This window comes from Chiloscyllium punctatum, chromosome 28 (genome assembly GCF_047496795.1).
Source record: "Chiloscyllium punctatum isolate Juve2018m chromosome 28, sChiPun1.3, whole genome shotgun sequence".
Classification (NCBI taxonomy): Eukaryota; Metazoa; Chordata; class Chondrichthyes; order Orectolobiformes; family Hemiscylliidae; genus Chiloscyllium; species Chiloscyllium punctatum.
Genome location: NC_092766.1, coordinates 36,916,156 through 36,988,244, shown reverse-complemented (window position 1 = coordinate 36,988,244; position 72,089 = coordinate 36,916,156). Strand labels below are relative to the sequence as shown.

Genomic DNA, 72,089 nt, shown 5'->3' with positions numbered 1-72,089 from the left:
ACAGGATATATGGGTCCCTCCGGAATTTGAACGGTATATCTAAACCACTGAAAACTCAAAAGAAAATACATCCCACGAACAAGGAGCCACAGCCTGTTTGCACTGCCCACTTTGCTAGCAGATGACTTTTTCTCAGTTTAAATTCCATCATTGCTCCAGAATTCCAAGCAGCAAAGTTTTTCCACAGTATCTGCTTCCCATTCTGTCTCTCTGCTCCCTGACGCTGCTGTTTCTCCTGTAAAAAGGAACCGGGCTGTCTCCATTGGTGGACAACTTTGTTTCGACGTGTAAGCTGTGCTGGGTGAGAGCAGAGTCAATTTGCTGTTCTGCTCAGTGTCAATCACTTGCGATGGAAGGAGTTAATTACACGGCAGGAAGTTCGCAACTTCATTTGTGGATTTTCTCCGAAGGTCTCTCACCTGCGAAATAGAAAGATGCTGAGCTGGCCGCAAAGGAATAAATTGACACTGGAGATTCTTCCTTCTGGTAAATAATATGAGTTCTCTTGAGTGCAGCCTGTATGGTGTTCAGAATTCTTATTGCAGCAATCCTGCAGAATGTCCAATGCAAAACTGGCGTCTGTTTCTTTGCTGCAATATCTGAGCCACCACTGTCGCAGATGAGGAGGATCCAAGAGAAATGCTCACTCACTGACAGTCATCAAAATGGCCCGGAGCTGCCTTGCTGCTGACAGCCCAAAGCAGAATGTAGAGTTAAAAATGAGCCAGTTACAAGTGGAGTTCCGCAGGGATCAGTTCTGGGTCCTCTGCTGTTTGTAATTTTTATTAATGACTTAGATGAGGGAGTCGAAGGGTGGGTCAGTAAATTTGCAGATGATACGAAGATAGGTGGAGTTGTGGACAGTGAGGAGGGCTGTTGTCGGCTGCAGAGGGACTTAGATATGATGCAGAGCTGGACTGAGGAGTGGCAGATGGAGTTCAACCCTGCCAAGTGTGAGGTTGTCCATTTTGGAAGAACAAATAAGAATGCGGAATACAGGGTTAATGGTAGGGTTCTTAGTCAGGTGGAGGAACAGAGGGATCTTGGGGTCTATGTAAATAGATATTTGAAGGTTTCCACTCAGGTGGATAGAGTTTGTAAGAAGGCCTATGGAGTATTATCGTTCATTAGCAGAGGGATTTAATTCAAGAGTCGTGAAGTGATGTTGCAGCTGTACAGGACTTTGGTTAGGCCACAGTTGCAGTACTGTGTGCAGTTCTGGTCGCCTCACTTTAGGAAAGATGTGGAAGCTTTGGAGAGCGTGCAGAGAAGATTTACCAGGATGTTGCTTGGAATGGAGAGTAGTTCGTACGAGGATAGGTTGAGAGTTCTCGGCCTTTTCTCGTTGGAACGGCGAAGGATGAGGGGTGACTTGATAGAAGTTTATAAGATGATCAGAGGAATAGATAGAGTAGACAGTCAGAAACTTTTCCCCCGGGTACAACAGAGTGTTACAAGGGGACATAAATTTAAGGTGAAGGGTGGAAGGTATAGGGGAGATGTCAGGGGTGGGTTCTTTACCCAGAGAGCGGTGGGGGCATGGAATGCGCTGCCCGTGGGAGTGGTAGAGTCAGAATCATTGGCGACCTTTAAGCGGCATTTGGATAGGAACATGGATGGGTGCTTAATCTAGGTTAGAAGTTCGGCACAACATCGTGGGCCGAAGGGCCTGTTCTGTGCTGTATTGTTCTATGTTCTATGTTCTATGTTCTATTTCACCCTTTGTCCCAGTGATAGGGCGAGGGACGGCTTAAACACGTTGCGTCATTCCCAGGCAGACTGAAGCCGGACAATCTATCCCGTCCATGGCGAATCTGTGCCACTTGAATCTGTCTGAGACTATTCATAATCGGTTACATATGTCCTAACATTGAGAAAATGTTTCTGGTTGGTGATGCTGTCTCCCACATGCTGATCGTCATGCCATTCATGTCTCAATCAGCAATGGGTAATGCGCCTGAGTACGTGTCAGGAGAGTATAGGTTTGACTCGTACCTGGCTCGAGAGCAATGCAGGTTTTTATTTAACTGACAAACCAATCGTGCCCTTTGAACTGAAGCCGAGTCGACGTTTGAATTCCTGATCTGCAGGAATCTTCAGTCAATGCCCCAACATCACCAGAGGAGTGGAAGCTGAAATACTTAAACCCACTGTTCATGGGCAATTTTCCATTTCCATAACGCACTGACCCAATCACTGCGCCTCATTGAAATGGCAAGGAAATAAAATGTGTCGCCAAGTTGCAGCTTCGAGAATCTTTAGAAACTCCTTGTGAAACGGTTTCAAAGGAAAATGAAGAATGAACTGTTGGATTGATCAGGGATTTCCGAGGCACCTTCTCCTTCTTAAATAGGATGGAAGATTGTCTCTGATGTTCTCGAGGACATTAATTGATCCGAGGCATTGAACGGACTAACATGGCGATGCTCCGCTTGTGTTGTTGGCGCTGTTAGGTGTAAAATGAATTCCGGTCTCCCTGGCAAGGAATCGAAGCCCGACCAAAGTGGTGAAAGCACTGAATCCTGCCCATTACAACAGCAAGTATGATTTCAAGAATCAAGCGCATGGCTGGCGTGACAACTGTCAAGACCCTTGTAAGTGCTCTTGTCAGAAACAACAACTTGATTATCCTCATCTCACTTTCCCTTACTACGCCTTGTATGGCTCAGCATCACAAAATAACATCGAAATACCAATGAAAGTTATGCGGGTTTCTGCTTCTCTGACCATTCCACACAGTGAGATCCAGATTGAAACACTCGTTGGCTGCTTAGGGTTTACTGCATATCTCCACAACTCTTTCCGCCTTTTACCTTAAATCTATCTCCCGCGGTGATCGATCAAAATGAAACATTTCTTTGAGTCGACCCCATCCATGTCCCTCATTATTTTGTATCTCAATCCTGCAATTACAAAATCTACTCTTCTGTAAGAAAACTAACCCCAGACTGTGCATTCTCTCTTCATAGCTCAAAATCTTCAATCAGCCAATATCCTATTGAATCTCTTCTGCACCGTTCCCAGTGCTACCTTGTCCCTGATCTAACGTGAATTGCAGAACCGCACACAATACTCAGACGACAGGGGAATGAACAAATGGAATAAATGACGCAGAAAGCTACACAAAATGTTCTTTTGTAATAAATTATCTTTTGCTCAATTCTGCGCTGCATCATCTTCCTGAGCCTGATGCTCCAATAATTTCTGGTCTATGTCAGTAAATGCTGCTATATGACGATTAATCTCACAACCGCGGAAGCTGTATGTATAGACTGGTTTGAAGGACCCGAAGCTGGTTTGGGGCACGTTCACCCAGCTACAGCACCCCAGCAGCACAGACAGCGCGGTGTAATGTGAGTGTTAGATTGTGGAATGCATCAGTGAAATCGCAGGACCAGCGTAAAGGTTGGTTAGTGATTGTAGAGAGAGAGAAATCTCCGAGGAAGGGTGGGTTTGAATCCTGATATCTGAAACTCTGAGGTGGGAGAAAGCGGGTATTTGAAGGAGCGAAATCATCGCCTGTAAGAGTATTTTCATGGCGTATGTTACTGATTCCTCCCCGCGTTTGCTAAGCACGGAGCAGCAGGAATTATTGCAATATCAGACTGGGAGCTCCAATCTCACTTTCAGCAGTTTTATTGACATTGAGAAGGGAACATTGGAACATCAAGTATTACGTGGCATACAAAGTGAAAGATGCATTTTGCCATAACTCAGACTGGAGCTGAACTTGCGGTGGCCACAAGGCAAAGCACGTCCCCGTTGCCACATTTAAAAATGCTACTCAAAAGCAGTAAGGATAGTGACAGAGGATATATCAGGAACAGCACAACAGTCACAACAGAAATAGTTGCCAAACAGTGTCTGAGATGTGGTTACTCAGAGAGTGGGGTGAAGTTTTAATTTGGAGATGTTGAATGCTGAGATTGATGGATTTCTACAAAACATCAAAGGCTGAGGGGATACTGCAGCGTATTGTTGAAATGTATTTCCCAATAGGAATGTAGTTTAACATCGGGTTTTTTTCACCAATTTGCTCACAAAATCAAGTAAACACTGCTGCGAAATATCATGCAATCCCAGTTCACAGGCCCACAATCACAGACACTGAGTGATACAATCCCGAAGATCCTAGTGGAAATTGTGATGGGGAAGAGCACGCGCCTGTGGCACTAGTGATGTAATCGCTGAGAGGGAGGTCCATCTCTGACAGTACAGAGGTGCGTGAAATTCCGAGGCTGGAAGCTCTAACGTCACCTGGAGCACCTTCTATTTTTGTGGAGCAGGGAGCATTGTGACATCTGGCTGGGAGGTTGAGCCTCGTGTGGAGAAATTTATTTTGACATAGAGCAGCAGGGATTATTGTAATATCAGGCTGGGAGCTCCAACCTCACCTGCAGCAATTTCTACTGACGTTAAGAAGGGAACATTGGGACATCAGCATGTGAGGTCCAACTGCACCGTGACCAGCTCTTGTTGACATGGCGCAGGGGGCATTTTGACATTCTGGCTCAGGGAAAGGATACTCAGCTATTTTAATCTGAAGTGAAATAAATTAATTGATTCGAGGCTTTGCAAGGAATCCTGTCACAGATGCAGGGTGTTTGCTGTTGCCATCGTCAGGAACAATAAAGTTCTCATTCACTGGCAGGGCATCGAAGCCGGGACGCGGTGGAAAAGTGCAAAATTCGAAACAATAGACCACCAAAGATGCCTGTAGAACGGGGATGTACTGATTGGTCCTCAGCCATCAATCTCCTCTACGTGCCCTTGTCAGAAACAACGGATTGCCGACCCTCATCACAATTTCTAGCACTTTTTTTGCCTTTACATCAAAAGTTCACATCTAACTGCTGTTGTAGGATATGTGGGTTCCTGCCCTTGCGAACCCTGACAGTGTGTTCCCTATTCAACCACCAGATTGTTCATAAATGTTTACGTTATACCTACTGCATGTCACCAGGGATGACAACAGACAGCGTTGCATCTTTTCTCAATGACAGAGTTTTTGGCATTATTTCACTGGAGATAAGTTTCTCCACCAAAATGGAGTCATCGAGGGTAATCAGCAAGTAAACAAGCACATCAGCCCATTTTTTTCAACCATGGACTATAGCCTTATGTGCACTGAGGTTCCAAATTTTCATATTAATGATGTTTTCTCCCTACCACTTTCAACTAATCGACACAAATAATGGGGTGCATTTTGAGATGGGTCAATTTTGTTAATGTTACCTTGAGGAATTGAACCTCATTTTGACCCACAGAGAGAAAGATGAAAAACCATTCACCCGAGAGTGACAGATGGAAGATGAGAGACGAACCCCAAGAAAATAGGATTTCACCTACTTGGCTTGTATTGTCCCATGTCAGACTTAAACACCAGACTCTGTTTACCATAGTGAAAGGAAGCAAGTGGTCACTCCCTGTCCATGCACATCCCACATTAATTCCATGTAACTGCACTTTATGCTGCCTCGACTGGCTTTTCCTGCCACACTGGAATATAGTTTACGTCAGCAGCTTACTATCCTTCCGAATGTTTTCCTCAAATTCTTGAAAAGACAAAGAAGAATGGGGTATTTCATGTGCAATTTCACTTTACAAGGCCAACTGTCTAACCACTGAGCTACAGAACCAATGCATTGCCGTGTGAGAGAAGGTCCCATGTATTAGAAACTGCAAACTAATAGATGCACTGATAGTCTGTGTAACATATAGCAAGTCAGTGTAACACAATCCAGACAGACCCGAAGGGAGCACGTATGAAAAGATAGCAGGATGTAATGCTAAAACGCACAGTGTTGAGGGTGATATAAACAGAGGTCTTCCATGGCAGTCAGTCATTAGGATTCAGGAATTCCAATGTCATGGTCTGTTAATTGTTACCAATTATAGTAATTACTAGGAAATGCTGACTGAACTTTAGATGCTCAATTATGCGTGAAACAGTCAGAATCACTTCCCTCCATGCCACAAATCCACATCCGTAATGTCAGCTACTATTGCCAGACGTGCATTCGGCTCAAAACAAGAACGAGGAGGCCACCAGAAAAAAAGGAAGGCCGATGGTTGTTTCTTAGAGCCGACTATAGCCAAACTGTAGCCAGGATCAACGTGTGCCCTGAAGGTTAGTTTGCCTGATTACCCTGGTGTAGTGACCACTCCGGATCAATCACCCAATTGACTCATCTTTGTGTGTTGACCTTTGCAGGTCTCACATCGGTTTAGTGCCCCAAGTGGATTCACACATTTTTAATTTGTCGATCTTTACTCAGATCATCGTTGCAGATTCGTATTGACAGAGCTATTTTTAGAAGCAGAAAGAGACCAAAAACCCAAGACTGTTTCACCATGAAATTAGCTCATGTTTGATTTGATAATTCCGAACTGCATAACTAGCCTTTCTTCATAACTCTTCATAACTTTATTGAATGCAACTTTGTCTCTCTTAGACTTGAATATACATAATGAGCCAGACCCAACAGCCTGTGCTGTACAGAATTCCTCGAAATACAGAACAATAGTGAGTAAACTTGCCAAATAGGAAATAACAGTAAGTCCAACTGGAGTGGGAGAATGGCGAAATCAAGGTGAGAGAGAATGTAACAGTTAAAACTAAAGGAAAGGGAAGGATTGGGTGTGGTTTCACCATTACGACATTTTTCTGCCATTCTCAGATTCCAATCACTGAACCCGAACGATTAACATCGTTTCTCACACAGCAGGCCACCCCCTTTCCCCACTATTGCATAACCACTGTCACCTACACACTTCACATCGGCTCTGATGACGATGATTCCAAACTGGAAACACTGACGTCCATTCTCTGCATCGATGCTTCCTGATCTGCTGTAATTTCCAGGATTTTCTTTATTATCAGTACAGAGGCCAGCATGTGCAGTCATTTGCTCTGAAATTCTTTCCCATGTCTCTCTTAAACCTGCAAACCCTATTCTGATATGAGGCACTCTGATCCTAGGCTGTCCAAGAAGGAAACCAAACATTATTCAGGCAAGAAGTCAAATCTTTCACGAACGTGTATGCTGAAGTAAGGAGTACCTTTTTGTTGCAGAATTGAGTCTGAGCAAGCCCAGTCAATGGATATCACCGCTTCCACCCATTTAATTTTAACTCTGCACTAAAACGCTCATTGAGTCTTTTAGAGCTTTACCATTTTCTGTTTTTAATGTCAGGAATTCATGTTCATTTTTCAGACTTTTTACAAGAATGCGAAATCCGCATTCCTCTCTGAGAATTAAACAGTGGAAATAGCAGTGCAAGTGCTGATTCTCAACAACTCGAACACCAGAGAAGGCGCACTCTATGCTTGCAAGTTTACTTCTTAACACTGCTTGTGATTTTTCGTTCAGTTTCAAAATGAGAGACAATCCCTGAATGTTAAAAGCAATGGCACAGTCCCTTCGCCCCATTATATCAATGACAGTCGTCACACATGGTACTTCTGACCCAAGATTCCAAAACTTGACCTTGTGTGTTCAAACGCGTTTTAAATATTCATCCAAATAGTAATTCTATGTCTTGAAAGCTGCAGAGGAACAAAAAACAGCTCCTTTAGCCAAAACCAGTGAGAGTTGTTGTTTGGTGGAACATGCACTCTCAGTTTTCCTTCTTGAAGAAGTTTCTGAAAACCAAACACTTTCTCCGAGCCAATTGCCTGTTTTCCTTATACCGCATAAAGTGTGGGTTTAAATCCGTCAGTTTACGAGGAAAGAATTTCCTTTACAAAACCTCTTTTCATCAGTTGTGTGATTTCCCTCAGTGTCGAACTCCATCAGTTCTGCCTCTGTCTAATAACAATCCAGAACGACAATTTCACATCAGTTCCAATTTAACCAATTTGTTGAAATTATGTCCCAATTAATAAAACCCAATCGAAGGACACTTTTTCAATATTTATTGTTTAATGTTCAGTTTTAGAGTTACAGAATCAAATTGATATACTTTTGTTAAATAGTGGAATTTGAGTCGCTCTTTGTCACTTTTACATGAACAGATTATGAGACGAGGTGAGATTTTCTGTGTGTTTGGTTTCGTTAGCAGAAAGATTTACCACGGTGTCGTTACACAGAGAAGATTGTATTCTGTTTGGTCTGTCCATGTTTCTAAAGAGAGACACAAGTGACACCGTAATTGATAGGAAGACAATGGCAATCAAACTACAGAATTACTGTGCATGTATCCGCACACAGGGATGTTTCCTCGTGACATAGATGGTTATGCATTGGCTGCGACAGGTTGGCCCCCATCTTTCGGCAATGAAAGTCCCAGCCTATATTTTGGAAGTGGAACACTGGTAGAGGACAACTACTATTTCAGGAAATACAGTCTAAAGCTGGAACTCGATGACACATATTTTTCGGAACCCACTTTTTTTTAAACCTCAGATTCTATTTTGCATTTACTCAGCATGTTCGGCTGTTCACAATAATACTTCTGCGTTGATAGTGGTCATAATCGAAAATTAGGGCCACACCATTAAAGATGCATGCTCAGAAGCACTTTCAACCACAAAAGGCAAAAGGTAGGAAAATGGATTTTGGCCTCTGATCAGCCAAGCTTTCGTTAAATGTTGGAATGGCATCGAAGGGCTCAATGGTCGACTCCTGTTTTAAATTTCCTCCAATCTTTACAGTTTTCTTATCATATATCTCAAAGATTCCACTGACGTTTTAATGAGGAATCATTAATGTCGTTGGTCTCTGATGGTTAATTTAATTCAGTGAATTGTTTTTAAAAGCTTACCTGGCCTTGATAAGAGATGTGATTGTAGCTTTTTAATGTTGTCCACTTGCCAATGTTAAGGAGAATAAGTGACTTTAAACATCGGGTCATAAGTTTGACACTCTCATTGCATAATGTTCCATTGAATATCTGTTTTTTTGAGCTGAACATTGCTTTTCATTCCACTGGCACATTCGAAGCGAGTTTTTCTGCTGTTCTGAATATCAATGCCTTAGTTACTGGTACAAAATGACAATAAGGAGTGAATGAGAGACACGTTTGGAGATGTGGCTTAAAGATGACTGAGCAGGGGCACTTTAAATTTGACCGCTTCTGCTCAAGTCCTGACACCAAGAAGTGACTCAATCACAGAATTAGAATGGCCAGATGTTACATGAATCAAAAGAAACTGATCCATATCAACGAACACTCAAATGAGACGAATTGGATTCGTATCTAATCTGCCTCCCGAATGTGGGAATGGAGTGCACATGTGTGCGATCACAGGGGATCAGGGCAGAGAACAGACAAAATTAGGAATTGCAAGGAATGGTGGAGATCTATCCACCATTGTCAGAGAGGAGCTTACTACCTCTCCCATGTCCCTGTCCGACTAACCTTGAATCTTTGGAGGAAGAGAACATAAATGAGAATTAGGACTATGTGAAAAATCAAAGTGTTCCCATGAAAAACGGAAATGTATTAACAGACAACAGTCATAGATTTTACAGTGAAACCTAAGAAGAGGAAAGTGAGAATGATAGTGATGGAGCGCACGCGAAAATAATATGAGTTTACTCCGACCTCTCCATCAGGAACATCCACGAACCTTAGCCTAACTAAAAGAAGAAGGCCCTGGATAACGGTAAGAAATTTCCTTATATTTGAATCAATTCGCTGCTCAGGCTGGCTGGTCTTTGCAAACAGCAAATAATCACAAAATTGGTTTCCGGGAAAACATACAAATTTTGGAAACAAGTGAATTTATGGCTGTGTAACTGACTCTTATTCTTTCCACAGTCTGTTCACTGGAACACCAAATCAGTTTCTGTGTCCCATTGCATTTTTATACCAATAGGCTGTCACGGTGGTTTGCACTGCTGCCTCACAACGCTAAGGATCTGGGTTCAACCGCGGCCTTGGGTGACAGTCTGTGTGGACTTTTCACAACCCCACTTGCGTGTGGGTATTTCCTCCTACAGTTCAATGTGTGCTGGTGAAGTGTATTGCCCACAGTGTTCATATTTATATTGGTTGGTCATGGGAAGTGCATTGCTGGTGGAGAGGGGTGACTCTCGTATGAATGCTGTGCAGTAAGTTGGTGTGGACATGTTAAGACGAATGGCCTATTTCCCCACATCGGGAATGAATAATGCTAATGTTTGTAAACTTCTCAGATGTACACATTGAGAGGTAGCGTTCAGTTGCTGATGAATCGTGAGGCTCTTTCGGATCTCAGTATAGTGTCTTTTTTAATTTTCCCATCAGCAAATGCTCTGTTTCTCATCAATTAGAAAAAATGCACAAAATTCAGCTCTGCCAAATATCGAACATGAATTTTGCCAGGGCAACCAGTTCATGTCTTTTTTTTTCCTTTATGTTAACCTCAAAGTTATGTATCTGTTTCCCAGATTCTTCCTCGTGCTTCGACAAAATCGAAATTATTGTATGGATAATTTATTTATGAAACATTTTTTAAAAAAGATTGAACCTGGAAACAGTGATGTGCTTGATATTTCAATTTAGTCAATGATTCTCTCAAATAATTAATCACAGCATAGTTTAGCAACCAGATTGAATATGAGATATTAGTGCCATGTGCTTGACTGACTGGGTGGAGATTCAATGAGTAATTTTGAATCACAGATTTGTTAAGGTACAGAGGAGGTCATTCAACCCGTTGGGTCAACACGATTCCCCGAATATGTTTTCTGATTTTGTGTCATTTCCCTGACTTCTTCTGCTGTAATCCTGTAATTTTCCCTATTAAATAATATTGTACTGATAAACCCAAACCACAAATCCATAAAATAAAATCCACATCTAACTACATCATTGTGTCAAGTTTATTTCTTGCATCACATTTTCTTCTTTTGTATTTTTTTTTAAATTCTCCACTCTTACTATCAAAGCTTTTCTGAGTTGGAACACTTTCTCACCATCAATTCTACACTGTACTCACATGATTTTGAAAAATTGCTTTGAATTTCTTGTCCGCCTTCTCCAATTTAAAGTCATGGCTGAAATGTTCCACTGCCAGAGACTTTCGTTTCAATGTAGTTTCTCAAAACCTGCCAGTTTTCCCTTCGTTCCTGATCTCCCGCTTATACTCAATTGCATATTGAATCCATCTCGTGAGCCATCTTGCTTTTTGCTTCATTTCATGCTGATTAATTAAGTTGAATAAATACTGGTTTTGATCTAAGGTAGTGTTTCTCATCTTCAATATTTTCCACAGTCCCTTTCCCTTGTAACTCTACGAGATTCAGCTCAGAATGTTCATGTTGTGCCTATTAACGTACGAAACTGTTCAGCTGACGCTAACTCAAAGCAATAAACTGTCTCTATCTGGACTTTTAGGCGAACATTGGGTATTTCTGACACTATCAATGTTAGCAAGCCTCAGATTCCGCCAGTATGGCTCCAGCCCGTGGTTTGCATCTGCACCAACACTTCACACAATACGGCACATCTACGCTAAACATGTGATTGACAGCGGCGCCTGTCCAATATGAGTAGGGGGCGGAAAGATTAATCCACCAAACACCGAGCGAATGAAATGAGGCTCATGCCGGCGCAGACAGGTTCAGGAGAAATTCAATCGGTCCTCACTATTAACAAGCCTGACTGGAAATGAGCGACTTATCTCAAAGGTTGTCTCTTTAATGGGGCAGACGGGGGCGTCCAGCACAATCCGTTCACAAGGTAAGACTGAAACATTGTAAATAATCTCGAGGTAGAAGTCTGAAATCATGGAGTCCCTGGACGATTCTGTATCAGTTCCCCCACCCCAAATGTCCCCAGCATTGATATATCTGAATAGCAGGCGGACATTTGGTCTTTCAAGTTTGTCTTTCCCTGAGATATAATGATTGATGGTCATCATACTCAATGCCCACATCCAGTTTTGAGAACAGCGTATTGTAACCACGACATTCATATTAATACAGGTTTATAAAAAATGCCCAGTTGTGACGAGTGCACAAAAGCAGGACAAGTCCAACCCTTACTCCGGTCAATCAATGCTCAACCATCAGCAAAGTGATGGGAGTGAGTAATAACTGCTTTCAGATTGTACTCAGTCAACAAGAAGCAACTCGCTGAAACTGCGTGTTCCATCAGAGGCACTTAGCTTTTGCCCTTATTACATAATTAGTGCAAAATGGAGAAAATAATGCACTCACAAGACAAGGTGAGACTGAATGCCTTTGAGATTAGGGGTGCGTCCGAATGACTAAGACATTGAAGAGCTTTTGCGAAACTGGAGTCAATTGGAATAAAAGGAAACCATTGTTACAATGAGGACGTGGCATCCCTCGTTAATTAATAGCAAACAGTCGGAAAATCTCTCCTTACCTCGTAATCTATTCAAATGTGAGTGAGTGATACAGAAATTCTAATTTCCAATACTTAAAGATAAACAACTTTTTATTTCAATCTATTGCGAATACTAAACAAAACAATCAACAATCTAAACATTATTCTCTTTAACTGAACAAAATCTATTAACATGCTGTTTCAATAACACAGTTGTTAAACATTACATCAAGTTCATCTCAAGTCGACACAGTTAGAATGTGCTCCGCTGTTTCCAACTTCTATCTGCTCATCCCAATTTTTTCAATTTCTTTCATTTTTACAGAGTATGTTTTGCAGAAAAAAGTACCTTTTGATAGAGAGTGCTTTCTAATTTCTTAGAGAGGGAAGTGTTGGATGAGCAGGTAACTCCAGCAATAACTCTCATTCTAGTTATCAAAATATTGGTTTTATGTGCACTCCAATGACACATTAATTTGTATAAATTGATGAGATTCCAGATGCCAAAGCAAAACAAAAATTGAAAATTTATTAGTTTCTGGGACGCTCGGCAAAATTTAATGTAATTGGTTAAATGTGAGTTGTTGTTGAAACAGCAAGACACAATCAGGTTTTCACCGAGAAGTGTTACCTGTATCTATTTTGGAACAGCCCTTCCCCCAGCCTATTCGTTCAGGGAGCAAAGCATGCGATCTTAATTTCCTTCAACATTCAGAAAATACACTGTTTTAAAGTGAACATGTGTGCTTTCAACAATGTAACACTCTCCACTTGGTTTAACCATCCAGCCCAAATGCTTGCAATTTCTGAATGTCAATCATCCCAAGTCCAGCACAACACTGCAGGGGTCTTGCAGGTTATTGTCTCAGTCCCAATCGTTCTCAGCTGTTTCAATCACTATTGTTCCATCATAAAATACGAGTTGGTTGTTTTACTCACAAAAATATGGAATCCCTGAAACGGGCCAATTTACCCAACAAGTTCACATCTGCCTTCCAAACACCATCCCACCCAGAATAATCCCCCACCCTCCTTCAGTAACCCTGCATTTCCCATCGCTAAGTATCTAACCCAGACTTCCTTGGATAATTTAGCAATTGTAAATCTACCGAACCTGCACGTCTTTGGGCCGTGGAATGGAAAAATGCAAACATGGGGAGATTGTGCAAACTCCACACAGAATATCATCCAAGGCTGCAATTGAAGCAAGGCCCCTGGCCCTGTGATAAAACAATGGTGACAATTGCGCCAACATGCCACACCTGACGGCTTTATTATTTAGCACCATTTGTGGCTCGTCAGTCACACAAGCAATTCCTGTCCAGACAATGTGGAGAAAATTAGGCACTTTTCTGTCGTTTGAAGAATTTATTTTGAATGAATTAGCTGCTGTAGAACAGGAGGAACATGGAACACATTTCATTTCTTCCGGAATATTAACTTCATAGGAAGGAAGACACAATGGGCATCAGACAATCATCAATTAAGAAACAATGAAACCCCTTGGTACAACTCCACAGGAGGCTGGAATTAAAACCAAAACTTCTAGTTGTGACTTTGGCACACGATGTAGTACTGTAAAAAACAGGCACTTCCTTCACTTATGAACTTGCTGTTGTTTCAGTAGTTTGGATTTCACATCAAATCTCTTCCCACACCAGTGCAGATGAACAGCCTCTCCCCACATTGATATGGCGGATGCACAGTGAGTCTAATTAACCACCTGAATCCAGACCCATTTTGAGAAGAAATGACGGTTTCTCATTCGTGTCAACACATTGATGGGTCAACAGATCCTCAGAGATTTTAAAGCTCCTCCCACGTACAGAGCATTTAAGAAATCTTTTCCTATGTGTGGCCTTCCTGTTGTTCAAACAGTGTGGTGGATCAAGTGAATTCTATCCCACACTCGAAAAATAAGAATGGCCTCTACCTGGTCTGACTGTCTTTATATTCTGAGAAGGCAGATTATCTGTTGAATCCCTGTCCACACGTACAAGACACGTTTCTCCACACTGTGAATGATGCTTTTCCCTTCCAGGTTCAAAAGCGAATCATGTTCAAGCAACAATCAATTTGACAACATCATCAGATACTGAGATAATTTATGGTTTTAAGCCTTTGCACTGTAAATCTTCTTCTTCTAATGCCCGGAAAAGTTACTGATAAAGGAAAATCAGAAGCATTTTGAAGTCCAGAAAAAAGGCAATAAGATGCAAGAGCAGAAGTCAGCAATTCAACCTATACAGTCTGCTCTCACTATTCAGTGAGATGACGGCTGATCTGAGAATCCACAGATACAGTTTCCTGTAAATTCAGCTATCCTTCGAAGCCTTGCTGATTAAAATCTCTTTGTAACAGGGTTCAAATCAATTTCTTGTAGGGACTTTAATAAGATGCAGACCAGGAAAGCAAAGTGGGGATTTGAAATTATCGAATCGGTCATGGCTGAAGATAATCCGAAGAGGGTCTACAAGTACAAAACTGGCAGGAGAACAACTCGAGAAATAGTACCATAAAGATTAAAGAGGTGGACATTGCGTCTGAGCTCAGCAGATGAAAGAACCATTCAACGAGGTTTTACGTCAGTTTTTACTGTGGAGAAAGCAAAACCGAATGTTCACTCTCCATGTATGAGGGGGACGATTCCTTTTCTTAAACTATTTGACCAAGCATCAAAGAAATTGACATTAGGTGATATTTCTAGCGGCTGGCTTGCATTCGTCTCTGTATTACTTCATGCAACAAAGCGTTTACATGTTCCCAGGACTCGATTGTACTATAACGAGGAGAGAGTGTGTAGGCTTTGATTTGTCGGACTGCAGCATCGGAGGTCGAAGGATGACTTTATAGAGATCCATAAAATCAGGAGTGCTCTCAATAAAGTAAACAGCAAAGGTCTCTTTCTCTTGGATACGGGAATCCAGAATTCATAAGATTTACACGGAATGACAAGATAATCTTTTCACACAGAGGATGGTTTCTTTCTAGAATCAACTGCTGGAGCAATTGCTACGTCGAGATACTGTTACATTACAAGAAAAACATTTGGACATTTAGGTGAAGAAGAAATGAATAGAGGGATACAGATCAAATGCAAGCAAGATGGACTAGTTCAGTTTGAGATATGTTGCACTGAAGGAGACTGGAAAAATCATGGAAAAACATACTGATAAATTCTTCATATTACAGGAAAATAATTGCTGAAGTTCTCAGAAAATGTAAAAGGCGGATAAATCCAGACCTCGGACTAGTGTATTGTTAAGAAGATGTTGTGAAGAAAAGAGTTGAAAACTTGCAAAGATACAGCACAACCTCTTCTGAGCAAGGGAACAATGTGACATTTGTTCGAAATAGCCAGCAGAGCTGGATTGCTATCAGGTTAAATTATTAATCAAGATCCCAAACCAAAATCAGGTTGAAACTGAGCATTAAGATAACATTAAAGCCAATGAAATAATCTGAAGTTTTGGTGTATGTAACAGGACATTTTGAATAGCTAGTGAGAGGACTGTATCAGAAATTTCAAGCTGAAGAGATCTCACAAATGTACCGACCTGGGGAACGTGTTTGCATGGCAGAACATCGATGACAACCTGAAGAGAATCTACACAGAAAAATCCACAAATGGCGACACGGCAATGCTGAGTGGATTTGAACCGTGAATTTTTAAAGTCATTGTTGGGAAACATTAAAATTGGAATACTATTGCGGACTGGAAGGTAAAAGATGGGTTTCAGAGAAAGTATTTTTGAATAGTTTTTAGTTTTCATCTTCTCTGTTTGACGTAGAGAATAAAGTTGTTAATTTTCCCTTTAAATCGTCACCTTTGAGATATGCCTTGCCTCTCGGATTCACACAGATTACAGCACGGGGTAAATATTTTTTCTGTGCTGCTGGTTTCAATTAGCATCGAGCTTTACCCTGTGTCGGAATTAAATCCAAAAGCATTGTGTGAGGTAACCGCGGGAATAGCAGGACTCCTTGCTCAAATAATTGTCATATCTAAAAATAGGTGAGATTCCAAATGATTGGACTTTGATGAACGTTGTTGAAGAACGGATCTAGGGAAAATACTTGGATCCACAGACTTGTGAATTTGAAATTGTTGTTTCGCAGGTTTTTAGAGGTGGTTTTGGAAGACAGCATTTGAAGAGGCCAGTAAATATCGGGGATCATCAGCATTGATTCGTGAGGCGGAAAGTATGTCTCACAAATTTGTTTGAGCTTTTGATCAAGTACACAAGAAGATTGATGAAGCAAGAACAATAGATATTGGTCATCTTAGTCTTTCAGAAAGTGTTTGACAAGATTCCGCATGGAAGACTAAAGTTAGATCACATGGGGTTCACAGTTCGCATGCCAATTGGATAGAAAATTCAGTTAGTGACAAGGGAAAGGATGAGATTTTGGAGGGTTGATTGTCAGACTTTAGGCTTGTGACCAGCAGTGTTCCACAGCGATCCGTGCTGGCTCCTTTGTTTGTGACTTAAGTAAATGTTTTAGATGACAATATGAAAGGCAGGGATCGTCAGTTGTGGTTGACACCAAAATTAGTGGTATGCATATAAGAAGATCAGAGCAGAAGTTTTGTGTGTACATTGAGAACATTAAAAAGGCTCTTGGGAAAACACATGGGCAGCAACTGATTAGAATAATATGGGCCAAGTGCAGAGACATGCGGTTAATGTGGACCGGCATTATGATCAGTATGAACCAGTTTGTGCCAAACGTCTATACCTCTTTATGGTGGTACAGTAGACAGAGAAGAAAGTTATCTCAGGTTATCTAAGATTAAAAGAGACACTGATCATTCAGGTATACGATCAAAGGAATGACAGACAGAATGTAACTTGGATAAATATAAGGTGCTGATATAACACTTGTACAATTACAAGTACTGCCTTGAATAGTGCTGAGTAATAGACACGAGAATAGGTCACTAAATGGATTTGAAAGTCGTGTCACATATCGACAGTTCCGTTAAAAATGCTGTGAGAATGCTTTCATTCGGTGCTCAATTTTTATTTTGTGTTGGAGTTGGGACGTCAAGCTGAGGTTGTACAGGACGTAGGTGAGGCCTCTTCTGGGATAATGCATCAAGTTCTGGTTGCTCTGTTCGACAAAGAAGAATAGTCAGCTGGAGAGAGTTCAGAAGAGATTCACCAGGAATTTGCTCGGAATGAAGGGATTGAGGTGTAAGGGAAGGCCGGATAGGCTGTGACTTCCTTGAAAGGAGGTTGACGTTTATCCTATAAAAGCTTTAAAAATCCTGAGGGATACAGATTAGCTCCACTTCAACTGTGCTTTCCTTCTTTGGTGGATTTCAGGACGAGTGGACATATTTTTAAGGTGAGAGGAGAAAGCGTATAATAAGACATGAGGTGCACTTTGTTTTCCTTTCCATGGTATGTTACCTGTGCAAAGTTCCAGAGGAAGTAGTGAATGTGGATAAAATTGCAACGTTAAAGACATTTGGATAAGTGCATGAATAGGAAATGTTCAGAGAGATATGGGCCAAGTACACGCAGTTGGTATTACGTTAGGTTCCGTAAATGGTAGCATGAACTGGTTGGAACAGCGGTCTGTTTCAGTGATGTTTGAATCAATGACTCGATGCGATTGAAATATTCAGAATGCTGGTGGCCTGCATAGAGCCAATGTGGAGAAGATGTTTCAACTAATATGACACACCAGATCCCGAGTGCACAGTGTCAAATTGAAGCGATAACAAATTGGAAATGAGACGAGGAGGAAAATCTTCTGCTGGAGAGTGATGATTCTGTGGAAATAGTTGCCATAGAGGGCTGCGGGCGCCAAGTCAGTTCGTAAACGTGTGGCATGGTGGCTCGTTGGTTCGCACGGCTGCCTAATAGCTTCAGCGTCCCAGTTTCGACACTGTTTGTGTGGAGTTTGCAAGTTCTCCCCGTGTCTGCGTGGGTTTTCTACGGGTGCTGCGGTTTTCTCGCACAGTCGAGAATGGGAAAATTGCTAAATAGATGGCTGGTTTGTGATGCAGTTTGATAGCAACAGCACGTGCTCAATCCCTGAACCGGTAGAGGTTGCCATGAAAGTTCCAATTTCTGAACATTCCCCCGGCCGAAGGCATGTTGACACTCAGTTTAAAGAACCATCAGTCATCTCTCTCTCTCTCTCTCTCTCTCTCTCTCCCTCTCTCTCTCTTACTCGTGAGTTTGCGGTCCTATGATCTTCTGGGACAACGACAAGTTTTATTTTAAAATTTCTGTTTTGTTATGAGAAGGGAATTGCTGGGAATCGAACTATGTGAAACACCTTGAGTGAGAGTGATGCACTCTGAATGGTCTACAGTGACAAAGATGATTCTGAGACTGTGGGTTAAAATCTAAATGGACCAAAATTATGATGGCATGAGACACAATAAGTTGGGAAGATCGCATAAAACGATGAAAAAAATTGGAAAAGCCCTAGGAGGAACTGTGAGTGTTGTTCCTTCCTGTCAGGCACAACATAAAACGGGAAATGTGGCCCTGCCATGGCTCACAAAGAATATGAGGGATAGGAGTGAATCCTAGTAAGAGGTGTACCAATCGGCTAAAACGAGCAGCATACAAGTTAACTGGAAGCAGTTCAGACTGCAACAAAAGAAGACTAAAGGATTACTGAAGATGGAAATATAAACCTTGAAGGTAAGCTGGAGCTTAACACGCAAAACAATTTTCAAAGCTTCCAAACGTATATGAAGAGACAAATTGTCATGAAAACAAATTCCCTAGAGTTGGACAGGCGAAGTTATAATGTGGAATGAGGAGATGGCAAAAGAATTAATTATATATCTGGTTATGTCAGCACAAACAAGGACAAAATGATATCGCTGACATGTTCGGGAATAGATACGATGGAGGAACTGAGGGAAACTGGTAATGGCAGGAAAGTGATCTCTGGGATATCGGTGGCATTTACAGTGAAAAAATCACGTTACCTGTTCATTGGTAACCGAATACACCAACTATTTAAGGAGGAGAAAGTGAGAACAGCTGATGCTGGATATCAAAGTCAAGAGTGCGGCATCACATGGCAAAATCGAGGTTCGCACAAGCTTCCCCACTCAAAAACTCAATCACTGCCCACCTCCAACCTACCCACCCATAACAGCACCTTCCCCTGCCACCGCAATAATTGGTAATTCTGCGCCCATACCTCCCGATCACCGATGTACAAGGCCCAAAAAATTCCTTCTACATTCGTCAGAGATTTACCTGCATTTCCACATTTGATTTACTGTATTCATTGCTCCCAATACGGTCACCTCTACATTGAGAAGACAGGCCACCTGCGTACAGAATGCTTCAGAGAACATCTGTGCGACTCCCGTACAAGTCAACCGCACCACCCTGTGGCCGAACACTCAAACAACCCGCTCCCACTCGGCCAAGGACATGAAGGTTCTGGGCCATCTAACCTCACGGGATTAATGTGAATTGCAATAATTTCCTAATTACCTCTCCACCCCCCACCTTAACCCAAATCCAATCTGTGAACTTGACTACTTTCTCACCACCTGTCCTACAATGTCAAACTTCCTTCTCACCTATCCACTCCACTATCCTCTCTGACCTGTCCCATCATCCCCACCTTCATCTCCCTATTGCACTTTCAGCTCCTATGCCACCGAACCAGCACCTTTTAAATATCTTACCATTGTCTTGGCTCACCAGACTCATCCCTGGTGAAATGTCAATTTTCCTGCTCCTCGGATTCTGCCTGAAAAGATGTACTGTTGCAGCACCGCACTTGACAGCAATGATTTAACTCAATAACCTTTGATTTCAGCCCCATGCACAACAAAGACAGATTAACGAATAGTGAAGCCATAATTTAAACAAAAACAAGACAAAATGACCCAAGGATAGCGGCCGTTGAACGGGGCATGTTCGTGCAAAGAAGACTGGGGCTCTCTGCGGCTTCAATCACGGCCCGTAGAACCTTTTATTTGGGGCTAGTCTCTTGCTCAGACGAGTCATGAAACCTATAAAACTCCATACGCTGCCCTCCCTTCAACCTTCACACGCCACCTGTGACGGGAGAGACCAACATTTCTGTCCGAAGAGAACTTGTGGTGCATATGTCCATAATTGACATTGTTTTCCTACTCCTGCAAGCTTCCCACCGGTATGGTGATGCGGCACTGTCAACAGTAAGCAAACGGAGGGGCTAGTGGTACCGGGGCAGAGAAGATTCGCTGACTAAGCAAGAAAACAGGGTAGGATCGAGCCTCACTCTCCATGAGTGTGAGTGAGGATGCGAGGGAGATGTTAGGCTCGCTGGGTCATTGATCATTACTGCTTTGTCACAGCGCTGAGGACCCAGATTCAATTTCAGCTTCTGGCAACTGTCTGTGTGGGGTTTCCACATTCGCACTGTGCTGCATGGATTTTTTCCAGGGTGCTCCAGGGTCCTCGGACAGTCCAAAGATGTGCAGAGTATGTCAATTGGCTTAGCTAAATTGTCCTTAGTGTTCAGGTTTATTTAGGGTTAGCTGCATTTGTCTGAGGTAAATAGAGAATATTGGGATATGAGGATTGCTCTGGCTGGTTTACGTTTGGGAGAAAAGGGCCTGTTTGCATACTGCTGGGATTCTTTCAGATGGAATTGTCACATATTCTTTGGTAAAGGCTATGAGAGAGAAGTGGACAATGTCCCTAACACAGCGGCATATTTGGAACAATGTGTCCATTACCAAATATTTGCTGCAGAAGAAACAAATGATTTCTCCAAAGAGAAAGTTGAAGAAAGAAATAGATTTGAAGAAAAAAGCAGACATTACAGTCTATTTTAAATCATCGGCATACAAATTCTACAAGTTGAGCTTTCCGCAAAATTGCTCCAACTTCCCCGCCGTGATCATGCTTTCCAACATTGGGCAAAGACGCACCTGTTTTCTACCAGCTAACCTCACTGCTGACTGCTGCTGCCGAACCTCAATGGTTACACTATACCTCAGCACTTCAATCATCCTTTGCTGTCAATAGTACCATCCGGGCACATGCTCGGCCGATTCTGGTGCCATGCTCCTTTACCACGTCAGCTGTCTCGCTGCAGAATCCAGCTGGAGACATTAATGAAGCTGTGATTTTGTCGACCGTGAGCACCCGCCTCATGGCCGACTGCGAAAGTTCCACCGTCACGGGCATTGCCACCTCCACGACCAAATTCCAAAGGCAAACTAGTATTCTCACCACATCTGACGCACCCAGAAACCCGAGATGAATTTTAAAACTGATGTTAATATATACAAATCTCTTGGTAGCCTCGTTTCTGCCTCGGTCTTTAAAGTCCTCCAGCCTTCTCTGGGGGACTTAGGGGTGGAAAATAGCCAACGATGCCGATATACCAAGAAAGATTATTTTTAAACCCCCTTCATGACATGTGCATTACCCCTAAACCATGCACCTAAGCATTCTCGCTTTTAACTTTTCCACATGTGCACAAAGGCGGCCCACAACCTGTTGCTGCCAAGAGCGCAAACTGTGTCACCTCTTCACTAAACTCCCTGTCTTGATCTCAGATTTTCACTTTAAAATACTTCTTAAAGACGACGTATTTTAACATTATACGTTTTGTTACCTACATTATATGTCGTTCTATGACTGAGGTCAAAAAGTTAGTTTGAAACACTATATTTATATAATTAAATTGTCATTGATTTGGCATTTTAACATTATTTATTTTCACGTGAAAATTTTCTCTGAAGTGATGATTCTGTTCCGACTAACTGCCACTGTCTGATATCTCTCCGAGTCCTGTTGCGAATGTGTTCCCTCATCCCATTTCTAAAATGCACTGCTCTCTCTTACACTTACTTCTGCATGGACACAGTTCAGTCTGTGTTGCTGTCACTGTTGCTGCGTGGACTTGCCCCAGTCTCACCGAATTATTTGAACCTTCAAACCATTTGGATCATTCAGAGACCGTTGTTATGAGATCCATCCTCATGTAGCACTTTTAAATGACATTGACCAGACAGTGTTTCAGTATCAGTCTCAGGACAGGAATTCAGAGCAGTAGCGAGGAAAAGGGACCTTTTGATTTTTCAAAAGAGAAATTTCCTTGGCTTTTTGTGACATTTATGTAATTCGTTCCTTTAGCTGCAGATTTTTATTTGGAGGTCCGCAATTCACGGTATAGTAGCAAAATGACAGCACAGAAGTGATTTATGGGGATAGTTCCTGTGCTGAAGAGCTTCAGTTATGAGGAGAGATGAGAGAACTTGTTTTTTTTTCTCAGAGAAAGGGGGATAATGAGGAGACATGATTAAGAAGTACAAAATAATGAGGGACATGGATATGGTAGACGGAAAGAAATGCTTTCCATTGTTGAAGGGTTTCAATCAACAGGGAGCCATAGACTTAAGATAAGTGGCAAAACGTTTTGAGGTAATGTGCGGATAAATTAAAACAGCCAGCGAGTGGTTGAATCTGGAACACAATGTCTGCATGGGCATTGTGGTTTTGGGAAATTGGTTTGCAGCCTTTTCCTTAACTTTCTCGTTAATATCCTCAAGGCAGATGAAACACGTGTGAAGTGCCGCTATCCTGCAGCGTTTCGAATTGGTTTGATTTCCTTCCCACTGCTTTGAGTTGCTGGTTCTTGTCGTTCTTTGCATGTCCCAGTATGTTGGATCCAGATTAACACGTTTTTGGATGGAATCATTGGATGAGCCTCGTCATTCTAGAAATTCTCTGGCTGCCCTCTGGTTAGCTCGTGCAATTATTTTAACGTTGTCCCAGTCGAATTCGCTTTCCTCGTCACCACTGTGCCTTGCTAATCGGAACAGCTGGTTGTGTTGTTTACTGGATGCTCCAGAAATACTTTGCAACAATAGATATTCCCGCAGATACATTGCCAAGAACAACGCGCGGAGGACATACCATGACCCAACACACCAATCACACTACATTATAGGTAAAAAAAAATGTCTCAGCACGTGCAGCCAGACTCCTCTGACCACTCGGATTTATGAGACAAAATAAACCGAAAGCCACGTTTGACTACAACTCACCAAAACATGGACCCAACACCCATCATCTGCAGGACAAATTTGGACAAACAATGTTGCACGGAGTGACTGTAGGAAACATCATAAAGGACAGACAACTCACGATACGCATTCATGAAGATCAACTTGACACAAAACACCACTGCCAGGTGTCCTCAGTAGGTTGACTCTTGACACTGAGTGTCGCTGATTCCGTGGCTGGGAGCTGGGAAAGTGTGACAGTCTGCAGCAATGGAGAGTGTGTTGCTGGAAAAGTTCAGTAGGTTAAGGAGGAGAATAGACGTTTCTGACATGAGTACTTCATCAGGCATTCAGCCAAATCGTCGATTATCCTGCTCCTCGGATGCTGCCTGACCTGCTGTGTTTTCCAGCAACCACACTCTCGACTCTGATCTCCATGATCTCCAGTCCTCCATTTTCTCCTCCATCTGCAGCATTAGTTAGTTCCTTGTGTGCGGGAACTGTTGATAAAACCAATGTCAAATCCGATTGCTGATTAAGAAATACAACCAGGTACGTTGCCCAAAAGAATGTTTCTATTGTTTTGAGTTTGCTGGCAGTTCAATGTATGCTTCTGTGATCGCACAGTTGGCAGTACTCTGGGGAGAGTCTGCAGTTATTTGAGTTTACATCCTAGATGCTATTGATCCTGTTTGATTTGTTCTTGATTTGTGAAACAGTAACACAGTGACAGATCAATTGATATTGCAAGAAATCAGACAGGCGTGGAAAATATCGAGGTTCTGGTGACATTTGATTCGAGATTACCGAAATCAAGGAGAAAAGAATTTTGAATTCTTTCGGGTCGTGATGAAGATCAACCAGGGAAATAAGTCACCAGCGGGTACATTTTACAAGGGCACTCACATGAACCAAAATGCGAAATAAAACGTACAAAATGACGTAGACAGATGAAGGATGACAGTAATCATGGGTAACCTGACTTCCACTCCCCAGCTCCCCTAACTCCCACTCCCAGCCCCATTGTAAACAAATATTAGAGAGCCATAAACATCAACGTCGTCAATTGGAACGATCCAAGTCTTTTCTAAATTTTAGATTCGGCTATTAGTTTCAGTTGTTTTTCTTTCCTATGAAACAATCTCTTTCATTGATCGCAATCGGAAAGAAAGCCATCCTTTTTCTCAGGGAAAGAATATGATACTAAACTTTGTTTGTGCCATGTACAAGATTACTCTGTGTCACACGTTTCTTCTTCTTTCTCACGATTTTAATAGTAATCTGTCTTTTGACTCTTCCGACCAAAGTGCATGACCTCATAATCCGGACATGAAACTACATCTGAAAAGTTTGTCCCACTCACCCAACCAATCGATATGCCTATGCATATTGCCTTGATGTTATCATAACAGGCGCTCCCACGAGTGTGTATTGTCAGCAAATGTCGACACATTTCACACTGCCACTTGCTCCATGCTATTAACAGAGAGATAATTGAAGCCCTGAAATTACCCAGTCTTGACAGGCCTCGGCTGTAAAAACTTTGACATGCTTGCTACCCACTGAATGTGAGAAGATCCTCCTAATTTGTTTCTTACATGAGTAACGCCTTCCCCTGAGATTGGGATCATCAGTCCTGCAGTATTCTGGATATAAACAAGAGCAGGACAAACTTTTAAAGTAAACACAATCTCACTGGCGTTTCCAGTGCCAGTTCTGAGTTTTCTTTTTTGACCTCTGTTTGAAGAAACTGTCCAGATTCGCACATTATTATTTACAATGACATACCTGCTTCACAGGTGCTTCAGTGCCTGTGATTAAAGTGGAGCTGAAAGGCGCGATAAAAGTGTATCTTTAGTACTCGACAATTGCCGTGTTTTTAATCTCTCTGCTCATGAAAAGGGATCCTTCATATCCATTCTATCTCTCATCAATACTGAGCATGTTTCCCTCACAGTTGAATTTAAATGTTTTCTTGCAGGATGAGTTATCTCTGTATCTCCAGAAAACCCTTGTAAATTAACCTGGTCAGAAGCAGCAGTTCCTCCTGACCATTAATCCGCCCATCCACAGTTCTTTCTCCCAATCATTATAACTGTCCCCAAAAATTTCCCATTAATCTTCTTTGCTCCAAACAAAACATTCCCAGGGTCGTGAATCTCTCCACAAAAGGAGGTTTATTTATCTCTGTACATGGTGCAAAGCAGAGGATTGTGAAAAGATTCTGGCGAAATCGTGCCAATTGTCAAGTGGGAAAACTGTCAACAATCAAAACAGAAAATCCAGACTCGAGCGTAGTGAATCTTTAGATTTCCTTGGGCCGCGGATTCAGAGGAAAATGAAGGGTGAACTGGCCGACTGGGCAGAGACAGTTTTGAAATCTTTCCGTTCTTTTAGAGGCCGGTACTTTGATTCTGATGTTCTCCGGACATGAACTGATGAGTGATATTGAAGGATTCTCATTCCTGCACGTCAGGATGTCAAATCTCATCTCAACTCCAGGGCAATTAGAAAACGCGGGGACAGATAGGGCACTGAAAGGCTGGAAGTGAGACGACCCCGGTTGGAGGATAACTAGTTCTGTTGTCATGGGTGCATCTATAGAGGGTGGGATCAGACTATTCCCATGTCTTCACCGCGAATTTCCCTGGATTTATTTCGGAAAAAATGCTAATGAAGGATGATTGTCAATATGGGAGGAGCAGACTGCAACTTGCATTCGGGGGTCATTGAAGCCGTTGGCGCATCAGTCTCTGTGGCGATGTTAGTCAGTGCGTTCGGCTCACCACTGAGAGATTGCTGTTCTCCCACGACCCAGGAACTGAGCGACAGCTGTTCTCACACCATCGGTTTTTTTTTGTCCACACAGTTCTGGGTTTTTACCAAGGTCAGGAAAATGTTCCTCAGAAGGCTCAAAAGGAGAAATTCCCCGTTTTAGGAAAGCTGTTTCCCGGTGTCATGTATGTGTTTGCAAAGCATGAGGTCAGACTGTTCCTGTTGTCCACAATAAATGCCACAGGATTCATTTTCGAAACTTCAAACCAATTGAGGACAATTTTCATTCTGCGAAGGGCAGGAAAAATCTTGAATTCACTGACAGTCTGCTTTAGGAGATACTGCAAGGGGCCTGCTACAAGGGACTAGGAAGTCTCTGTGGAGCAATTAGTCCTCTCGTTTGGCTGTTCACCGAGAAATTGTACCCACGCATGGAACAGACGCTGTTCTTATCCATCCGACTCCTTTGCTGTGCACTTTCGGGTTTTTAATGGAGTCAGGGATATGCACCCAAACGGAAACCAAATCCAGTGAGGAGCCACAAATGCGTTACTGTATTGTTGAATGGCAAGTGAAGTCTTGTGGACACTTGGAATCTCAAAATAAAAACACAGAAACTGCTCAAGGAATTCGGCAGGTTTGCCAGTACCTGTCGGAGAAAATAGAGTTCCGAGAAACTCCTCAAGAAGCTCTGAATCATTGTCTCTATTTGTCTCTCCCTAGATGCTGCCAGTTCTGTTTAGTTTCTCCTGCAATCTCTCCCTTTCTTTTTAACTGAATGACCATTTCAACCATCGAGACTGATGACACAGACCAAACATGTCCTGACATTTAACCCGATTGAAACTGCAGTGATCGAAATCAAACAAACGGAACAATGATTGCCTGTCCCACAGCTCCACAGGGAGGGAGTACTTGAAACCAGTTTAGTAGCACGCTTCTGCAGATGTGGCCATGTGGTTTAGGCGATGGGCGTTAATTGCAATGTGGATACCTCCTTCAGTTAAGCATTTTGCTGACCGTGATTGAGAGCCGGGAGTGAACTTGAAGAGTGCTTGTTCTCTGCTTTCTTGTTTGAAATTCAAATCGCAGGATTAGGTGAAATGCGTAAAAGTCAGATAAGGAACGTTAGGAATCTGCAACCAACTGCCTGTCAGGATGGAAAAGGCAGAAAATTATAGAGCAGGTTAGAACGATTTAGTTGTACACTTCCATGACTGAATACATTTGCCCCTCTGAACCAATTGACGCCAAATGAGATACGATCAGTTCAGGGGATTGTATTGGACTGGTGCAGACTTAGTGGGCCAAAGGATATTATTGTGCTAGACACTTCCATGGCCAGCTGCGAGGAGGTCAGTTTGTCAAGTAACAGGACGTTCTTTGCAAAATGTCCCTCGGCGAGGAAGGGGTCGAAGCTACTCTCCCCTGATCTTTCTGTCAGTCAGGGTATTGATTGGGACATTTCAATTGGTAATAACTGTTGAGTTGCATATTTGTGGAATCAGTCGGTATGTTAATCAGGACAACGAGACCGTGATGTCTCATTACCCAGCCAAGAGCAAGCCCTTGCAGCTTACATTCCCTGGCTCTGCTTTTGAAATAAAGATTACTTTCTCGATGTGCATGTGTTTATATCAAACACCTCATTGACATCGGGACTAGACGTTCAGAGGAAGCTGTCGGTGTGATAGGGACAGAAACAGAACAAGACGAGACATGAAAGTGTTTAGATTTTGCCGTGTGTTCGTTGTTCTTAGGAAGGAATGTCTGCTGGGCGCTAACCTGTCAGGTCCCAGGAGCCAGAGGGCTTGTTTTGCTGGGATTTGTGTTGTTGAAAGTTTCACGTGAGAAGCGTTTGGGAATATTTCAGCTCAGTATCCATTCCATATCGTGGCTCACTACAACGGTGCACATTTTCTGTGAAGTGCCTTGCATTCCACTTAAAGCCGCCTTTCTCCGGAACAATTGTAGACATAAGGCACATGGAGTGGGTGTAATCCTGAGGACTCTGTCACTATCGGGGAATGTGCCTGCGTGACTGCCTCTCTATTTGAACATGAGAATACGTTCCTCAAAGGGGTTACAACAGTGTGACCAGGTCAACCTTCAGTACCATTAACATGTCATTTAAGATCACATAGACAATCTCATTGCTGCAAACTGGGACGAGAATAGATGGATGTCTGATAACGTACGCATCACGATGGATGAATGGCACTTCACATATCCTCCCCCACAAGCTTTTTAAACTCGAGGCCAGAGAGAAACTTACCGGGCGAGAAAATCACTTCACAACCTTCCAGAACTTTATTATTGTCGATTTTATTACCAATTTTGCAAACTTACTTACTATATTTTCTATCTTCCCACCTACATCATTTATTTAAATGGAAAAAAAATGAATGTGCGCTCAGCCAATGGGATACAATTGGTAACAGTCCTCCAGTCTGAAAACTCGTCTACAACACCATTCTCAGCATTCTGCTATTGAATTAATTTATATCTAATTGGAATCCTTACATTTAACTCTATGTGATATAACTTTATGAATGAGTCAACCATGTGGAACCGTGTAAAAGCTTTTATAAAAGTTTGCTCGAGTGAGCAAACTCTAACACTTTGTCCTCATTGAACGTCTTGGTTACGCCCTCAAAAAACTCAATCAATTTTGTGCAAACCCATGCTGATTATCCCGATTCATTCCTTATATCTAAACATTCATATAAATGCTATCGTTAGAATTGCATCCAACAACTTACCGACGACCATAACCAGACACACAGGTCGATCGATCCCAGTCTTCTCCATAAATTCCTTTCTTAACAAAGGCACAGCTTTAGCCATCCCACAGTCATTCAGCGCCTCACTCATAATAATAAATGATAACAATATTTCTACGAAGGGCCCAACAGTTTCACTCCCTAAATTCCCACAACTTTCCGGGATACAGGAGATGAGATTCCAGAGAAATATCCAACTTGATATTTTCCAGGTAGTCCAGCACTTTCCCTTTTTAATGTAAACTACTTTGAAAACATCACTATTTAGTTGTACCCGCCATTTCGTTCTCCACAGTGTAAACTGACGTGAACTGAATATTATATCTCTCTCCATCTGCTGAGGTGCAAGACAAAAGTGAGCTTTTTCATCTTAAAATGGTCCTATTTGGTCTCAAGGTCTTAATGTACTTTTAGAATCTCTTTAGATTATACTTAACTTTATGGTCTGAGGCTATTTCATATTCTCCATTGACCTTTATGATATCCTCCTTAAGAATGTCCCTCCACTCCTTATATCGTTCAAGACGTTCACTTGAAACCATGTGTTTATAAGGAATCTGTCACCTCCGTTAAAATAATTATTATGACAAGGCCTCAATCCCTGCGATCAACGTTGTTCTACCGGAATACCGACAATGTGGAAACCAGCCATTGGGACCAAGAAACCCCCACTAATCATGCGACGGGAATCGCAATCAACTCACACCTCTACCCAATTCCTGTAACTCAGCATTTCCCATGACCAAAGAAAGTCAGCCATACATCTTTAGTCTGGGGAGGAAACGCCGGCTGAAACAGAGAGGATGTGCCAACTCCAAATTCACATTGGTCCAAAGTAGATATTGAACAAATATTGCTGAGACTGCAAGACATTAGTACTCACCACTGAGTCAGCCAATAGAAACCTCATATCCACCATTCAAAACATACTATCACTTAGATATGGGGCCAAAACCTACTCCCAATATTCCAAATGCAATGGTCTAGAGCCTCCTATTGATTGAGATCTAAACCTCTGCCCCTGCTTTTGAATTTGATTGAACTGAACGTCTGCATTGCATTTGCCTTCCTAAACAACAACTGAAACTGCATGCGAAATATAAGAGAAAGTTGAACTTGGAATTCTTTCTGATTTCAGAAAATTGTCTATGCCTCTTCTCTTTCCACCAAACATATGACCTCATAATTTCAACAAAGTATGGCAACTGCAACTTTTTTTCGAAGCACTCACTTCGTTCAAGTCATTCTGCAGCAGGCCCGCATCATCAATAAGATTTGGCCTTCCACCTATCATTGTGTCTTCTTCAAATAGAGCAACAATACCCTCAGTTCCTTTGAATGGATTCTTCATACATAATGTGAATAGCTCTGGTGCCAACCCTGACTCCTTTGAACTCCACTAGCCACGGGCTGCCATCCTGGAAGTGACCTCTTTACCCAACTCTCTGCCTTCTGCCAGTCATCCACGCCTCAATCCATGGCCTCTTATTTAGCAGTTTGCCATACTGCACCTTGACATATGTCTGTGGAAATTCAAGCCGGTCACCTCCACAGGCTTGACTTCGTCTAACCTTCTCATTACCTCCTCAAAGCATTCTAATATATTTGTCAAATATGATTTCTCCATGACAACCTGTGCTGATGCTTCACGTACTCTGTAATCCCATCCTTCCAATGACCTTCGATAGTGTGTTTAACACAAAGCTGATTTATTTGATTGTTATCTAGAATATTAAATATTTGCTTTCAGACCTGAATGTGAAGAACAACATTATCAATCGCTATTGAGATATGTAAACTCTACGCTGTCTCAGTAGGCTCGATGAGTGAGTGAATTCCATCCCTCAGTGGGATCCTCTACTCTCTCAGCAGGGTCGAAGAGTGACCTAACTGTTTTTCTTACATGTAGCAGGTCAATGCTTGCTGCCAACTGCAAAACAGATGGTTTGCTGAGAGTTGGGATGATCACGTGAACCTATTTCCTGGAATAAATACACTTTAAACGTCTCTCACAATTCGAAAATAGCGATGGGACATCAGTTCTACAGAGACTGGAGAGCATATCCCACAGGCTACATGTTTGAAAGGTCTCTCCTCAATGTGAAGACGTTCATGATAAACTCTCTCCAGGAACGTTTGTAGTGATTAATGTCTTGCTTCAGTGTGAACACGTTGATAACACGTCAGTATTCATGAAAGAGTGCAGCACTTCCCGCAGACAGGGCATTTAGAAAGACCTGTTAATGCATTGAGAAAGGTGATGAGCCATCCGGTCGCTCGGACTTTACAGCACGTCCCACAGATTTGGAACTGGACATGTCTCTCCTCCGGGTGAGCACATGGATCAGACAGCAAGTCTCTATAAATCTTAATGGACTCTTATTTATGTGAGCATATTTCTTAGAGGTAAAGCACATGGATGGCTGATAACATTTTCCAAAGTCCGGAGAGATAAAAGGTTCCTCATTCGTATGAGTTTGGTATCCGGTTCTCCAATCGCAGACGTTTTAAAGCATTTTCCGCAGTTTAGACAGTGAAATGGTTTCTCATCATTTTGAACGAGCAGTTGTTGCAGCATTTCAGAACCAGAGCGAATCTTTTCCCATACTCTGAGCAGGTAAATGGCTTGTTCCTGGTGTCATTGTGTCCATGGGAATTCAGGTCAGACAGGGAATGGATCCCCACATTTCCCAAGTCTTTCCACATTATGACTGCAATTGAGGTGTGGAAGGACTGATGACAGGTAAAAACCTGGTCCACACACACAATAAGTGAACGATTTATTTCACACTTTAACCAGAGCTTTTTCCTTTCATGTTCAAAATCTGATCAAGTTGTATTTGGTATAAAATGCGCGGCTTCATCAGATTATGGTGGAGAGGTTGGTTTGTAAATCTTCCCCTTCCAATATCCTGCGAAATTGATGTTATCCAAAAATGCGAGTGCGTAACCGTTTTTCACAAGACTCTAGATTCTGTCTGAAGATAAGGTCTGAAGGTCAGGGATTTTCGACACGAAGAATTTGAGGAGAATTTTATCGGAAACATTCATGCACACAGCCTCCACCACAGAGAACGAGCAGGTCAGCAGGTGGATATGTACAGGATCACCTCCCTGTTACCTCCAGGTCAAACACTATCCTGACTTGTCTCACATCCAGTCCTGTTGGAGCAGACATTTCTTACATTTGAATCATTGCAAAACGGAGGCCTCTGACTTCAGTCCCAAACTCAAAATCCACTGCCTCGCCACTGAGTTGGAAGTGTGATATTGGAAGAACACAGCAGGGCAGGCAGCATCCAATGAGCAGGACAATCGACTTTTCGTGTACCAGGCTTCATCAGGAAAGAGGCTTGTGAAGCGAGGTGGTAGAGAGACAAATGGGAGCGTGTGTGGCTGGGACAAAGTAGCTGAGAGTGTGATAGGAGGATGAAGGTGGGGGTAATGATTTTATGTCGCCGCACATGGTGGAGCAGATAGGTGGGAAGGAAGATGGACAGATAGGACAGTTCATGAGAGCGGCAGAAGCCCTGGACCTGAATGAACTTGGCTTTTTTGGGAGGGAGAGTTGAAACGTTCAGCCATGGGCCAATGGTGTTGTTTGGTGCGGGTGTCTTGGAGAAGTTTTCCGAAGTGGTCTGTAATTAGGCATCCGATCTCCTCAATGTCGAGGAGACTGCAAAGTGAACAATGGATGCAGTAAATAACATGCGTGGAAATGCAGGTGAAACTCTGATGGACATGGAAGGGTCCCTTGCGGCCTTGGACAGAGTTGAGGGCGGAGATGTGGATGGATGTTTTGCAAATCCCGTCTTGGAATGAGAAGTTTCCTGGGAGCGGATGGGAGGGTGGTTTGGTGGGGGCGTGCACCACCAGGTAGTCGAAGAGGGAATGATCTTCACCGAAAATGGGTAGGGGTGGGGAGGGAAACACATCTTAGTTGGTGGGTTTTATTTGCAGCTGACGGAAATAACGGAGGATGACATGATGTCTACAGAGGTTGCTGGATTTTAAAGTGATGTAGAAGGGACTTCCTTCCTTGTCATAGTTGGAGGGATGGGTTGTGGGAGCGGAGTTGAGAGAAGTGGATGAGATGAGGTGGAAGGCATCATCGATCACGTGCTAGGAGAAAATGCTTCGCCACTGAATCCATCACCTCCCTGGCAATTGTCTAAGTCTGAACAGGCAGGTCATAAACATGGTGACATTCTTCACTTCGTGATGTGTTTTTAACCACACATCCACAACATCACCATGTCAGCCTACTTGCAGTTCATGAACATCATTAACTCTTCCATGTCTCTGCTCTTCTGCAACTCATACTTTAATCCATTCGTTTGGACGGCACGGTCATAATACACTTCCATCCGTCCTTTCAAATTCCCTCCCTGCTGTGGTGCTCGAGATGCAAGGAATAGGGAGTTGAACACTTGGCTACAGGGATGGTCGAGGAGGGAGGGTTTTGGATTCTTGGATAACTGGGGATCTTTCTGTGGTAGGTGGGACCTGTACAAGCAGGATGGTCTTCATCTGAACCAGAGGGGTACCAATATCCTGGGGGGAATTTCACTAAGACTACTGGGGTGTGCTTAAACTAATCCAGCAGAGGGATGGCAACCAAAATTGTAGTTTAAGAATAGAAAAGTTGAGAGTAGTGAGGTCCAAAATCAAGGTTCAGGGACACAAGATGGCGCCGGTAAGCAAGAAGTTGGTTTGGAGTGTGTCTACTTCAACGCCAGGAACATCTGGAGTAAGGTCGAAGACCCTTGCAGGATTGGTTGGTACTTGGGAATTCGGTGTTGGGGCCATTTCGTAGACATGTATAGAGCAGGGATAGAATGGTTGTTGCAGATTTCAGGATTCAGATGTTTCAGTAAGAACAGAGAAGAAGGTAAAAGAGGGGGGACGTGTGGCAGTGTTGGTCAAGGACAGTATTACAGTTGCAGAAAAGATGTTTGGGAACTCGTCAACTGAGATAATATGGGAAAAGGTTAGAAACCGGAAATGAGATGTCACACTATTGGGAGTTTTCCATAGTCCTCCGAATACTTCCAGAGATGTAAAGGAAAGGATAACAAAGATGATTCTCGAGAGCAGTAAGAGAGACAGGGTTGTTGTTATGGGGGATTTCAACTTTCCAAATATTCACTGGGATCACTATCGTGCGAGTACTAGAGATGGGTCAGTTTTTGTCCAATGTGTGCAGGAGGGCTTTCTGACACAGTATGTAGTCAGGCCAACAAGGGGGAGGCTACATTAGATTTGGTACTGGGTAATGAGCCCTTCCAGTTGCTAGACTTTGAAGTAGGTGAGCACTTTGGTGATAGCGATCACAATTCTGTTATGTTTACTTTTGTCATAGAAATGGATAGGTGTATATGACTGGGCAAGAGTTACAGCTGGGGGAATGGCAATTATGATGCGATTAGGCAAGATTTAGGAAGCCTAGGATGGAGAAGGAAACTGCAGTGGATAGGCACATTAGAAATGTGGAGCTTATTCAAGGAAACTCTACTGTGTTTCAGAGATAAGAATGTACCTGTCAGGCAGAGTGAAAGCTGTCGAGAACGGGAGCCGAGGTTTACGAAGGAAGTAGATTGTCTGGTCAAGAGGAATAAGAAGGCTTATGTTCGGATGAGATGCGAAGGCTCAGTTAGGGCACTTGAGGGTTACAAGGTAAAAACAATGACTGCAGATGCTGTAAACCAGGTTCTGGATTAGTGGTGCTGGAAGAGCACATTGGTTCAGGCAGCATCCAAGTTACAAGGTAGCCAGGAAAGATCGAAAGAGAGCTCAGATGAGCCAGGAGGAGACATAAGAAGTTGTTGGTGGATAGGATCAGGGTAAAGACTAAGGCTTTCTATAGGTATTTAAGGAATAAAAGAATGACGAGAGTATGATTAGGGCCAATCAGCAATAGCAGTGGAGAATTGTGTGTAGAGTCAGAGGAGTTGGGGGAAGCACTAAATGAATACTTTTCAACAATATTGAGTCTAGAAAACGACAATTTTGTCGAGGAAAATACTGAGATACAGGCTACTAGACGAGGTGGGATTGAGGTTCACAAGGAGGAGTTTTTCGAAATCCTGCAGAGTGTGAAAATAGGTATGTCCCCTGGGCCCGATGGGCTTTATCCTAGGATCCTCTGGGAAGCCAGAGGGGAGGTTGCCGAGCCTTTGGCATTGAACTTTAAATCGTCATTGTTTCCATCAATAGAGCCATAAGACTGGAGGATAGCAAATATGGTTCCCCGTGTTCAAGAAAGAGAGTAGGGACAACCCTGTTAAATTTAGATCAGTGAGCCTCACGTCAGTTGTTGGTAAAGTGTTGGAAAAAGTTACAAGAGATAGGATTTATAAACATCTAGAAAGGAATAATTTGATTAGAGATAGTGAGCATGGTTTTATGAAGGGTAGGCCGTGCCTCACAAACCTTACTGAGTTATTTGAGAAGATGACCAAGCAGGTAGATGAGAGTAAACCGGTTGATGTTGTGTATATGGATTTCAGCAAGGTGTTCGATAAGGTTCCCCACAGTTGGCTATTGTACAAAATGTGGAGGAATGGGATTTTGCAAGATGTAGCAGTTTGTATCAGTTATTGGCTTGCTGAAAGAAGACAGAGGGTGGTGGTTGATGGGAAATGTTCATCCTGGAGTCCAGTTACCAGTGGTGTAGCGCCAGGGTCGGTGTTGGGTCCACTGCTGTTCGTTATTTTTTATAAACGACCTGGATGAGATAGCAGAAGGGTGGGTTAGTAAATTTGCAGACGACACGAAGGTCGGTGGAGTGGTGGATATTGATGAAGGATGTTGGAGTTTACAGAGAGACATAGATAAGCTACCGAGCTGCGCTGAGAGGTGGCAAATGGAGTTTAATGCGGACAAGTATGAGGTGATTCATTTTGGTCGGAGTAAACGGAATGCAAATTACTGGGCTAGTGGTAAGTTTCTTGGTAGTGTCGATGAGCAGAGAGATCTTGGTGTTCAGGTACAGATATCATTGAAATTTGCCACCCAGGTTGACTGGGGTTTTAAGAAGGCATACAGTGTTTTAGCTTTGATTTATTGAGGGATCGAGTTCTGGAACCATGCGGTTATGCTACAGCTGGACAAAACTCTAGTGCTGCTGCACTTGGAGTATTATGTACAGTTCTGGTCACCACATTATAAGAAGGATTATGAAGCTTTGGAAAAGGCGAAGAGGAAATTTACTCGGATGTTGTCTGGTAAGGAGGGAAGGTCTTACGAGGAATGGCTGAGGGACTTGTGGTTGTTTTCGTCAGAGAAGAGGGTTGAGTGGTGACTTATGCGAGTAATATAATATAATCAGAGGGTCAGATAGGGTGGACAGGGAGAGCCTTCTTCCAAGAATGGTGACGGCGAGCACGAGGGGGCATAGCTTTAAATTGACGGGTGAAAGATATAGGAGAGATGTCAGAGGTAGTTTCTTTACTCAGAGAGTAGTAAGGGTATGGAATGCTTTGCCTGGAACAGTAGTAGATTCGGTAACTGTAAGTACATTTAAGTCGTCATTGGACAAGACTATGGACGTACATGGAATAGTGTAGGTTAGAAGGACTTCAGATTGGTATGACAGGTTGGTGCAACATCGAGGGCCGAAGGGACTGTACTGTGCTGTAATGTTCTATGATCAATGTTCTATGGTCTAACTCCCACTGCTTCTGTTCAAGGGTGTACTGCGTTCTGTTCACTGTTTCATTGTGCATTATCTGAATGGCATTTTTACTAACGCCCATTTTCCCAAACGTGCAATGCGGCCTTTGCAGCTTTATCTTTCCACAAGGGCTCCCACATGTTGGAAGGGAATGAGTTGCAGGTTATTCACCCAATGATGTAATCCTGAGGTCTTACGTCTCCTGCATGTGGGAGTACTCATAACAAGGGTTACTCACCCATCACTGGGCGGCTAGATTTCAAAGTTTTCATCATTTTCTACAAATCTCTTGACTGTCTTCCCTCTATCTATCAATGTCATCTCCTCCAGCCCACTCAAGAGCAAACAGAGCTGGTCAATAGTATGCCAACCCAGCCAGCGGACACGACACCCAAGATTATGTTTTAAAGTGCACGATCAGATATCTGAATTCCCTCGAATTCCAAACTCCGGAGCATATTCGATTTGAACTGTTTCATGTTTGGTGCCTAAACATCACCTGCCAAGGCCGTAAATTATGAATTGCCGTGGCTACGTAAATCGCACCACGCAAACGGAAATGAATTACTCACCAAATGATTTAGAAAAACTGCAATACATGGTGAAATCAAGGGCAATTGACTGGTATCAATACTACGTCGTGCCTTTTATATAATATAAGCTTCAAAGCTTTTAGTCTGAGTGAGTTTAAACAAATGCTGCTCCCTCACACATTATGAGATATTGGGAAGCTGACAAAGTTTTATATCAAACAAGTGATCAAAGAAGTGGGTTTCAAGTCGTATTTTGTCACACAAAACGAAGCTTGTATCACAAAACTGAGATTACCGAAGTTTTTTCTGCTAGAGGTCATCATCTTTTGTCAGCCTCAAAACGTTTCATATGTTATTGCTGCCATAGCTCAGTGGTTCGAGCCCGGGGTTGTAACCTCAATTCACACTACAGCCTTGCTGAATTTTCTTGCAACTATTGCAGCAAGAATCCGAAGGTGCGTTCTCCATGTTGTTAGGAATTATTTTTGAAGGAATAGCTGGAAGTCATTTTATAGGCAGACCAGGCCGCATTTGTTACAGTTTGGAAGTCCACATCCGCGTTTTTCCTTCGAGGAGCATGAGGATGACAAGCTTCTGATGCGAAGAATGCCTTCGTTTTGCAGGAAGAACAACATGACTCAGGAGAAGCATTAAAGTAACGGTGAAACAGTGGGGGACGAAAACGTACAGGGATGCATCTGAATGCTTCCGTTCCTTATGTAGAGTCAGGAATGTGCTGGAATCCAATTCAACAAGTAGGAGGCTGGAAGACCACAGCTAGCCAGGCTGCCATCATAGTTGGAGAAGTCAACGTTTAGCAGGTACCAATTATTGCCGATTGGGGCAATCCTCGAGGGACAGCCTCTAGCATGTTTACCCCTCAGCATATGTAAACAGAATCAGGTTTTAAAGCGAGGCATAAAGAAAGAAGAGGCCAATCGGGTCAATTCCTCATTGTATGGAAGTTGGGCTCTCCTCAGGCCTTTGTCACTTTCAAAAGATGTGTCTGCATAGTTCCCTCTATGGGTCAAAATGAGTCTCAGTTCTCCCGCAGTTCATGAACAAATTTGACATTATCTGAATTCAGTCTCATTCACTGGTTCATTTGAGATTAAAACTTTGCAGGGAAAGTCTCATTCAGATGAACATTTCAGACGTCAGGCTGGGGGCCAATTAGTGGAAACTGGAAACGAGAATATTTGGAAGTTTGATGACTGGCACTGACATAATGTATTATTCGGTGCTGTAAAAGCACGGTGTCACAAGCACTCTTTTTTTGGAAGGAATTTCTCATCGCAGAAAAAGAAAGCTATGCCTTTAAGAAAAGACACAATTGCACATGCCGTCCTTCCTGGTCGACGAGTGGTTACGATGCAGCGCTTTCATCGCTGTGATTTGGGTTCATTTGTTGGTCAGGGAATCAGGATTTATTGTTCCTGATAAGGGCAACAACAAAAGTAGAACATCTTTGACATTTCAAACGCGACCGCATGTGCCTTGCAATATTGTACAGGGCCGCAAGGTGGCTCACTGGTTATCACTGCTGCCTCACATAGCCAGAGATATGATTTCCCTCCAACTGTGTCGACTGTCAGTAAGGTGCCTTATTCAGGAGCAAATGAAGAGAAAAAGGGCAAGGAGTTAAGACATAGGAGTGGAAGTAAGGCCATTCGGCCCATCGAGTCCACTCCGCCATTCAATCATGGCTGATGCGCATTTCAGCTCCACTTGCCAGCGTTCTCCCCGGAGCCCTTAATTCCTCTAGACAACAAGAACCTATCAATCTCGGCCTTGAAGACATTTAGCGTCCCGGCTTCCACTGCACTCCGTGGCAATGAATTCCACAGGCCCACCACTCTCTGGCTGAAGAAATGTCTCCGCATTTCCGTTCTGAAATGACCCCCTCTAATTCTAAGGCTCTGTCCACGGGTCCTAGTCTCCTCGCCTAACAGAAACAATTTTCTAGCATCCACCTTTTCAAAGCCATGTATTATTTTGTACGTCTCTATTAGATCTCCCCTTAATCTTCTAAACTCCAACGAATACAATCCCAGTATCCTCAGCCGTTCCTCATATGCTAGACCTGTCATTCCAGGGATCATCCGTGTGAATCTCCGCTGGACACGTTCCAGTGCCAATATGTCCTTCCTGAGGTTTGGGGACCAAAACTGGACACAGTACTCCAAATGGGGCCTAACCAGAGCTTTATAAAGTCTTAGTAGTACATCTCTGCTTTTATATTCCAACCCTCTTGAGATAAGAGACAACATTGCATTCGCTTTCTTAATCACAGACTCAACCTGCATGTTTACCTTTAGAGAATCCTCGACTAGCACTCCCAGATCCCTTTGTGCTTTGGCTTTATTAAGTTTCTCACCATTTAGAAAGTAGTCCATGCTTTTATTCTTTTTGCCAAAGTGCAAGACCTCGCACTTGCTCACGTTTAATTCCATCAACCATTTCCTAGACCACTCTCCCAACCTGTCTAGATCCTTCTGTAGCCTCCCCACTTCCTCAGTACTACCTGCCTGTCCACCTAACTTCGTATCATCGGCAAACGTCGCTAGAATGCCCCCGGTTCCCTCATCCAAATCATTAATATATAATGCGAACAGCTGTGGCCCCAGAACCGAACCCTGCGGGACACCGCTCGTCACCGGCTGCCATTCTGAAAAAGAAACTTTTATCCCAACTCTCTGCCTTCTGTTAGATAGCCAATCCTCAATTCATCCCAGCAGCTCACCTCGAACACCATGGGCCCTCACCTTGCTCAGCAGCCTCCCGTGTGGCACCTTATCAAAGGCCTTTTGAAAGTCCAGATAGACCACATCCACTGGGTTTCCCTGGTCTAACCTACTTGTTACCTCTTCAAAAAATTCCAACAGGTTTGTCAGGCATGACCTCCCTTTAAAAAATCCATGTTGACTTGTTCTAATCAGACTCTGCTTTTCCAAGAATTTAGAAACCTCATCCTTAATGATGGATTCCAGAATTTTACCAACAACCGAGGTTAAGCTGATTGGCCTATAATTTTCCATCTTTTGCCTTGATCCTTTCTTGAACAAGGGGATTACTACAGCCATCTTCCAATCATCCGGGACCTTTCCTGACTCCAGTGACTCTTGAAAAATCTCAACCAATGCCTCTGCTATTTCCTCAGCAACCTCTCTCAGAACTCGAGGGTGTATCCCATCGGGGCCAGGAGATTTATCAATTTTAAGACTTTTTAACTTTTCTAGCACTATCTCTTTCGTAATGGCAACCATACTCAACTCAGCCCCGTGACACCCTTTAATTTTTGGGATATTACTCATGTCTTCCACTGTGAAAACTGATGCAAAGTACTTGTTAAGTTCTCCTGCTATTTCCTTATGTCCCATCACTAGGCTCCCTGCATCAGTTTGAAGGGGCCCAATGTCTACTTTTGCCTGTCGTTTATTTCTTATGTACTGAAAGAAACTTTTACTATTATTTCTAATATTACTGGCTAGCCTACCTTCATATTTGATCCTCTCATTTCTTATTACACTCTTTGTTATCCTCTGTTGGCTTTTGTATCCTTCCCAATCGTCTGATTTCCCACTGTTCTTAGCCACTTTATAGGACCTCTCTTTTTCTTTAATACATTTCCTGACTTCCTTTGTCAGCCAAGGTTGTCTAATCCCTCCCCGGTTAATCTTTCTTTTCTTGGGAATGAACCTCTGTACAGTGTCCTCAATTATACCTACAAACTCCTGCCATTTTTGCTCTAGTGTCTTCCCGGTTAGCCTCTGCTTCCAGTCTATTTTAGTCAGTTCCTCTCTCATGCCCTCATGATTACCTTTATTCAACTGTAACACCATTACATCAGATTTTGCCTTCTCCCTTTCAAACTCCAGACTGAACTCTACCATATTATGTTCGCTACTTCCTAAGGGTTCCCTTACTTTAAGATCTTTTATAGAGTCTGGTTCATTGCAAAGCACTAGGTCCAGAATAGCCTGCTCTCTTGTGGGCTCCATGACAAGCTGTTCCAAAAAGCCATCCTGTAAGCATTCCATGAATTCCCTTTCTTTAGATCCACTAGCAACATTATTTACCCAGTCCACCTGCATATTGAAGTCACCCATGATCAATGTAACCTTGCCTCTCTGACATGCCTTCTCTATTTCCCGGTACATGTTGCGTCCCTGGTCCTGACCACAGTTGTACTGTGAGGGTTAATCCCTGGAGGATGGGTGTGCATTTGTTGCTTCGATGAGTCAATTTCTGAACTGTAGGAATTCCATGTTCCCTTATTGTGTTGCTTTAGCACATGTTCAGCCAGGGGAGAAAAGTGAGGAAAAACAGTCACGACCCAATCAGTGATTAATCCATTATGCAACAACCAACTGATTCACTTTTGCCTGAACGAGCTCCCATTTTCCCTACATTGGTAAGGGTAGTAGACAACATTAGAGCGGGTTTTCATGTGTTGTTTTGGCCCCAGCATCCTTTCGCAATATGGACTATACTGGGACAGAAGGAGATGATTAAAGACATGGATGGCGAGAACTGGAATGAAAAGACGTCAAGAAGAATTGACAGCGTTTACTTGGAAACAGAGAAATGGAAAGGAAGCCAACGATGTAGTGGGGGATAATGCCATTTGAAAAGACAAAGCGGGGTTTCATGGGAAGGCGGAAAAGATGAATAGATCATGTGGCATGACACCAGGCAAAACTGAGTTGTGCCCATATGGGAGGTTTCCAGGCGATGTGAATTTGGTGAGAGTAAACAGGAGGGAAATTCCCTCATTCGGATGGACCTATATCTAGAGTATCGAACTTGAAAACCAGCGATGAATGATAAAGAGAAGTTTGGGGCTCGCAATCTTTTTCCTTCTACAGCTATTGAACCCGAAAATGATTACATTTCCTCAGGAAAAAATATTCAGCAACTGATTCTAAAATATTTATAAAGATGCGTGCAGACACACAAGGAGTGAATTTCACCTGGACAGGGAGTCTGGGCGGCCAGGATGTGTATGCGTTAGGTGCACACTCACTAATTGGTTAACGTAATTGGAAAGAAATCTCATTCCACCTTCAACTGAGCACGACTAAGTATAGAATCAGCTGATTGCGAGGAAAGGTTGAGCAGCTTGTTCTACGTGAACTTCTATAAATTGTAAAAGAACTGAGCTGTTTGTGTTAGCTCAGCATTAAAGGGAAGCCGGGTAGCTCAGTCCACTGCATAACTGGTTTATGCTATAAAGTGATGCCAGCAGTGTGGGATTAATTGTCGCAATTGTCGCATACCCTCAGGATCCTGATCTCCTCACTCAGCTAATACTTTAGAAGATGGCGATAATCACGGTGAAATTTTACTATCGTGAGTTGGAACTGACCTGCCGATGTAATGCACCTTTATTCTTTCATCTGTTGCATTGGAAAATTTGGCTGCAATCACAGAGAAGGGAGTGAGTTCATTTGCTGCTCACTCATCTCTCCCAACCATATCTAGTGACAAGACACGAAAAAATTCCTGTTGGAATTCTGTAATCTTCATAGCAGTACTTAAATACATCTTTGTCATTTCTATTTCAGTTTTTCTGATAACAGGCAAAATGTCCAATGAGATAAACATATTAATTTTTGAATTGTTTTAATGGACTGTGCGAGTTTGCAGCAAAACCAGTAAAATGAAACGAGCTAAACATCCTTTCCAGAATTTAACACAGCGCAGGCTCAGCGACATGAGAAACGTCATCGACTTCAAAAATCATCTCTGTATCTCTAGTGAGTGATGGATATTCTCTAAGGGGGTCTTTATGGCTGGTCTTAAGTAACTGAGGTAATTCATAAGGACAGAACGCTCCACAAAATCAGATTTTTTTTGAATAAATGCTGTTTTACTCAATGTTCTTTTGCAACTTTAAAATAAATATGCTGACACACACATACATGCATGTGCGCACACACACACATATATATGTATGTATATACACATATGTACATACATATAGGTCGCACATTCGACGTGAAGAACATTCAAATGGCTGACTATCCATTCCAAATATTCTGAATTCACACACGCACACATACACACATATGCATGTATATATATGTTCTTCCTGTAGAATGTTCTTCCTGTAGAATGTGCGAGCTAAGAGTTTTCAGTAATGTCCCTGACATTTGAATTTGCGGGAAGTGCACCCAAGTCCATCTCCTTGGCAACAACCTTAGGGAGCTGGAGCTGAACATTGGATGTTTTGGGAGTCTGAGGTGAATTGAGAGAAGTTATAGGGAGGCAGTTACACTTCAGGTACAAGGAAAAGGTCGATGAGATACAGCCGGGAGACGAAAAGGGAACAGGCAGCCAGTGCAGGCATCCGCCTTGGCTGTGCCCATCTGTAACAAGCACACCGTATGTGTTACTTTTTGGAGGGATCACCTACGAGGGGTAAACCATGTGGCACAGATCTCTGGCACAGTGTTGTCCCTGTGATCAGAAGGGGAGGGGAGAGGGGAGGAGAGCAATAGTTATTGGAGGCTACATAGTGAGGGGGACAAATTGCAGTTTCTGTGGGTACAGGGCAGGCTCATGATTGATGTGATCCCTCCAAGTTACCAGGAGTGGTGATGTCTCGCAGGGTGGTTTCTGGATCCATAAGAGGGAGGGGGAGCAGCCCGTGGTCATGTTTCACATACGCACTAACAACATATGTAATAAAACTGATGTGGGTGCATGGCAGAAATTCAGGGATCCAGGTCAAACAGAGTTGTTCTCTCTGATTAGTTACACATATTATGGAAGATGGAAGAATAGAGAGAGAGCAGATGGAGACGTGGTTGGAAGGAGGTTGCAGGTGATAGGGATTTGGATATCTGGATAATTGGGGCTCATTCTGGAGTCGGTTGGACCTCAACAAACAGGATGTTCTTCACCGGATCCGGTAAGATACCAATATCTTGAGTGGATAATTTTCTAAAGCTCCTCAGGAGGGTTTAAACGAATTCCGCAGCAGAGTGCGAACCTGAATCTTAGCTGCAGTTTGCAGGAAGCTGTGAGTGGTTAGGACATAAATAGGATTTTGGGTTTGGGACTGAATGCTGGCAAGGATGAAGGTGGTTTGAAGTGTATCTACTTCACCGTTAGGAGCATCTGGGATAAAGCAGGTGTCATGGGTTGTTGACTGGGACTTCAATATTGTGGCCATTTCAGAGACATGAATGGAGCACTGAAAGGAATGGTTGTTCCTGGCATCTCAGTCTCGACTTTTCATTAAGAACAGGAAAGTCGTTAAAGAGGGGGAGATGTGGCATTTTTAGTAAAAGACAGTCCGATGGTAGCAGAAAGGATACTTGGTGAGGACCCGATTCAATCTGCTGAACTAGAATGGGCTGAGACTAAAATCAGGTAAGTAGAGGTCACTACCAAAATGTTCTAGAGATATGGAGGAAAAAATTGCAACGATGATTCTGGATAGGAACGGAAGTAACAGGGTAGTTGTGGTGGGGAAGTTTAACTTTCCAAATATTGATTGGAAATCTTATTGTTTGAGGAGCTCTGATTGGGCAGTCTTTGTCCAATGTGTGCAGGAGCGTTTCGTGACACAGCATGCAGACACGCCAACAAGAATCAAAAACATATTGGATTTGGTACTGCGTAATGAAGCAAGTCAACTGTTCGATTTGGAGGCAAGCGTGCACTTTGGTGCTAGTGACCACAATTCGGTATGGTTATTAAGTGATGGATATCGCTGTGCATGAGGTACCGCTGGGAGAAAGGCCAGTATGATGCGATCAGGCAAGAGTTAGAATGCACCAGATGGGAAAGTAACCGCAGGGGTTTTGCACACCTGAAGTATGGAGCTTGTTCAGAGGAGCTCTCATGCATTTCCTTGCTAAGTAAGTGTGCGTCATGCAGGGGATATGAGGTTGAGACAGAGAGCAATTGTAACTCAAAAAGTTGAATTTCTTGCCAGGAGGGAGAAGGTGGCGCATGTAAACATGAAATATGAAGACTGAGTTAGGACAATTGAAAATTAAAAGCTAGCAAGGAAGGGGCAAAAGAGAGAGATACTCAGAGCGAAGACGGGATATGAAAAGTCTTTATCTGGCAGGGTAATTTAAAACCCTGAAGCTGGTCATTTCACGAATAAAAGAATATCTAGGATATGATTCGGGCCTGTCAAGGAGAGCAGTAGAAAGTCGTCAACGGAGTCTGAGGATAGGAGAGGCGCTGAATGTATATTTTTCATCATATCTCAAATGAAAAAGACAATATTGTCGAAGTGAATTTTGAGATGCAAACTGTTAGAATAAACGAAATTGTCAACTAGGCTTGATGGGATGTATAGTAGGATTCTCTGGGAATCGTGGGAGGAGATTGCAGAACTTTTGAATACCAACTTTATTTCGTCAGTGTCTAATTGATTAGTGCGAGAAAACTCGAGTTTGCAAATATTGTCCCCTTCTTCACGAAGGGGAGTAGGGAGAACGCTGGTAATTTTAGAACAGTAGCTGTATTTCCTTGTAGGTGAAGTTTTGGGAAAGATTATGAGAGATATGACTTATGATCACCTAAGAATGAAGAAGTTGATTCGCTACAGTCAACACAACTTTTTGAATAGCAGGTTGTGCCTCGCAAACTTTTTTGAGCTCTTTGAAAAGGTCAACAAACAGGTGGATGAGAGTAAAGTGGTTAACGTGGTAGATATGATTTTCACGAAGGCACGGTCGGCTGTTGCATAAAATACAGAGACATGGGTTTGAGGGTGATTTAGCGGTTTAGATCAGTAATTGGCTCGCTGAAAGAAAAAAGAGTATTGCAGTTAATGGAAAATAGTCATCCTGGTGTTCAGTCACTCATGGTGTACCACAAGGTTCCTTTCTGGGTCCACTGCTGTTTGTCACCTGAAAATATGACCTGGGTTCGGGCATGAGATGATGGATGAGCAAATTCGCAGAACACACTAAGTCGATGGATTTGTCAACAGTGCCGAAGTCTGTTGCAGGTTACAGAGGGACATGAATACTCTGTAGATCGGGGCTCAGAGGTTATTGTGGAAATGTGTGAGGTGATTTACTTTGGAATGAGCAACAAGAATAAAACGTTCTGGGCCAATTGTAATATTCTTGGAAGTTTAGATGACCAGAGCGATGTCAGCGTCCATGCATATATAACTCTGAAAGTGAACACACACCTTGATGGTTTTGTTTGCAAGGAGCACAGTGTTCTAGTTTTTTTTTGGAAGAGGGATTGGGTTTCATGGCCAAACGATCCCTTTGCAGCTCTAGAGATTTGTCTGGTCTGGCCAAACTTGTCGATTTGCGTGAGGTACTGTTAGCCACATTATAGGACGGATGTGAAAGCATTGGAAAGGGTGCAGACGAGATTTCCTCGGATGTTGTCTTCCGTGAAGGGAAGGTCTTACGAGGAAAGGCTGAGGGTCTTGAGGCTGTTTTTTTGATAGAGATAAGAAGTTTCAGAGGTGAATTAATAGAGACATAAAAGATGATCAGTGGTTTCCGTAAGGTGGACAGTGAAGGCCTTTTTCTACAAAATGGTGAAGGTTGGCACAAGGGCACATCTATGTAATTTGAGGGTGATAGATGCCGTGGTAGATGCCTTTATCAGAGAGTAGTAAGGGTGCAGAACGCCTTGCCTTCAACAGTCGTATACTCACCAACCTTCAGGGCAAATGAAAATGATCATTGGATAAACTTACGGCTTGTAATGTCAAAATGCTGGTCAGATGGACTTCAGATTGGTATCACAGGTCGGTGAAACATTAGTGCCAAAAGCACTTCATTGCAGTGTAATATTCCGGGTTTGAACTGTTCTTCAGCTTGAAGTTACAATCATCTCTGGTCACTATCAGTGAGCAAACACCTGGCGAGAATCCAATGCGCAACATTGGCAGTTCATGTACTGCCATTCTGTCATACAAGTACAGCAAGCTAACTAATTGCACCACTGGATCTGCCATCTAATGAAGACGAATGGCTCCTGATCTTACCACTGGGCCGCTCAACCGAATTACTCAATTTTTTCTGTGTATCTGAAATGAAACGCAGACCTAAAGTGGTTATACTGATAATGGATCATCGATTATGAAACATCAGCTTCAGGAAAATGGCATACATAAATGTGGTGAAAATCGGTTTTATTGAATCTTGTGTCCGTTTACCCTGGCTTCCTGCGTTGATCACAGGCAATGTTACGTGGCCATTGTCCTGGGATTTTCTTTCTATCGGCTTCAAATCGTCAGACAATTCGATTCACTGATATTTCACCAACTTCCTTTCGCTTGTTCATATGACACATCGACACACACTGCACACAACATCAACAATGTTCAGCATATTACGTGCACGAGCACGTGGCATGGTTTTTATGCACAGTGAAGATTGATTAATTTTCTGCAAGGGCAAATTAAATTCAGTTTAATTAGTATAGTCGCAAGAATCCAGAGTAAGATTCAAAATGTCAGAAGTTCACGTTCATTACCTTGGCCAGAATTCCAGCCCAACAAAGGGGAAATCTGCCCTGAATCCCCAGCATCCATGCAATTGCTTGCTTCATGTGTCCACGTGGAAACCTATGTGAAGGAACATTTAGCCTGAAGGAGAACTTGTGAGAATCCTCCGCTGTCTGATCTAAAGCTGAAAGAAGAGCTGTGTATTCCAGCTGGGAGTGAAGTAAGGTGGAGGTGAGGCCAAAATATTACTTGGCGTTTAATTCATATTGTCCTCATTTTGATTATATAAAAAAACTGGGTCAGAAATGGCACAGACACAAAGGAGTAGAAGGAGGCCATTCTTAACACCGATCCTGCCCCGCCACGTAATTTGATATCATCATGGCTGACACAACAATTTTATGTCTTTTTCCAGCCATCCACACCATCGTGTTGCCTACTGGCTAACAGATGTTTATCGATCTCTACCATAAATAGACATCGATAATGTAAATCTGTGGGAAGAAAAGGTTCCGTTTCGTGACAGTTGGGTTTATGCACGAATATTACTGGTTTTGCAGATGAGCGGCAGAATCTGGTCTGACCACTTTGCAAAACTTAAATTCCATCTCGACTCTGATGGGATTCGAACCCACAGCCTTTGAATAGCAACCTGCACAGGGGTGTAGAAGTCCAACGCGCTTTCCATTGCGCCACAGAGCCGCGCCAGCAACCCACTTTATGCACACAAGTTTGCCATTGATGCATTGTGTTCTGGACACCGATCTTGCGCATGTCTGTCCATGTCACACTTTCCGGTACCTGGTCCTGATCGACTTGTGCTCTGGCTCATCAAGTGTTCGGCTATAGACTGCTCAAACGTTCTCATGACACTTACCTTTATCACATGTTCAGATAATGGTCTGCAGATAATCAATACACTATAGATGAAAGTATTCTTCCTAAATCTCCTCCTTGTCTCCTGTCTTTCAGTTATGTCACTCTGTTCCTTCCCAAGACAGGCTTATCCCTGTCACACATATCTATCCTCTTCATAAAATGAGCACGTTAAACGGTTTCTCATTCAGCCTTCTCTGCGCTTATATAAACATCCCCAGCCGAGCTGGTGTACCTTCACAATGGGAGTGGTCAAGCCCTTGCCATTCTTTTCATCTCCTGTGAAATTCTCCTCCAGCAATCAGACGCTTCCAGTATCTGGTGATTACAATAGAAAAACAAAGTTCTCAGAAGAAAAGCCAAAATGTCTGAACAAAATCAGCAGCTCTTGGCCATCTCTGATGAGAAAGGAAAGTTAACGCTTCGAGTCCAATGATCCGTCTTCTGAACTGATGGGAAGGGCGGGTGGGTGAAGAGTGTGTAAGAGGGCGGACGGTTTCTAAAATGATTGAACTCGATGTTGGGTCCTAATGTTTGCATGGTCTGTCGGTAGAAAATGAGTTGCGTGTCTTCCAGCTTGTGTTGTGTCTTTAAGGAGCACTGCAGCAGACCAGAGATTGAACTGATGGTCTGGGAACACTGTGTCTCGATTAGAGTGGTGCTGGAAAAGCACAGCAGTTCAGGCAACATCCGAGGAGCAGTAAAATCGACGTTTCGGGCAACAGCCCTTCATCAGGGATACAGGCAGAGAGCCAGAAGGGTGAGAAGACATTGTAATATTGAAGTACAGGAGACTGGAAGATCGGGATAGTTTTTGTTGATTCTGGACAGAACGTAAGTGATCTCAGCTTTGTCACCGATTCTGTTTTCCTCTCCCCATTGGAGAGAGGACACCTTCTGAGCAGGAAATACAATTGCCTCGATTAAATGAAGTGCAGACAAATCTCTAGAAGATGTGACGAGAAGCTTCACAGTAAGGAGAGATATCGGAAACCAGCAGGAAATGTAACTTACAACATAGAACGTTACAATGCAGTACAGGCACTTCGGCCCTGGCTGTTGCCGCGACCTGTAAAATAATGTGATGTCCATTGTAATGGAAAATTTACATTTATTTTGAAACCAATAAAAGCACAGGGAAACAAATAAGTAAGTATCTTACGTTGCAGAGGCAAGTGTTGCAGACAGACTGAAAAAAAATGTAAAGTTAAGCCGAAATAATAGCAGACTTACAAGGCCAGGAAACTACCATATCAACAGTCAAGGAATGAGAAAAAAAACCTCCGTATCTGGAAAGTAACTCGAATGTTTCAGGCCCCTGAACTTGAGGTGTTGATAAGAAGAAGCGAATTCTAGTAAGAAGGGAAAATGTGTTATTTGTGGAAGGTGAGCTAGTTACCTTTTTGTGAGATACAGGAGCAACATATTCAGTCCTTAAATCAAGGCAGTTGAGAGAGTCGACGTCGTGGGTGCATCAGGAGTCGTGATACGAAAGAGCTTAACCGCACCCCTACTGTGTGGAACCAGTAATGGTGAAACATTCCAATTCTCATTACTATTGTCGGAAATCTGTCCTTTAAATCAGATGGCTCGCGATCATAGGCTTGCAGGTAATACGAAAAGAAGGTTTACCAGCGCAAGCTGTAAATTACGACTCACGACCCTGATGCATGTCTATGAGTGGCGATTAAACCAGAGAACCATCAGTTCAGTAATCGATTTGCTCGCCCAGCAATCAAGTATCCTTGTTAATTCAATTAACACAGATTTTCTTGCTGGGGATATGCTGCACTGCACAGCACACATACACCGTGATGGCCCTTACAAATCATATGAGAAGGATTGTTTGAGGAGATTGGTTAAACCAGTTCAGTTAGTATTGTGCGAAGTTTATTGGAATGATCACAGATGTGCAGTCAGTTTAAAACTGTCCAAAGTATCTTTTGATGTGGAAGGCACCTTTCCTCACGTACCATTGGCGAAGGTATCCAGCGAGAAGTGGCAGGATTTGAGACGATGGGTACTGCATGCTCAAAAAATCGAAAGGTTGTGTCTTAAGCGACGATGTGCGTATCTGATTCCATGCAGATCTAAGTCAGATATGAAGAAACTAAATTGGCTCACTCAGGCAGACAGAGCAGTCCAGGTAACCCCCTCCAAGAGGGTAGCCTGTCAATTAGCTCTTGAAGATGTCTCGGATCCAACATTAAGAAGGGTCCCTACTGAGTGCAGGTCAAAAGGCAAACGTGATGTGGGGTTCATACGAAGCTGTGAACCCACAAGAATAGCCCCGAAGTCTGAGTATGTCCATGCAGAACACAGGACTCGTTAAAACCCGAGGCTGTCAAAGGATACTAATTTGAATCCCTCCTGAAGGCTTGAGTGATAATTCCCTGTGGATAATCATCGGTGAGAGCCCCCATTTTTCTGGTCAAAAAGGCAAACATTCCAGGTGAATCAGGGAAACGGAGCTTTGTTCAAGACATGCTGGTAGTGAATTATGCTGTTGTTCCGTCCGCCCCAAATGTTCCTAATCCTTGTACTCTATTAGTTCAAATTCCACCTGACAGTAAATGGTTCTCTGCTATGGATTTAGCAAATGTCTTCTTTAGTGTACCAGTACACCCAGAAAGTCACTTCTGGTTCACTTTTCCACTCAAAGGCAAATCATGTACATTCACGCAACTTTGGCAAGCTTACTGTGAGTCCCCCACCATAATTAATGGGGCTCGATGCTGGAGTCTGGAGATCCTTGTTTTAACTCAGGGGTCAGCGATTCTGCAGTATGTACACGAATGCTTAACAGCAGCACCAACAGAGGAACAATGTGAGAAAGATACGCTTGCGTTGCTCTGCCATCTAGCCAGGAATGGGCACAAAGATATTTTCGCAAAATTACAATTTTTGCAACAACAGGGGAAGTTCTTAGGTCACTTCTTTCTGAACAAGGGAAGGCCATTGGTCAAACAAAGTTCAAGCAATCCAGCAATTTCCAAAGCCTCACACGAAGAAACAATGGCTATTCTTTTTGGTCATGCGCTCCTACTGTAGAATTTTTATCCCACATTACACAACCCTTGAGGCCCGGCTAAATGAAATTTTCAATGGCTAAGAGTTGCAGAACAAGAGACCGTAGCAGTTGAATTGTAAATGGCGCTCCAAACCACACCTAAACTGGGGATTCCGAATCCAAACAAGCCTTTTATACAAACGGTGGATGCATGACATCTGTGATGATGCAGGATAATGTGGGAAAATTGAGGCAGGTAGCTTACATTTTGCTTAAACTTAGACCCCGTAGCGGCAGGATTGCCTATATGCCTGCGAGTCGTGGCTGCAGCTGAAAAGGTTTGTTGTAGCGTCCAGGGACACAGTCGGCTTTGGAGAATTAACCCTACTGTTCCCACATGCATCCTTACTGTGTTCCGAGCAAAACACAGCACACATGTCGGCTCAGAAACAATACTGTGCTATTGGAGATGCCTAACATTACAATAACGAGATGTTACGTCCGTAATGCTGCTTGCCTTATCGCTGCAACAGGAGAGGGAGACCCACATGAGGGTATCACTGTAACTAATAAAATTTGCAACCCAGATGAGACGTGCAGGATTCACAAAATCAGAATCAGGATATGGCTTTTTTTGTGAAAAGGTCAGCATTCAGGAGCAAACGTACAGGTCAGACTTGTGTTTGGTATGCTGTAGTAACGACCCATGAGGCAGTCAAAGCGGAATCACTCCATTGTCATCTGTCAACTCAAGCAGTAGAACTGATTGCCTTGACTGAGGCATGTAAATTGGCTGAGTGAAGGATAGTGAATATTTACACCAACAGCGAATATGCATACGGGGTTGTACATAACTGTGGAACTCTGTGGAAACACAGGGGCTTCTTGACCTACTCTGGAAAGCCCAAAATACACCGTGGCCTGACTTCTGACCTTCTGGAAGCGGTCCTACCGCCTAAATCATTTCCTATCTGTAAATGTGAAGCCCACACAAAAAAGTACGATTCCTGTTCTCAAGGCAATGCGAATGCAAACTCAGCGGGAAGGACGGCAGCCCAGCAGCCGCCAAGTGATCAGTTAACATGTTTATGTCAAATATTTGTAATCCAAAGCAGACTTATGGGAGGTTGAGTCGCAGGCCACGCCGAAGGACAAACGTGAATGGACAATGGCAGGGTGCAGAATGAGGGAATGGGTGTGGTATGGCCCCATTGGTAAACCCTGTCTACCGCGATCATTATTCCCATTCCATGCCAATTAACACACAGTGAGGACCATGTGTCAAAAAGGGGGGATATAGCGAATAAAGTGGAATGATTTTATCGTGATATGTAATTTGGTTTCCGTGGTCGAATCTGTAACTCCTCTTCTGTCATGGTGCAAAATAATTTTCCAAAGGTCATCTTATTCAGTCCGGGACTGAGGTTTAGAAAAGAACAAATATTTCTGTTTTTTTTGGAGCTTGCTGTGTTTACATTCTCCCCGCCTCACTCGAGGTAGAAGGACTTATGAACTTCATTCCTGTCAGTCTAGGTGAGACACTTTGTGACGCGGGTAGTTTCATTGGCAAAGTAAAGATATTTATCCCCATGAAGCTTCCTTTCACCCTCTGTCTGCCCATTCATTCAATTTGATCACTGCTGTTCTGAAATATTTCACCTCTGCTCTCCTGTTGTTCTTCTGTAATTCGAGAGAACCTCGAACCGAATCCCAACATTATATTAATTTTCGGTTGTTTATGTTACATCAATGACCAGACCAGAACAAACTAGCAGGAAATTGAATAACACAAACAAGATTTTTAAAATTCCTTCCAGAAAATTACCTACTGCAGAGACAGAATATGAGAAATGTCAGAGTGCACTGATATTTAGCCCATTTCACAATGCACAGATATTCGTAGACGAGTTCAGTCTTTGCAAAATGTTTATTTATAATTGTGACAATTCCCTGGGGCAGATCCTCCCTCAATGTACAAAAATGTATGCTGCCAAAAACTATTTCAGTTCAGATTAAAATCGCTCAGATTAAAATTGCTTTCCGTCAATCCAAAGTTTCCTGCGCCATGTCAATTGAAGTGTATCCAGATGAGGTTAGAACTCCCAGCCTCTTCTCCCACAGCTCCCTATTCCATGTCAGCAGAAGTTGCTCCGGCCGAGTTTGGAGCTCCCAGCTTGGGCGTTTCACGCGCCTCTTTGCCTTCATAGAAGGACTGCATGCTCACGGACTTGATCACTGGCAGAAAGAGTAGAGATTTACGCGTTCATTCCACTCTCAATTTCCGATCGGATCTTCGCCACTGCGTCACTAAATTTCTCTGATTCAAGACCTGGAAACCGGTGTGAATGAAGTGTGCAAGCGTAGTTACTACCTTGTCTCGAGGCACTGGTAAAGTAACGATGTGAAACATCGTTGTTATTGGAACTTACATTTCAACAATTTGTGTGCTGCGCCTGTACATTTCATCTTTTCTTGAAATCTATCGAACTCATTCTTCGACATCCTCAATGATGGAATCTCCAAAGCCACTGAGGACATCGAAGATGACGATACAACCCAATCTCAGTAGGTTAGCCTCTTGTGCATGTGGTGTTGTTCCTCGCCAATCTCAGCCATTGCATTTATTGCTTTTATGGTTGGATAATTTTTCATGTGATCGTATAGTGGCTCGTCCTCTGCATTGTGGCCGCAGCAACTTCCATTCAAATCCGAGTATCAGTAATGCGCAATTGTTACATGTTACTCCACATAATCCTTCCAAAACAGACGCAGAAAGGAAACAATCAATTTTTAAAGTTAAAATGCTCTTGAAGGTTAGGATTTTTTTCTTCAAACTTTATCTGCACCCAATCTCGGCGAAGTTTCTCCCTTTCACAAGCACTATTCTTCCTTTCCCTCCCTCCTCCCATGTCACTGGGACATTGCACAAACTAACATTCACTTTCACATTGACACCGTTAAGTTAGTGCTGCAGCTGTCACTCCTGTTCGGTGAACGTGCCCCAATCCCACCATGAGGAGCTTTAAACCCAATTAATGCAATCGGATAATTTGGTTGGGTTATCAATCCTCATGTAAAGTGTTGATTTGCATGGACCAGAGTTCAATGGGGCACTGGGTTCATGAAGAGGACACAGAACGGTATCGAGGAAAAGAGACTTTATTGGAAAAGACCAATTTTTTGAATTCCCCACATTTATTTCAAGTGTTTATTCGTCTCTCGCAAGAGTGTTATGTACAATTCTGCAATTCACATAAAATAAGCGAAATGACAGCTGTGGAAACGGTGCAGAAGTGATTTGCCAATATATTGTCTGGATTGAAGAACTTCAGCTATGAAAGAGTTTAGACAGACTGGCCTTGCTTTTGTGAGAGCAGGAGAGATTGAGAGGAGACAGTATTGAGATGTAGGAAATAATGAGGGGCATGGATTGGGTACACTGAACGAAAAGTTTATCGATGATGAATGGATCAATCAATCATATGATTTAAGATAAGATTCATAAATGTTCGAGTAGCTCTACACAAAAAAACTTTATCAGCTAGCGAGTGGTTGGAATCTGGACATCACTGTCTGTATATGTCGGAGCGGCAGAAATTCTAATAACCTTCAGAGATACTTCACTGTGAATTTATAATGCTTGAGGCATACAATGTTAAATGATGGAAAATGGGATGAGGATAATCAAGCAGGTGTCATTGACAAGAGCATGCAAAAGTAGCTTGCAGACTCAGATAGCTCTGACATCCACTGTGTGGCGTTTGGTAACCTCCGTTGTCACGTGAGAGGCCAGGGTTCATTTTCCGGCTGGGGCATCTCTGACTGTTTCAGGGTTTCAAGGTTTGTGTAAAGATCTTCAGTTCCGGTGAAGGGTGTAGATGGTGTGGGGATGTTCGGTGGTTTTGGGAAGTTGGTTTGCTGCCGTTTCCTCCCCTTTCTCGGTGATATCCTCAAGGCAGATGAAACTCGTGTGAAGCGCTGCTGTCCTGCAGCGTTTCGAATTGGCTTGATTTATTGCCCACTGCTTTAATTTGCTGGTTCTTGTCGTTCTTTACATGTCCCAGTATGTTGGGTCCAGATCAACATGTTTTTTGATGGAGTCATTGGATGAGTCTCGTCATTCTAGAAATTCTCTGGCTGCCCTCTGTTTAGCTCGCCCTAATATTTTTGTGTTGTCCCAGTCGACTTCGTTGTCCTCGTCATCCCTGTGCATTGCTACTCGGAACAGCTGCTTGTGTTGTTTAGTGGATCCTCCAGAAATATTTTGCAACAGCAGATATTCCCGCAGATTCATTGTCAAAACCAACGCCAGGAGGACATGCCATTACCCAACAAACGAAGCTCTCTACATTATAGGTAAAAGTATGCCTCGGCATGTACACCCAGACACATCTGGCCACTCTGATGTATGAGACAGCATAAACCGAAAGGCACATTTGACAACAACTCACCAAAACATGGACCAAATACCCATCAAAGGCAGGACAAATTTGGGCAAACAATGTTGCATGTAGTGACAGCAGTAATCATTATAAAAGACAGACAACTCACGATACGCATTCTTGAAGATCACCTTGACACAAAACACCACTGCCACGTGTCCGCAGTAGGTTGACTCATGGCACTGAGTGTCGCTGATTTCGTGGCTGGAAGCTTGGAATGTTTGACAGTCTGCAGCAATGTAGAATGTGTTGCTGGAAAGGTAGAGCAGATTAGACAGCATCCAAGAAGCAGGAGAATGGATGTTTCTGACATGAATACTTCATCAGGCATTCAGCCAAATCGTCGATTCTGCTACTCCTCGGATGCGGCCTGACCTTCTGTGCTTTCCAGCACCATACTCTCGACTCTGATCTCCAGGATCTACAGTTCTCACTTTCTCCTCCGTCTGTAGCATTAGTTAGTTCCTTGTGTGAGGGAACTGTTGATATCACCAATGTAAAATTCGATTGCTGATTGAGAAATACAACCAGCTCCGCAGCCCAAAAGAGTGTCCCTGTTGTTTTGATTTCCTGGCTGTACAATATATGCTTCTGTGATCGCACATAGAACATAGAACATAGAACATAGAACAATACAGCGCAGTACAGGCCCTTCGGCCCTCGATGTTGCGCCGATCAAAGCCCACCTAACCTACACTAACCCACTATCCTCCATATACCTATGCAATGCCCGCTTAAATACCCATAAAGAGGGAGAGTCCACTACTGCTACTGGCAGGGCATTCCATGATCTTACGACTCGCTGAGTGAAGAACCTACCCCTAACATCAGTCCTATATCTACCCCCCCTTAATTTAAAGCTATGCCCCCTTGTAATAGCTGACTCCATACGCGGAAAAAGGTTCTCACTGTCAACCCTATCTAACCCCCTAATCATCTTGTACAGTTGGCAGTAATGTGGGGAGAGTCTGCAGTTATCTGCATTTACATCCTCGATGCTATTGATGTTGTTTGATTTGTTCTTGATTTTTGCAACAGTAACACAGTGACAGATCAATTAATATTGCAAGAAAATATCGAGCTTCTGGTGACATTTGATCAGAGATTACCGAGATTCAGGAGAAACGAATGTTGATTCATTCGGGTCGTGATGAAGAACAACCAGGGAAATAAGTCACCAGCGGGTATAGTTTACAAGGGCACTCACAGTAGCCAAAATGCGAAACAAAACGTACAAAATGACGAAGACAGATGAAGGATGAGACTAATCGTGGGTATTCTGACTTCCACTCCCCAGCTCCCCTATTTCCCACACCCAACCCCATTGTAAACAAATTTTAGAGAGCAATAAACATCAATGTCGTCCTTTGGAACGATCCTAGTCTTTTCTAAATTTTCGATTCGGCTATTAGTTTCAGTTACTTTTTTTCTTTCCTGGGAAACCATCTCTTTCATTGTTAGCAATCCGAAAAGAAGTCATCCTTTTTGTCAGGGAAATAATATGATACTAAACTTTGTTTGTGCCATAAGATTCCTCTGTGTCACACGTTTCTTCAACTTTCTCTCAATTTTAATAGTGCTCTGTCTTTTGACGCTTCCGACCAACGTGCATGTCCTCATAATCCGAACATGTAACTGCATCTGACAAGTTTTTCCCCACTAACCCAATCTATCTATATGCCTATGCATATTGCCACGATCTCATCATAACATGCTCTCCCACGCGTGTTCATTGTCAGCAAATTTGGACACATTCCACACTGCCACTTGCTCAATGTTATTAACAGAGAGATAATTGAAGCCTTGAATGTAACCAGTCTTGAAAGGCCTCTGCTGTAAATGCTTCTACATACTTGCTCCCCTCTGAATGTGAGAACATCCTCTTCATTTATTTCATAAGTGTGTAACCCCTTCCCCTGATATTGGGATTTCCGGTCCTCCACTATTCTGGATATAAAGTAGATCAGAACAAACCTTTAAAGTAAAACACAATCTCACTGCTGTCTCCAGTGCCAGTTCTGAGTTTTCTTTTTTGACCTCTGTTTGAAAAAACTGCCCTGATTAGCACATTATTATTGACAATGACACATCTGCTTCACAGGTGCTTCAGTGCCTGTGATTGGTGTGGAGCTGAAAGGCGCGATAAAAGTGCATCTTTTTTCACTCGAGCATTGCCATATTATTAATCTCTCTGCTCATGAAAATGGATCCTTCATATCCACTCTATCGCTCATCAATTCCGAGCATGTTTCCATCACAGTTAATTTTAAATGATTTTTTGTTGGATGAGTTATTTCTGCAATTCCAGAAAACCCGTCTCAACAACTCGATGTGTTCTCAGGTCTGCTCATTTCTTGACATGCAGGAAACTTGCGTTCTGAACCAGAAAAGGACCTGACTCAATACTTTATCTTTGTCTCTCTATCAACAGATGATAAAAAATGCATGGGATATATGTAGGTTTCACTGAGTTTATTTGAAGCAAGTTGTGTTTTTCCATAAAACGTCTTCACTCCTCGTCCTCGGGTCTATTGCCCTGATCAGAGGCAGCAGTTCGTCCTGACCATTAACCCGCCCATCCACAGCTCTTTCTCCCACATCATTATAAAAGTCCCCAATAAATCTCCCATTAATCTTCTTTGCTCCAAACAAAGCATTCCCAGAGTCGTGAATTTCTACACAAAAGGAGGTCTATTTATCTCTGTACATGGTGCAAAGCAGAGGCTTGTGAAAAGATTCTGGGAAAATGGTGACAATTGTCAAGTGCGAAAACTGTCAACAATTAAAACAGAAATCCTCGATATTCCTTTAGACATGGATTCAGAGGAAAGTGAAGGGTGAACTGGACGACAGGGCAGAGACAGTTTAGATATCTTTCCATTCTTTCGGAGGCCGGTACTTTGACTCTGATGTACTCGGGACATGAACAGATCTGTGACATTGAAGGATTCTCGTTCCTGCACGTCAGGATGTCAAATCTTATCTCAGCTCCGGGGCAATTAGAAAGCGCGGGAACAAACAGGACACTGAAAGGCTGGAAGTGAGACGCTCCCTGTAGGATGATAACTGATTTCCGGTGTCGTGTGTGTGTCTATAAAGGGTGGGATCAGACTATTACCATGACTTCAACGTGAATTGCACGGGATTTATTTCGCAAAAGTCATACCAATTAAGGACGATTTTCAATATGGGAGGAGCAGGCTGCAGCTGCATTGCGGATCAGTGACACAATTAGCTCATCAGTCTCTGTGGCGATGTTAGTCAGTGCGTTCGGCTCTTCACTGACAGGTTGCTGTTCTCCCACGACCCAGGAACAGGGCGACAGCTGTTCTCACACAATCTGTTTTTTTGTACGCACATTTCAGGGTTTTTACCGAGGTCAGAAAAATATTCTTCATAAGGCTCGATGGGGGGAGAATGTTCCAATTTTAGGACAGCTGATTCTCGGCGTCATGCATGTGTCTGCAAAGTGTGAGATCAAACTGTTCCCATTGTCCACAATGAATGTTCCAGGATTAATTTTGAAAACGTTAAACAAATTGAAGACAATTTTTATTTTGTGAAGGGCAAGCGAAAGCTTGAATTCACTGACAGTGTGCTTTAGGAGATCCTACAAGGGGCCTACTACAAGGGACTCCCCAGCCTCTATGGAGCAATTAGTTCTCTCATTTGACTGTTAACCGAGAGGGTGTACACACGCATGGAGCGGTCGCTGTTCTTATCCATCCGACTCTTTTGCTGTGCACTTTCGGGTTTTTAATAGGATCAGTGATATGTGCCCAAACGGAAACCAAATCCAGTGAGAAACCACAAATGCATTTCTGTATTGTTGAATGGCTCGTGAAGGGTTGTGAACACTTGGAATCTATAACAAAAACACAAACTGTTCAAGGAACTCGGCAGGTATGACATTACCTGTGAGAGAAAATGGTGTTCTGAGAAACCCCTGGAGAAGCTTCGATTTGTTGTCTCTGTTTGTCTCTCCCCAGATGCTACCAGATCTGTTTAGTTTATCCTGCAATCTCTCCCTTTCTTTTGAACTGAATGACCATTTCAACCATCGAGATTGATTACACAGTCCAAACATGTCCTGACATTTCACCCGATCGAAACTGTGGTGATTGAATTCAAACAAACCGAACAGTGATTGCCTGTCCCTCAGCTCCACAGGGAGGGAGAACATGAAACAAGTTTAGTCGCGTGCTTCTGCAGTTGTGGCCAAGTGGTTGACGCAATGTGCGTTAACTCCACTGTGGATTCCTCATGCAGTTAAGCATTTTGCTGACTGTAATTGAGAGCCGAGAGTGAACTTGAAGAGTGCTTGTTCTCTGCTTTCTTGTTTGTGATTCAAATCGCAGGATAAAGTGAAATGCAGGTAACACAGGCAATGAACGTTCGTAATCTGCAACCAACCACCTGTCAAGATGGAAAAAGCTGAAGACTCCAAAGCGGGTAAGACCCATTTAGTTGTACACTTCCATTACTGAATACGTTTGCACCTCTGAAAAAGGTGACGCCGAATGAGATAAGAACAGTTCAGGGGACTGGTGCAGACTTAGTGGGCCAAAGGTCATTTTTGTGCTAGACACTTCCATGGCCAACTGCGAGGTGGACAGTTTGTGAAGTAACAGAACATTCTTTGCAAAATGTCACTCGGCGAGTAAGGAGTCGAAGCTACTCTCCCCTGATCTTTCTGACAGTCACGGTATTCATTGGCACATTTCAATTGGTAATAACTGTTACGGTGCATATTTCTAGAATCAGTCTATATGATAATCAGGACGATGAAACCGTGATGTCTCATTACCCAGCCGACAGCAAGCCCTTGCAGCTTACATTCCCTGGCTCTGCTTTTGAAATAAAGATTACTTTCTCAATGTGCCTGTGTTTATAGCAAACAGCTCATTGACATCAGGACTGGACGTTCAGGGGAAACTGAAGGTGTGACAGGGACAGAAATAGAACAAGACGAGACGTGAAAGTGTTTAGATTTTGCCGTGGGTCTGTTGTTTTTTTGTGAGGAATGTCTGCTGGGCGCTATCCTGTCAGGTCCCAGGAGCCAGAGGGCTTGTTTTGGTGGGAATTGTGTTATTTAAAGTTACACATGAGAAGCGTGTTGGACTATGTCAGCTCAGTATCCACTTCATATCACGGCTCACCGCAATGATGCACATTTTCTGCGAAGTGCCTTGTATTCCACTTTAAGCTGCCTTTCTCCGGAGAAACTTGTAGACATAAAGCACATGGAGTGGGGAGAATCCTGAGGACTCTGTCACTATCGGGGAGTGTGCCTGTGTGACTTTCTCTGTATGTGAACATGAGAATACGTTCGCCAAAGTGGTTTTAACCGTGTGACCAGGTCAACCATCAGTACCATTGTTATGTCATTTAAGATCACAGGAAGAATCTCATTGCTGCAAACCAGTACGAGAATAGATGGATGCCTGATATCGTGCGCTTCACGATGGACGAATGGCCCTTCCCCACTCCTCTCCCACACGCTTTGTAAACTCGAGGCCAGAGAGAAACTGACCTGACGAGAAAATCGCTTCACAACCTTCTACTACCAATTTTGCAAACTTACTTCTATCTTGCCACCTAAATCATTTATTTAAATGTAAAAAAAATGAATGTGCGCTAAGCCAATGGGACACATTTGGTAACAGTCCTCCAGTCTGAAAACTACCCTACACCACCATTCTCAGCATCCTGCTATTGAACTAATTTTATATCTAATTTGAATCCTTACATTTAACTCTATGTGATCTAACTTTATGAATTAGTCAACCATGTGGAACCGTGTAAAAGCTTTTATAAAAGCCCAAGTGAGCAAACTCTACCACTTTGTCCTCATTGATCTTCATGGTTACGCCCTCAAAAAACTCAATCAATTTTGTGCAAACCCATGCTGATTATCCCGATTCATTCCTTATATCTAAACATTCATATAAATCCTATCGTTTAGAATTGCACCAAACAACTTACCCACGACCATAACCAGACACAAACGTCTATTGCTCCCAACCTTCTCCATGAATTCCTTTCTAAATAAAGGCACATTCACCATCCCCGGTCATTCGGCGCCCCATTCGTCGTAATAGATGATAAAAATATTTCTACGAAAGGCCCAAAGGTTTCTTTCCCTAACTTCCCACAAGTTTCCGGTATACAGGAGATCAGATCCCAGAGAAATATCCAACTTTATATTTTGCAGGTCGTCCAACCCTTCCACTTTTCAACGTGAACTACTTTCAAAACATCAATATTTAGTTGTAGCAGTTTTTTCGTTCTCCATGGTGTAAACTGACGCGAACTGAACATCATATCTCTCTCCATCTGCTGAGGTTCAAGACAAATGTGAGCACTTTCATTTTAAAGAGGTCCTATTTGCTCTCAAATTCTTAATTACTAGTATAAAATCTTTAGACTATACTTAACTTTATGTTCTGATGACATCTCATATCCTCGATTGACCTTTATGATGTCCTCCTTAAGAATGCACCTCCACTTCTTATATCATTCAAGAGATTCACTTGAAACCATGTGTTTATATGGAAGCTGTCACCTCCGTTAAAAAATTATTATGACAAGGCCTAAATCCCTGCGATCAACGTTGTTCTAATGGAATACCTAAAATGTGGAAACAGGCCATTCGGTCCAAGAAGCCCCCACTAATCCTGCGAAGGTAAACACACACAAACTCACATCTCTACACAATTCCTGAAACTCTGCATTTCCCATGATCAAAGAACGTCAGCCAAACATCTTTAGTCTGGGGAGGAATGTGCAAACTCCAAATACACTAATGCCGCAAGACATTAGTACTCACCACTGAGTCAGCCATTATAAACCTCCTATCCACCACTCAAAACATATCATCACTTAGATATGGGGCCTAGACCTGTTCCTAATGTTCCAAATGCATCTCTGCAGCGGATCCTATTGACTGAGGTGTAAATCTCTGGCCGTTCTTTCCTATTCGCTGGAACTGAACGCCTGCATTGTATTTGCCTTCCTAAACATAAACTGAAAGTGCATGTTAAACATAAGAGAAAGTTGAACTTTGAATTCTTTCTGCTTTCAGAAAATTGCCTATGTCTCTACTCTTACCACCAAACATATGACCTCACACCTTTCCACAAAGTATCGCAATTGCAACTATTTTTTCAAAGCACTCAGTCCGTTCAAGTCATTCTGCAGCATGTCCGCTTCATCAATAAGATTTGGCCTTCCACCTATAATTGTGTCTTCTTCAAATGGAGCAACAACACCCTCAGTTCCTTTGAATGGATCCTTCATACATAATGTGAATCGCTGTGTTGCCAACACTGACTCCTGCTGAACTCCACTAGTCACGGGCTGCCATCCTAGAGAAGATCCCTTTACCCAACTGTCTGCCTTCTGCCAGTCAGCCAAGCCTCAATCCATGGTCTCTTATTTAGCAGTTTGCCGTACTGCACCTTGACATATGCCTGGGGAAATTCAAACTGGTCACCTCCACACTCTTGACTTCGTCTAACTTGTTCATTACTTACTCAAAGCATTCTAATATATTTGTCAGACGTGATTTCTTCCTGAGAACCTGTGCTGATGGTTCACGGACTCTGGAATCGCAACCTTCCAATGACGTTTGATACAAAGCTGATTTATTTGATTGTTATCTAGAATATTCCAACTTTGATTTCAGACCTGAATGTGAGAACAACAACGTTCAATTGCTGTTGAGATATGTAAACACTACGCTGCCTCAGTAGGGTCGATGAGTGAGTGAATTCCTTCCCTCAGTGGGATCCTCTATTCTCTCAGCAGGGTCGATGAGTGACCTAACTGTTTTGCTCACATGGAGCAGGTAAATGCTTGCTGCCAACTGCAAAATAGATGGTGTACTCAGAGTTGAGAAGATTGCTTGAACCTATCCCTGGAATAAATACACTTGAAACGTCTCTCACAATACGAAAATAACAATGGGAAATCAGTTCTACAGAGACTAGAGAGCACATCCCTTCGGCTACATATTTGATAGGTCTCTCCACATTGTGATGACGAACTGTCCGCAGGAACGTTTATAATGATTAATGTCTATATTCAGTGTGAATACGTTGATCATACGTAAGTATTCAGGAAATTGTGCAGCACTTCCCGCAGTCATGCCATTTAGAAAGACCTGTGAATATTGTGAGAAAGGTGATGAGACATCCGGTCGCTCGGACTTTACAGCACGGTCCCACAGATTTGGAATTGGAGAGTTCTCTATTCGGGGTGAGCACGTGGGTCAGACGTCAGGTCTCTATATATCTTCATGGACTCTTATTAATGTGAGCATATTTCTCAGAGAGGTTTGATAACACTTTCCAAAGTCCGGAGAGATATAAGGTTTCTCATTAGTATGAGCGTGCTGTTCGTTTCTCCAATCGCTGGACGTTTTAAAGCATTTTCCGCAGTTCAGACATTGAAATGGTTTCTCATCATTTTGAACGAGCAGGAGTCGCAGCAGGTCAGAGACAGAGTGAATCCCTTCCCACACTCTTAGCAGGTGAATCGCTTGTTCCTGGTATCATTGCGTCCATGGGAATTCAGCTCAGTCAGGGAAATGAATCCCTACATTTCCACAGTCATTCCTCAATATGACTGCACTTGAGGTGTGTAAGGACTGATGACAGTTAAAAATACCTTGTCCACACACACAATAAGTGAACGATTTATTTCACACTGTAACCAGAGCTTTTTCCTTTCATGTTCGAAATCTGATCAAGTTGTATTTGGGATAAAATGTGTGGCCTCATCAGATTATGGTGGAGAGGTTGATTTATAAATCTTCTCCTTCTAATATTCTGCGAAATTGATGTTATCCAAAAATGAGAGTGTGAAACCGTCTTTCAAAAGACTCTAGAATCTGTCTGAAGGTAAGGGATTTTTGACACTAGGAAATTGAACAAAATTTTGTCAGAATCTTTCATGCACACAACTTCCACCACAGAGAACGAGCAGGTCAGCAGGTGGATATGAACAGGATCACCTCCCTGTTCCCTCCAGGTCAAACAATATCCTGACTGTCTGACATACAGTCCTGTTGGAGCAGACATTTCTTACAATTGACTCATTGCAAAACAGAGGCCTCTGAGTTCAATCTTAACTCAAGATCTACTGCCTTACCGCTGAGTTGGATTTGTGATGCTGGAAAAGCGCAGCAGGGCAAGCACAAACGAATGAGCAGGACAATCGACGTTTTGGCCACGAGCCTTCATCAGGAAAAAGGCTTGTGAACCGAGGGCGTAGAGAGACAAATGGGAGCGGGTGGGGCTGGGACAAGTTAGCTGAGAGTGTGATAGACTGATGGAGGTGAGGATAATGATGATAGGTCGTAGCGCAGGCAGGAGCAGCTAGGTGGGATGGAAGATGGACAGGTAGGATAGTTCATGAGAGCGGCGGAAGCCCTGGACCTGAATGATCTTGGCTGTGTGGGAGGAAGAGTTGACTGTTCAGCCAGGGGTCAGTGGCGTTGTTTGGTACGGGTGTCCCGGAAATGTTTTCCGTAGCTGTCTGTAATTAGGCATCCGATCTCCTCTATGTCGAGGAGACTGCAGAGGGAGCAATTGATTCGGAAAATGACATGCGTGGAAATGCAGGTAAAACTCTGATGGACATGAAAGGGTCCTTTTAGGCCTTTGACAGAGTTGAGGGCGGAGGTGTGGGTGGATGTTTTGCAAATCCCGTGTTGTAATGAGAAGGTGCTGGGAGGGGAGGGTGGTTTGGTTGTAGCGTGCAGTTTGTAAGCTGGTGGAAGAGGGAATGATCTTTCTAGAAAATGGATAGGGGTGGGGAGGAAAGCACATCTTAATTGTGTGGGTTCATTTGCAGCTGACGGAAATACCGGCTGCGAGATTTTAAAGTGATGAAGAAAGAAGTTCTGTCCTCGTCCTATTTGGAGGGATGGGTTTTGGGAGTGGGGTTGAGGGAAGTGGATGAGATGAGCTGGAAGGCATCATCGATGACGTGACAGGAGAAAATGCCTCGCTACTGATTCAAATTTCTCCCTGGCACTTTTTGCAGTCTGAATAGACACATCATAACCAGGGTGACATCCTTCACATGTTTATCTAAAAAGCAATTGGAATAGCACCGACCCACAGGCTTCCAGACCGACCAGGATCATTCTACTGTTCGACTTTCCATCCTGCCATCAAGCCATTGTGTATAGAATTTGCCAGCTTCCCCTGGATTCCATGCGATCTCACCTTCCAACGCTGTCTACCATGCAGAACCTAACCAAGCGGCCTTACTAAAATTCTGAATGATCACATTTACCGACCTGCCCTCGTCTACCGCCCTGGTAACTTATAGAGTCAAAGAGATGCATAGCAATGGAAACAGACCCTTCGATCTAACCAGTCTATGCCGACCCAATATACCATCCCAATCTAGTCGCACCTGCCACCATCCGGCCCATATCCCTCCAAACCCTTTCCATTCATATACTCATCCAAGTGCCTCTTAAATGTTGCAATAGTACCAGCCTCCACCACATCCTCTGGCAGCTCATTCCATACACGAGACACCCTCTTCGTGAAACAAAATTGCCCCACAGGTCTATTTTATATCTTTCCCCTCTCACCGTAAACCTATGCCCTCTAGGTCTGTACTCTCCGACCCCAATTGCTTTTTAGATAAACATGTCAAAAATTGGATGACATTGCCCAAGATATGATTCGTAAGTTTTCAGATAGCATTAAAATAGGAGATATCGTGATCAATGAGGAATATTGTTAGATACTGCAGCAAGAGCTTCATCAGCTGGGGAAGGCGGCCAAACACAGCAAATAAAATGTAATGAAGATAAGCGTGAGGTATTGAAAATACTTTGTCTATTTATCATATCCATGCCACACATTGTTTTGTAAACCTCTATAGGGTCACCCCTCAGCCTCAGACGCTCCAGGGGAAACAGCCCCAGCCTGTTCAGCCTCTTCCTGCAGTTCAGATCCTCCAACCCTGACAACATCCTTGTAAATGTTTTCTGAGCCCTTTCAAGTTTCACAACAGCTTTCCGATAGGAGAGAGACCGGAATTGCATGCAATATTCCAACAGTGGCTTTACCAATGTCCTGTACTGTCGCAACATGACCTCCCAACTCCTATTCTCAATAATCTGACCAATAAAGGAAAGAATACCAACGCCTTGTTCACTATCTGATCGACTTGCGTCTCCACATTCAAGGGGATACGAACCTGCATACCAAGGTCTCCTTGTTCAGCAACACTCCAAAGGACCTTACCATTAATTGTATAAGTCCTACTAAGATTTGCTTTCCCAAATGCAGCACCTCTCATTTATCTAAATTAAACTCTATCTGCCACTTCTCAGCCCATTGGCCGATCTGGTCCAGACCCTGTTGTAATCTGAGGTCACCCTCTGTAATTCAGCTGGCGTTGAAAGCACTGGACAAATAAAACTTTTATTTTCACGATCCATTTTTATGTTTATTAATCTCTCTGCACATGAAATGAATCTTTCCCATCCACTTTAATGGATTACATTCTCTCCAGTATTGCCCTTCGGCCCAACCAGTCCAAACCGACACTCTGAAGAGTAACCCACCCAGACTCATTTCCCTGTGACTAATGCACCAAACACTATGGGCAATTTATCTCGGCAAATTCACCTGACCAACACATGTTTGGATTGTGGAACGAAACGCACGCAGACAGGGAGAGAAAGTGCAAATATCACACAGACAGTGGCCCGACATTTGAAGCAAACCTGGAACCCTGGCGCTGCGAGGCAGCAATGCCAACTGCTGAACCACGATTATCTCTCATCAACGCGTGTATCTCTCATCAACGCGTGTAATTCAACTGGATCACCCAGCATCCTACTCAGGTCTGAACCAAGAGAGGGCTACAGTGAATACTGCGGTCTGATTGCGGCAGGGAAAGCCAAATACTGGTGTTTCAGGTTGGAAAACTTCATTCCAAAAGATGTATTAAGCATGGGAGGTAAATGTGTCGTCGGGGCAGAGTGTGAAACGTGATGGATTAGAAATCCATTGGGATTTCCCCATGCAGTTTAGAATTCTGCTGACTACGTTTTCAATGACTTCTGACAGGACGATTTCGCGCTCAAACTTGAAAAAAGAACAATATTAACAAACTGTGCCATTGCTCGAGAAGATTTTGGAACCTCAAATTCTTAATCAAAACTGTACCACTATCTGAACGTTGACCATTCCTCTTTCACAGATACTGCTGGACGCATCGAGTTTCTGCAGTATTTTCTGAATGTACTATGCAAATGTGCAACTTTACGTGAATCACAGTCCCCTATGTACTGACCCTGGACAGTGGCAAGTTTTCTTCCTGTTCGTCAAAGCGCCCATCCCCACCGCTCTCTCCCAAATCACTATGAACAGCCGCAGGAAATCACTGGTTCAGCTTCTTCACTCCAAAGTGTCACTTACCGGCCTTTGGACTCCCTCATCATAAGCAGAATTCTTATCCCCGGATATGGTGCAAGACAGAGGATAGTGAAGAGGTTTTTGGGAAATATTGACATTTGAGAGCGGAACAATGTTAAGGAGGCAAAACATAGACACCAGTCTCCAGCTTTGTCGATGTTCATAAACTTTTTGGGAACTGGAATCGGAGGGGAATGAGCAAAGGTGAGCTGTCGGACAGAACGGAAACTGTCAAGACAGCTTCCCCCTATTTAAGGGGATGGGACATTAACTCTGATGTTCTCGGCACAGGAACTGATCTGAGACATTGAAAGATTTCTCGTCTTTTTACAGTAGGATTCCGGGACAATGAAAAAGCTCGGTCAGACAAATACTGAGAGGCTGGAACTCAGACTCTCCCGGTTGTGGGAGAGAGGCTTCCAGTGACCTGAGTGCGCCTGCAATCAGTGGGATCAAATTCATCCTATGTCTGCATAATGAGCGCCCCAGAAGTTATTTTGGAAATGTACATCTAATAGAGGACAGTTGTCATTCTGCGAAGGGCAGACTGAAGTTGAGATTCAGTAACCACCTACTTTGGAAGATCATGCAATATGCTGGATTGCACGTGTCAGCGCATTAGTCAGCTGAATGGATGACAGCTGATTCAAGAGCCCCCAGGGCGAGAGGGATTGCTGTCCTTAATGCACTTGTTTGCTTTGCTGCACTCTTTCGGTTTCTAATGAGGTCAGAAAGACATTCTCCAAATGGAAACATGATCGTGTGACTAACCATAAAGACATTTCTGCATTGCTGTCAAGATTACTGTCAAGAACTGTGACTTGTGGGGATCTGAAACCAAAAAGAAACTGCAGCAGAAACTAGCCAATTTGGGAGCAACTGTGGGAGAAAACATAGCGCTGATGATGTTCTGAAACATTGCCTCTCATTGTCTGTCCAGAAATGCTGCTAGACCTGCTGAGTTTCTCTTGCAAATTCTGTTTTTATTTTAATTGAATGCCTATTCCATCCATCAGGATGATACAGCCAGCCTCACCACGCACCGAAATTTTACGCGCTTGCAAGCTGTGAAATGATTGGATTCAAACAAACCCAATAATGATGTACTCTTCCTCAGCTTCACAAGAAGAGAGACCTGGAAAGTGAATTGCACAAAGTCGTCCTGTCATCCTGAACGAGTGGTTCAGACGATGTAATTGAAATTCATACGCATTCAGCACGCAGCCTCGAATCTTACTGATGGCGATGGAAAAATGGCAATAAGACCAAAGGGGAATTGCTCCCTGTCTCCTACTGGAAGAGTCAGCTTAAAAACCAAAGCAGACAAATTCAGAATGGTGGGAATCAACAACCAACTGCTTGTCAGGGTGTAGAAAGCAGAAATTTGAGATGTACACTTCTATCACCAACTGCGTTTGAAGCTGTGAGCCAACTGTTGGAAAATTAGACGAGAACAGTCAGGCACCTGTGTTCGGTTGGTGCAACCTTGTTTCGCTGAAGTGCATTTTCTGTGCTGCATAAACCTTTGACCGGCTGCGGTGAGGTGGTCGGAGAAACTGGCGGATGGCAAGAATGTTAAACTGGTCTAATCCTGAGATATCCCCCCTCCCTCTCGGGGGCCTTGTCTGTCTGTCCACTTGTGTTGATGAAAATGAGGATGATTTCCTGAGGTAGATGACCATACAGTGTGACCACGTCAAAGTTCAGTCCCATGATTGTGTCATTTAAGAGCACAGGGGTATCTCATTGAAATTTACCCTGGAAACATAAGAACATACAAGGTTATGTGCCTTATGCAGGAAAGTGGCACTAGAGTAGATGAATATCCGATGTTCCGCAATGCAGATAGGTGGAAAGGCCTTTTCCACGCTGAAAGAAATGGAGGAAAGAACGAAACTGATGTGCAGCTAAAATGATCACAAATAAAAAAGTAAAAGGTGATTCAGTAAGGAAACATACAGCAACATATTTTACTTTCCCTGGAATTCTAGTGGGAACGATTCAGTGCTCTCACTGCTGTGGCAATGGGATATTTCCTCTGACAGGTTATCTTTTTGACAGCCTTCCCAAAGCAGGGAATGTTGTATGCAGCTAGCAATTTATGGCGTTTTGTCACAAACACGATTCAGACTAGCGTAAAACAAATAAGTACGAATCCTGGAAATCTGAATTAACAACAGGAATTGACAGACAAAGTCAACTGGCCTGACAGCATCCGTGGAAACAAAGATATTTAATGTTTCATATCAATTGCATCAGTTTACTTATGCATTTTATTGGTTTAATTCCTGGGCAATTGTCAGCTTCACTTCACGAATCAGCATACATATCAGAATCTCTCATTAGCTGATAACGTCCGCTATAAAATGGAAAATGTCTTATCTGCTGTAATGCTGTTGCTGTTCCCATGAGTTGGTGAAAGTCTGGCCTTCATTCATTACCTTTATCTTCTCTTTTCTGTCCAGGAGCAACAAGTTTGAATGGAGAATTTCTACGTCAATACGCATGTCTATTTGTCTCCCTTTGTCTCTCTGCACCATCTCACTCTCTTCAACATTCTCCCACTCTCTGTCTGTCAATATCCCTCATTTTCCATTCCTACTCTTGGAAAAGTTTGAAATTCTGTGACAGTTTGAGAGTATACCTGTTTCCTGGCTTTCTCCGCACACCAGCCAGAGTGTGCAGAACTGGGCTCTCACTCTCCAGGTAATATCTCTGTCAGTTAGATCTGAGGTCAGTTGACATTTCTTCACTCAAAATGTTATGAGGATCTACAAAAGTAAATAGAATTCATAATCAACAAGAAGAAAAGCAGTTTCACTCCAATTATAGGATTTCAATTACGTCATTGCTGTTTGCCTAAAATTAATGAATGGTGACAGCAGACAATGAGAGATATCATCGCGCAATGGATGCGTTATTACAACATTTCCTGGCAAGTCTGCAGTGTCTCCAACCTCACTTCATTATTTCAAAAAACTTGCTATGATGGATCGAGACTAAAAGTAGAAGAGGTGGTGAAATCATTGTTGAACAGTGTAAAGAATCTCGGAATTGAATGAGCAGGATAGAACATTGACTAATGGGTCCACAGCAGGCCACAGGCCTTCGCATCATGAAATAACAACGGGCTGAGCTCAAACACAAGAAGCATGCTGAGCCGTCACTTTCGCGATATAGGATCAACAACACGGCGTTTACAAGAGGTTTATGCAATGAACTTTCAATGTACGGAACATTTCAGAGCATTTGACACCATACTCGCCTGGTTATTACCAGATGCTTTAACTGACTGAAAATGCACTGAAAGAGACAATCTCTTAGTGCTTTGCTTTCAAACAATTGCTTCAACTCTGTAATCAGACAGGAAAAAGAGGATGCGTTCATCCTCTGGGGACCGATAAACCGCGTGATTATGCACAGAGGGAATCTCAGACCAAGAGCACAGGGTAATTGTGGCGAATTTACCAGGAGTGGTGTGTGGGTCGGTGTTAACAGTAGTATGTGCAAACCCATCAACACTGGCACTCAGCCTTGCACCAACAGCTCCTCACTCACCTCTTGCCTCATGTCTCCCAGTCATCATTGACTTCCAGTTTATCCTACTCCCCCTTCGAAACTTCTCACTGTTCCCGACCACATTCGGGTTTCCACTTCGAAAGTGCAGCCGTTTGAAACGAATTTCTGGAGTTTGCACGTCACTCTTTGGGATCAGCTTCACTGCCCATCCATAATTACTCCAGAGATCGAGATGGTAAGTTGCATTACAGAATCCTGGATGTACTCAGCACAGAGATGCATCCATGATGTCGCTA

General features: G+C 43.0%; 1 non-coding gene across 1 annotated transcript; it reads right to left on the bottom strand.

Moving 5' to 3' along the window:
* Positions 1–48,104: 48,104 nt before the first annotated feature.
* On the bottom strand, positions 48,105–48,196 carry trnar-ucu (transfer RNA arginine (anticodon UCU)). Its single transcript is given in 2 exon segments — positions 48,105–48,140; positions 48,160–48,196. It is a non-coding gene; the product is annotated as a tRNA-Arg (tRNA).
* Between the last annotated feature and the right edge of the window lie 23,893 nt (positions 48,197–72,089).